This window comes from Lynx rufus, unplaced genomic scaffold, assembly GCF_022079265.1.
Source record: "Lynx rufus isolate CCGP_SWC_20201006 ecotype Redwood Valley unplaced genomic scaffold, mLynRuf1.p SCAF_2, whole genome shotgun sequence".
NCBI lineage: Eukaryota > Metazoa > Chordata > Mammalia > Carnivora > Felidae > Lynx > Lynx rufus.
This window is the reverse complement of record NW_025814834.1, coordinates 202331794-202400773: the sequence shown is the minus strand read 5'-3', so window position 1 is coordinate 202400773 and position 68980 is coordinate 202331794. Positions and strand designations below refer to the sequence as shown.

Sequence of the window (68980 nt, the reverse complement as noted above, 5' to 3'; positions counted from 1 at the left end):
AGGGAGGGGCTCATTTTGTGATAACTCATCAAACTGTACATGCGTGATTTGTGTGTTTTTCTGTATATTATACAGAAAAGGTTGAATTAAAACCATATTTTGAAAAATCTGAAAATAGAAAAGTAAATGCGTTACAGCAAGCAAGACGTGAGCTCGGGAAGCGCTGTTAGCTGACCCAAGAAGGTATGCACTTATGGTTCCACACCATTGCCACTGTGGGCCTAAATTTCCAGAACTCAGTCTGTAGTAGACTCAGTAAATCCCCGCTGATTGAAAGAATATTCCTGGCACTAACATGGGAATGTGCCATTGGGAGTGGCTGGGGACTGTCTCCAGGGAAAGGGGGGCCACTTCCCTGGGGGAACACACAGGCCGGACTTCTCATCAAAAACTTAAACCCAGGGGCGCCTGGGCGGCGCAGTCGGTTAAGCGTCCGACTTCAGCCAGGTCACGATCTCGCGGTCCGTGAGTTCGAGCCCCGCGTCGGGCTCTGGGCTGATGGCTCAGAGCCTGGAGCCTGTTTCCGATTCTGTGTCTCCCTCTCTCTCTGCCCCTCCCCCGTTCATGCTCTGTCTCTCTCTGTCCCAAAAATAAATAAACGTTGAAAAAAAAATTAAAAAAAAAAAAAAACTTAAACCCAAGGGTAACCGAGGCTACATTTCCCCTCTCGTTCCACCTTGTAGTGTGGTGGGGAAGGGAAGGGGTGTAGGTACTGTCATTCATTCTCCAGTTGATCATCCCTAGCCTTTTAAAAAAAAAAAAAAAAGATTTTATTTTCAGTAATCTCTACATCCAGCATGGGGCTCAAACTCACAACTCCAAGATCCAGAGTTGCATGTTCCACCGACTGAGCCAGCCGGGTGCCCCAGATAATCCCTGGCCTTTAAAGACACAAGACAGCCTGGTGACTAAGAGCATAGAGCCAAAGTTCAGACCGTTTGAGTTTTAATCCTGACTGTACTTATTAACTGTGTAACATTGAGCAAGTCGCCTAACCTCTCTGTGCCTCAGTTTCTTCATTTGTAAAATAGAGACAATGATGATAATTCCCTCACAGTTATTGTGAGAATTGAGCAATGGAACCCATGTAATATGTTGAGAGCATCGCTCTCAATAAATGTTAGCTGGTTATTATTTAGTAGTCACCTAGAATTACCTGCCAGGAATGAATGAATGATCCCCTCTGTTAAACCTGATTCCCCTGAGATCTTAAGCCTTGTTGCCTCCATCGGTTTCACTGGGATTGCCTTTCTCTGCTGCCTTGTTCTGTGACGTGGTCCCTGTCCACCTTTCTAGGCCCATCTCTTGCTGCCCTGGGCCCAAGTTGCTCCCAGACCATCTGCAGTTACCTGAACCCCTTGCTCTCTGTCACCTCTGTGATTTTGCACCTGTCATTCCCTCTATCTGGAATGTCCATCCCTTGGTTACCTGGCAAACCCCTATTCATTCTCTTTAGCTCAGAGCAGTGACCACTTGGCTGAAGCATTATTCCACCGCCAGGCAGATTTAATCACTCCCTCTTCTGAGCTCCTGCTGCCCATTGAACATACCTCTATCACATTTCAGATCACTCTGTGTTACAATTACTTATGTGTCTCTCTCTGCCAACGACAGGATGTTCAGTGAATGCAGGGACTGTGTCTTGTGTATTTTGTGCCCCTTAGCATCTAGCACAAGGTCTAGTACAAGTGATCATCAAGAGAGATGTTGAGGGGCGCCTGGGTGGCTCAGTCGGTTAAGCGGCCGACTTCGGCTCAGGTCATGATCTCGCGGTCCGTGGGTTCGGGCCCCGCGTCAGGCTCTGTGCTGACCGCTCAGAGCCTGGAGCCTGTTTCCGATTCTGTGTCTCCCTCTCCCTGACCCTCCCCGTTCATGCTCTGTCTCTCTCTGTCTCAAAAATAAATAAACGTTAATAAAAAAAATTTTTTTAAATAAAATAAAATAAAAAAAAAGAGAGATGTTGAATGATGGCATGAATGGATGGATGGATAGTGGGTGTTGGCTTTTTGCTGGTATCATAGGTTCTATGACACCGAAAGTCAGGGTGTATTGGCACATGACACAGCACACATCAGCTCAGTGCCTGACTGCTTAATAAGCAGTCAGTGATTAGGCTAATAAAGGTAGAGATAATGGTGATAATAAAATGGCACCCAACGCTGACCCAGAGCCACAGCCACTCTCCTGATTCCTAGTGAGTCATCCCTGGCTGGGCCTGAGCACAGGGATCATGGCTAATGGTCAGTAAACAGTGGCTGAGCTGGCTCCAGACAGCCTGCTCCTGGCCATGACTCATGCCAGCCTATGCTGGTGGCAAGGGCCTGGCCTCCACAGTCACACAGGCCTGAGTTCAAATCTCAGCACAGATAGTGATCAGTCATTGAGTAAGTTGCATACCCTGTCTGAGCCTGTTTCGTCCTCTTCCCTCTCTGGTTATGAGACACAATTCCCACTTGTAAGCTGCTGATAATGGAACACTGTCCCCCACCTTTGGAAGGCCTGCTGTCTCATGGAGAAAGCATTCTTGCTCATATTACATTGTATTATAATTCTCTCTTTAGTCTTGCTAGATTTGTCTTTATCTTCCTTGCAGAAGGTTTGGACAGGGTACAGGGAGCAACACGAGAGATATAGATGAGAAACAGACAGAAGTATAGCTCCATAACCATGTGGAGGGGTAAGGAAGAAGTTTGCGAAGGAGGAAGATAGGGCTAATGAGGGAAGCTATTCGGATGATGGAAACATTAGATAAGTTGAGGGAAAAGGCTGGGGTGGGTAGTGGAGAGGAGCACTTTCTAATGGCTGTTCACGGTTGGAGGAGGAAAGGGCAGAAAGATCCAGCCTGTAGGTTCAGAGAGGTGCAACAGTAAACTAACAGAGGCAGTTACTGAAGGAACATAGAAGATAGAATGACCTGAAATCCAGGAATCCTCTGAATTTGGCTCCTATGGGGAGACAAGGCATCTGCTCTTAGAAGAGTTGCCTCATGCATTTGCAAGGTGAAATGGGCGGTGTCTGTCAAAGTGCTGGGAAGGGCAGGGCAGGGAGAGGTGACTGGCGGCCCAAGGTCTGAGTTGGGGAGTTCTGGTGGGAGGTTAGGGGGCAAAGGAATGCAGGGCCTGTTCTGGGTTCTAAAGGATGCTTCTATTTGGGAATTTGATTACGTCCTGGCTTGGGGGAGCTGTTGAGCAAATGGCCTGTCTGAGAGGAGGGTAGATGTTGGGGGTCACCATGGGGAAAGGGGGTGATTGGTTAGTTGAGGCCCCAAAATGCCAGGCAGTTTGGGGCTGGATTAGCAGGCTCTGCGTAGACCATGAAGATGTGCAGACACAGGTCTGCTTACTTTGGGGGCCACTGTTCTCTTTCCTGTGACCTACAGAACATGGAGAACATTCCCCAGTGGGAGGGTGTCTCCATAGCGTGTGCCCCACCCTTGGGCATAGGGATGTATGTGTGAACATCTGGCTTGGGTGCATGTCTCTATTGTCCTGTGTTTGGGTCTGCTGTATGTCACTGAGTGAGTGCATCTTGGCTGTGCTTTTCCATGCTGTGTGTGAGTGGATGGTGGTTCTGTTTTATGGGTCTGTAGGTGTGTCTGACTTGTACGTCTTTGTGTGTGTGTGTGTGTGTGTGTGTGTGTGTGCGTGTGTGTGTGAGAGAGAGAGAGAGACAGAGACAGGGACAGAGACAGAGAGAGAGCTGTAGGTCTGAGTTGTATGTATCTTTGTTGTAGGGTGTGAGCTGTGCGTTTCTGTCACTCTGGGTGTCTGAGTGGTGAGTAGGTGATTGGGTAAGGGATGGGGTGCCCTTGCTGTGGCACTGGGTGCCCAGAATGGGTATATGGTTAGTTCCCTGTGGTCTGTATCCTGGGGGCCTTCAGCAGAGGCCTGAATGACAACTCTTCAACTGTTGTCCCTGAGTGAATGACCTCTCATTGAGCAATAATTAACTTGGCCCCATGGAGAGAATCCAAACCGGTGGTGAAGGGGGTAGGACTGGTAGGGGCAGGCCTTATTGCTAAAGAAGGAGGGAGGCCTGAAAGGGGGTCCTATAGGCATGTGTGTTGTTATCATTCCCTCCTGCCTGCAGGTCAGTTACCCTAACCTGGGTGATATTCAAAATACTTAACAAACACTGAGGGCCAGACATTGACCAATCAGAACAGACACAAGCCATGCACTGAATGGAGCGGTCCTGAAGGCCATGGCTATGCCAAACATTGCCCCTCTAGTTGTGGCCAATGAGAATGGATCCCAGGAGAAGGGCTGGGACAGGGGGGCCACAGAAGGGAACTCGGGGGTAGGGGGGAGCTCAGGGCAGTATCTGTGAACTAACTGCCATGGAAGTGTCTCAGACTTGAACATCTGGTGTGGCAGCTAAACCTCAGCCAGCCTTGGCCTCCAAGCAGCTGCACCAGGTCAACCCTAGATGCCCTTGCCCCTCCCATTGGGAGAGCAGTGGACTATCCTCTTCTGTCATCAGCAGGGGTGGTGGAAGTGAGCGACCCCAAACTGCAGGAATTCCAGTGACCTTGTCTGTTTTAGTTTAGGAATGGACTGCTTCATATTCCTCACTGGCTGTGATCTGACGCTCGTTGAGGTGAGAGGGAGCCTGTAGGGGTCAGAGGTCAAGGGAGGGGTCAGTAGCGGATTAGGGGAGAGGGAGAGACACCCCCAGCCCCAAAGATAAACGCCAGGAAGTGAGGGGGTCCTGAACTGATCCCATCCCCTGGATTCAGACCTGTACAAAATAAATCTCATCCCCCAAAATGAGATAAGCATTCCACACCAAAAAATTAATATCCCAGTTCCCCGAGTGGCTCCAGCACTCCTTATGGTTTCTTTCTCTTGGACTCCTTCTGATAGGGGCAGGGTAGACCCTGGAGGTGGGACAGTCCCTTCCACATGCACAAATTACAGTGTCAGGCTCCAAGGGTGTCATGCCTTTTATTACAAAAACCAATAACTTAGATAAGTTCTGTACAAAGTCATTAGGACTCTTGGCCCAACGGGTCATCTAATCTTCCGTCCCCACCTCGGGAGGGGACAGGAATCTTGACCCAGAGGCTCTAGGAATCACTAAGGGATGGCCAGAGAGCTGGAGCACCATGCCAAACCAAGGACGGCCAAGGGGACAGGTGTGGTGGGTGCGGAGCCCCAAAGCCCATCTTGTTGGGCGAGGACCAGCTTGCTCCAGAAGCGCTGCCTATACAGACTTGCCCCCTCTGGGAGCATTAGGCCACCCCCGGGAACAGCTGGGCCAAGTCAGCGCTGCCAGCCTCCGCCCAACCTACACTTGATCTCTGCCTGGGCTGGAACAGGTTGGCTCAGCAAAAGCATGTCCTCGAGGAGGCCAGCGATGTCAGTGTCTCCAACAATAGGGCGAAAGAAGAGGTCCCCAAGCAGGCTGGGCGGAATGGACTTGAGGGTGGAGGCTGTGAGGAGGACACGGGCCAAGCGGCCCTGGCCTGCTGGGCACCAGGTCTCCAGGGCCTTGCACAGAGCGTGATGAGCCTTTTGCTGCAGGTGTCCAACGTGGGAGGAGGCGTGGAGGCCCGGCACACCTGTGGGCAGAGAAGGTGAGGAGGGCTGGTGAGTACCCCACTCCCAGGCAGCAATCCTGGCCCAAGCCCTGAGGTTGCGGGGTTGGCCTTTGAGGCCCCATTACTACCTCCCCCATTTATTTATTTATCATTTTATTTATCCGTCCATTTGTGGGACAGCCCAGAGTAATGGGTAAGAGCCAGGCTGCCTGGGTTTGAATCCCGCACTGTCACTTACCAGTGGCATGGCCTTGGATAAATTAATCTCTGTGCCTCAGTTTCCTTGTCCGTAAAATGGAGATAATAGTACCTATCTCCTAGGTATGTTATGAAGTTTAAATCAGCTAGTCTATGCAAAACCCTTATAAATGAGCCTAACATATGGCAGGCATAATATGAATATTCATTACTATCACCATAGTTACTATAATTTAGATATTCCACTAGGGCTTTTTGGGGAGGAATTCTCATCTCACATTTCCATTCTTCTCTATGGGGTCCTCCTGAACCCACAGAATTTTCTGTGACGGAGGCACAGCTGTGTCTGCCCATCTTCCCGCCCCCAACTCCCACCTTCCCTGAGGGTCAGGACACTTTCTTAGATAGAGTGGCCAGGGCTAGTCTTGGGAATGAATAAACCTACGTTCCCATCCCTGCTTTGCCCCTACCTGGCTGTGTGGACCTTCAGCAAATCACTTAACCTCTCTGAGCCTCTTTTGTGAGGTGGCCTTTTGGTGATAACGAGGACCCAAAGAGATAACGGACGTGAAGCCCTTAGCAAGTGCCTTCCCTGGCTGGGCCCCAGGAGTGTCTAGAAGCTCACCAGGATTGAAGAGGATGGTCTCTTTCAGGTAGGCATATTCCTTGGGGCCCAGCTGCAGGCTCCAGAAGGACTCCAGGCAGCACTGAAGCCACTGTACCGCAGCCAGCGAGGGCTGGGGTCGATCTGGCAGCTGGCCGCTGCCTGAGCTGCTGCTGGGCTCCTCCAGCAAGATCTTCTTGAGTATGCTGGGAACTGGTGCCTCGGCCACCTCGAAAGTCACAGTGTCTTGGGCCAACCCCAGCAGGAAGAGGGGGCCCCAGCAGCCCCGCAGCAGCCGCTGCTGATCCTGGGGGGGCAGCTGGCAGAAGGACGGCAGGTTCCTGAGGAAGACCACTGTTCTGGCCAGAACATCCAAGGCTTCCCGGCAGGTGCGATGGGGAGCACACAGCCGGACAGGCCGGTGCTGCCTGCACAGGCAATGACTAGGGGCTGGGGGCACAGAGGGCCTGGCCCTGAGGCTAGGGCTCAGAAGTGCGTACAGAATGGCCGGGCGGCCTGCAGCACCCCGACACGAGCAGGTCCCTGGCTGGCTCGAACTCATGGTTGGGGATCTGCTCCTCCTTCCTCCCAGCTCTCCCGCCCTCTGCTCTGCGCTGTGGGTGCTATTTATAACCCCAGTGGGAGGGAGGGGGGAACAGCCTGACAACCTTGACTCCAGAAGTCATGTTCATTGAAAAAAAAAAGAAACACTGCACTGACCCTGCAGGATTGGTGGGGAAGTGGTGGGGGAGGGGGCTTTGGGAGCTCCACGTGGCCCTGATATCACTTTAGTCAATGAAGCAGCCTATGCAGGGTACAGGACTGCCTGCTCGCTGGCCCGACTGCCCCTTATCGGATGACTCAAGTGGATAAACAAGGTCATTAACCCAGGCTGTACCAGGGCACCAAGGCCTCAGGTGCACCATCAGCAGGTGGTCATGGCAGGTTTCCCTATTGGTGCCTGTAGGACTCTCACTAAGCTGGGAAGCCAACCCCAGAGCTGGACAAGCCTTGAATGCAAGGCCCAACCTGGAAGTGCCTTATCACTGACTTGTTTGCCTAACCTTGGGGCTTTGCTCCTGTTGTTGGTAAGGAACAGGCTGCAGGGAAGGGAGCCAGGACCCTGGGGGGCTGGGAGGACTTTGCCCACTGTGCACACTAGGAGGCCTCCCTCCTCTGACTCCAGTTCTGGGGGGGGGGGCTGCAGAAATAAGGTCCTGAAGAACTCTCTCTCCTCAGTCTGGATTCCTAAAGCTCCCAAAAGGCTGTGTCTGCCAAGATGCCCTCCCGGAACGATATTGAAATATGGCTGCTACTTACTGAGCACCTCCTGTGGGCCAAGAACTTTCCAGTCTAATATTAGAGCTTGCCTATGAGGCAAGATTCTTACTTTTTGAAACTCAAAGAGGTGAAGTGACTTGCCCAAGGTCACACCACCAAGAAGAGACAGAGCCCAGATCTGTCTGACTCCAAAGTCCTCGCTTGTTCCCCTGGATCCGCTGGCCCAGTTGTTCAGCCAGATCTGTGTAGCCTGTTTTCCAGAGCTGGTGGCTACCCGGGTCTCCACCTCACGGCTACCTGGTCCACAGATATTGCTGACTTATGATCCGGGCAGAAACGCTGCTCTGCCGCCAGCCACGTGGCAACTCTGTCCCGGGCATCTGTCTCAGGACGGTGGGGCATGGGGTCGAAGAGAGGGTGGGAAGGTCCTCGGCTGTGTCGTGTTCATGGACCTTGGCAAGCCCAGCTTGGCAAGCCTTCTGCTATAGCACACGGTTGGGCAGCCATCACATCCCTGGCACGTGCTCCTGGCTCTGTCGTTTTCCAGTTGTGTGACCTTGGGCTGATCCCTTAGTCTCTGTGGGCCTCAGGAGCTTCATCTGGGACAATAACACAGTGAGGTCCTAGATGTGAAATTCTAAGCAGTTTCTGGCATTCGGTAGGAGGACTTTGCTCCTCCCTTTCCTCTGCCTAAGGAACCAAGCCCCAGCAGACAAACAGGTGCACATCTTTCATTCGATTGTGAATAATCTTAATCCTTACATTTGTAAAGTTCCTTCCACAACCTTCCACAACTGAAACCTCTTCAGCATCCCCTCAAAGGAGACTGGAGTCAGACCCCTCGGGTTCAAATCCTGCCCCATCACTTAGCGTCATTGGGCAAGTCACTTTACATTGCTGTGCCTCAGTTTCCTCATCTTTAAAAGGTACAAGAAAGGCCAATAGTGCATATTGAGTTTATGGGCCCTGAAGCTTCTACAATTTGGAAGGTCCTCTTTAGGAATAGAAAATCAGGTATGAAAGCGAATATTTAAAGTGAGAAAACATGGGGGGGCCTGGCTGACTCAGTCAGTAGGTAGAGCACGTGACTTTTGATCTTGGGGTTTTAAGTTTGAGCCCCATGTTGGGTGTAGAGATTATTTAAAAATTAAAAAAAAATCTTTATTTTTTAAATGCTTATTTCTTTTTAGGAGAAAGAGTGTAAGTGAGGGAGGAGCGGGGGGAAGGGTTGGTCAGAGGATCCAAAGAGGGCTCTGCACTGACAGCAGTGAGCCTGATGCAGGGCTTGAACTCACGAACTGTGAGATCAGGACCTGACCAAAGTCAGATACTCAACCGACTGAGCCACCCAGGTGCCCCCCAAAATTAAAAAAAAATTTCTAATAAAATGAGAAAACTAATCGCCGCCAATTACAAACTTAAAATAAGCTGACAGAAAAACATGAATGTCACAAACCCGGGAGAATAACACAATACTTTGATTAATTGCTTGACGATATTTGCCTACGTGTTTTAGCTGCACATCCTTTGCTTGCCTCTTCCCTTCCATTTCCCATCTAATCTCAGACCTCACTTAAGCTTCAGCAAATGCTCTAGAGGAAGTATTCCAGAGACAGGGCTCCGTCCACAATCTCAACGCTGCATTTGTCATGTCTCTTTAGTCTCTGTCAGTCAGGAAAAGTCCCTCAGTCTTTCCTTGCCTTTCACGACCTTGACGCTTTTGAAGAGTAGTAGTTAGTTTGTAGCAAGGCTCTCAGTTTTGGGTTTGTCTAAGGCTTCCTTGTGATTAGACTCAGATTATGTACCTTTAGCAGGAATATCACAGAAGTGAGGTGTTCTTGATTCATTCTATCAGATAGCACGCATTTCCATCTGTCCTGTGGTTCTCGTTGGTCACCCGAGTAAGGTGATGTCTGCCAGGCCTCTCCACTATACTTACTCTCTTCCTCTTTGTAATGAATCTGTAGTTTGCGAGGAGGTATTTTGAAAATGTAGATACATACCTTCTCATAGTTTGAATGTATGTATGTGTGTATTTATTTATGAACTCATGTTCTCCTATTTTGTTTAGTGGCTTGTAATCTGTTACTATCGTTATTTATTTGAATGCTCAGATTGTCACAGATTTGGCCCACGGGAGCTCTTTCAAGCTGGAGTCTGTCCTTTTGTCATGCCCCATCATTCTTTGAACATCCTTTGTTTTCTGGTCTAAGCAGATACCTCTTTTCAAGCCCCTGCAATCAACCAGTACTCCAAGAAGCTCTGGTTCAATCTTTTAGTGGAGAGGAGTATTTAAAAACCATGATCTGGGTACTGGGAGGGTAATTAGAAACCTGGACTTGCTCACTGTTATGAGGGTGTCACTGCTCCCAGGCCCTTCCAGAATTAAGGAGAGTACACCCCCCACACACACACACTTAGAGTTATATTTATTTCTATATCTATTTATACATACTATAAAACATGGGTTCAGACTATTACCTGCAATTCGAATCTACTATAACAGGGTTCATTCTCATTCTCCCCTTTTTGTATTTATAACTCCCTTCTCCAACACCGAGAAATCTGGCTTTCATCATTCTGAATTTATTCACTTATTGTATCTATTTATAATCAGTCTCCCATATTTACCACCACCCGATTCCCTACGAAATGCCCTCCTTACCCCACTTGGGTTCTGATAGCTTGTGTCTGGCTGCCCCCTCCCACTCAGGGACACTTTCTTCACCTTGCTGGACCCCATGCCATATGGCCACCTTCCTCACCCTGCTGGGGCTCTGACTTTTGCTCTGGGCCACTGTGGCTCCCTCCCCCTTATTTCTTCAGGGGCACCTGGGTGGCTTATTTGGTTGAACGTCAGACTTCGGCTCAGTTCATGATCTCACTGGTGAGTTCTAGCCCCACATGGGGCTGTCTGCTGTCAGCACAGAGCCCGTTTTGGATCCTCTGTCTGCCTCTCTCTCTGCCCCTCCTCTGCTCATGCTCTCTCTCTCAAAAATAAATATTTTAAAAAATTAAAAAAATTTTAAAATAAATTCCTTCAGTGAAAATGGAGCGATGATTCTGTCTTTTCTCTGGAATGGTTGATCAAAAACAGGTTTTATTCTTTTTTTTTTCTTTTTTAGGAATAAAAACATGTCTTATTCTTGATAGCCAGGATACTTCACACAGATGTTTCTGATTCTTGCAGTCGTGCTTATAGGTTTGTAGTAGGAATTTTGATAAATTCTACTTTGCGTAATTACTATCAAAAAAGAAATATATGCGTGGAGTATTTATTTATTTAAAAAATTTTTTTAACGTTTATTTATTTTTTGAGAGAGAGAGACAGAGCACAAGCAGGGGAGGGGCAGAGGTAGAGGGAGACGCAGAATCCAAAGTTGGCTCCAGGCTCTGAGCTGTTAGCACAGAGCCCGACATGGGGCTCGAACTCACCAACTGTGAGATGATGACCTGAGCTGAAGTCAGACGCTCAACCGACTGAGCCACCCAGGCGCCTCTATGCATGGAGTATTTATAATTGTATATGCTGCATATTCTTTATAGGAGAGAACTTCCATTTTGAGTTGGCATCACTATGAAGTGACAATTTAATGATGATTGAAAGAATTTTGTACAGATTTGCTTCTTCTCTTTACATGTCCTTCTTTCTCCTCCACCACCCAGGTTCTTCCCAGGTGTCTTGGGAATCACTCATAGTGGGAAGTGGGATAGAGTGGGCAAAAAACAGTGCAAACAGTGGTCTTGAGCAATTATAATTTAAGCTTTTTATTTTTGCAAAATAAAAAGAATATATATATTAAAGTTTTAATTTATTTTGAGAGAGAGTGCACAGGGGAGGGGCAGAGAGAGAGGGAGACAGAATCCCAAGCAGGTTCCATACTGTTAGCTCAGAGTCCAATGCGGGGCTTAAACTTGAACTCATGAACTATGAGTATTTATATCTATCTATAAAATATCTATATCTATAAAATATATCTATAAAATATCTATAACTGTAAAATATCTATAAAACGTCTATAAAACATCTATATATCTATATCTATATCTATATCTATATCTATATCTATATCTATATCTATATAAAGAAGACCTTGCCCAGCCTCTTCCCAAGGCATTGGATGTGCAAGTGAAGGGTGCTGAGGTTCAAGTTTCATTAGATTCACAGAAAATCTGCCTCTAATAATGCCTTTCCTAGGTGTTTTTCAGGACACAAAGAGCCTGGCACACAGCAAGTGCTCAGTAAAGGAAGGGCAGTGGTCATTATTATTGCTCTTGCTTTCACCCTCATTTTCTAAAGGAGGCAGTGGAGGAGGAGGAGAAGGAGACCCCTCTGTGGGGGGTGGTCATGTAAAGCTGGACTCCAAGGTTTTAGAGCTTGGGTTTTTTGGGGCACCTGGGTGGCTCAGTGGGCTAAGCGACCGACTTGGGCTCAGGTCATGATCTCACGGTTTGTGGGTTTGAGCCCCGCATAGGGCTCTGCCCTGACAGCTCAGTGCCTGGAGCCTCCTTTGGATACTGTGTGTGTGTCTCTCTCTCTCTCTCTCTGCCCCTCCCCCGCTTGTGTTCTGTCTCTCAAAACATTAAACAAACATTACAAAGATACGTCTTGGATTTTTTTTTTTCTCACCGTGAAGAGCTGTGTTTTCTGAGACCTGTGTATGGCCTGAAGGCCGGGTGGGGGCGGGGGGTGGGGGGAGTGTTTCCAGAAGGGAGAGGGAGCAAACTGTCAGATGCAGCTGGGAAGTTGAGGAAGATAATAGTGGTCCACGGGCTTTGGCAACACAAGGTCATTGTACCCTTGGTTAGAGTCTTTTAAGAAAAGACTAATTAGGGAGTGCCTGGGTGGCTCAGTCGGGTTAAGCGACCGACAGCGGCTCAGGTCATGATCTTGCGGTTCTTGGTTCAAGCCCTGCGTCCGGCATTGTGCTGACAGCCTGACAGCTTGGAGCCTGCTTCAGATTCTGTGTCTCCCTCTCTCTCTGCCCCTCCCCTGCTTGTGCTCTGTCTCTCTCTCTCTCTCTCAAAAATAAATGTTAAAAAAAGAAAAAAACTAATTACAATAAATTGAGGAAAGATAGAAGGTAACAAAGTGGAGAGACAAGTATAGCAATCTTTTCAAGTTTTGCTGTAAGTGAGAACCGAAAATTGCAGTGGTAGGATGAGAAAATGGGAGTCACAGAATGGTAAAAAATAAGTGACATTAGAGCATGTTTGTAAATTGAAGGGAATGATCCAGAAGAAAAACATTTGTGATGCAGGAGATTTAAAAAAAGGACAATAACAAGGGTAGAATCCCTGAGAAGACTAAGATGATGAATTTCACCGCAAAAGTGGAGCAGTTTTCCTTAGATGGCTGGGACGTGTCCCCCACTAAAGGTTGAATACAGCAACCGTTCCATAATTTGTGGGGCCCGGTGCAAAACGTGTTGTCCCTTGTTCAAAAATTAAGAATTTCAAGACTGCATCAGAAGAGCATTAAACCAAGCACGGAGCCCTTCCCAGGACGAGGCTCGAGCCACTGTACAGTTTGTCATCCCAAGAAACTGGTCCTGGCAAGTGTGTGATGATGACAGAGGTAGGCTGTCCTTTGGGCTAGGGCCTCCGCTGCCTCATGGAAGGACTGGAAGAGAGGACTTAGGACACTTTCAGTTCCACTTTTCTACAAGCTGGGAAGTCACTCTCAGGGGTGAAGATCAGAGTTTGTCCCTTTTTAACTTCCAACCCGGCCAGGGGCGCCTGGGTGGCGCAGTCGGTTAAGCATCCGACTTCAGCCAGGTCACGATCTCGCGGTCCGTGAGTTCGAGCCCCGCATCAGGCTCTGGGCTGATGGCTCAGAGCCTGGAGCCTGTTTCCCATTCTGTGTCTCCCTCTCTCTCTGCCCCTCCCCCGTTCATGCTCTGTCTCTCTCTGTCCCAAAAAAAATAAATAAACGTTGAAAAAGAATTTTTTTTTTAACTTCCAACCCGGCCAGATTTTAGTTCAGGGTTTTCTGGAAGGCTCCAAAGCATCTGGTGACCATAGCAACTCACGCCAAACTCCGGGACCCTTGCTCCGCCCACCGCTTCCTGGACGCGCTCGACGATTGGCTCAGCATGTCGACCAATGGTCGGTGAAGCGGGCTGTTTGCCGCGCGGTCAGTGGTCGCGGGCCCGGAGGGAGGCGGGAAGACAGGGCGAGAAGGCGGGCCTGGGCGGCGCGGCGCGTGCGTGTTTCCGGCTCCGCTGCGGAAGGCGGACGACTGGAGCCGTTGGGCCGGACGCGACCCGAAAGAGCAGGGAGAACGCGGGACGCGAGTGCGGAGCTGGGAACTCGGAGCGTGGCTAGAGGCAGGCGCGATGGGCGGAGAACAGGAGGAGGAGCGGTTCGACGGCATGTTGCTGGCCATGGCGCAGCAGCACGAGGGCGGCGTGCAGGAGGTAACGGCCCGCGCGGCGTCGGCCTGGCCTGGTCCTGAGGCGCTCGCCAACCCGCGCGGTCCTAGCCACGCTTACTCCACTTCTCTGTTTTCCGGGGTCGAGATTCACCCTTGGGCCTCGCGGGTTCCTGGGATTCCTCCTACGTCCTCACTGCGACCCAGCTTCCGGTCTGGCCTCCCCGTGGCACTTAGGGCCCCATTCGTTTTTGTCCTGGGCTCCCGGCCCCGCTTAGTATCTAGCAACTCCGTGTCTTAGCAACTCCGGCGTCTCCGAACGCGGTTCTGGAAAACCCGCTGCCCTCTCCCTTAACCCGTCCCCCAGTCTCATACATGCTTCCGGCCTCGTTTTCCGTCTGATGGCCTCCCCCGAAGAGCATTTCTTAGGATGAAGCATCCTATACGTTGGGATTTGCATCTACCAAGACCTGGACCGAGCTGGCGAATGTGTGTGTGTGTGTGGGGGGGGGGGGTGGTGGAGGTGGGGCGGGGTGATGTTAGCACGTGGTCCCTTTAGGCCGTGAATGGGGAGTAGGAGGCCTGGGTTCACAGTTTTTTCCAGCACCTACCTACAAGGGACCTTTCCACGTCTCCAAGCCTCAGTTCCTTTGTCTTTGAGATAGAGCTACAAGTCCTTTAATTTCCGAATCTTTGTTGGACAGGAAAAGTCTCGAAGGACAGTAAGGAATTCTCAGTAGTCAGGTTTGTTCATTCAGATACTTCTCGAGTGATTGATGTGTGCCAGACACTCACCAGACTGGGTCCTGGGCATATAGATGTGAGCAGAAATCTGTCCTTGCCCTGATGGAGCTTAAAACTTTTCAAAAGCATAATTCATACATAGTGACTGCATAATAACACATAGCATATGAACGATAAGAACCAACTGTTACAGATTCTGGAGTTGGTGTTTTGGGCCAAAAATGTGGAAAGTTAGAAATAGAAAAACCTATCAAGATTGGTTCCAGAACTCTCATTCTGTAAAGAAACCAAAGGAACTTGCCTAAAATCATCCAACAGGTTCCTGACCAGACAGGACCAGACTCCTTGGGCCATTGTGCTTTCCACAGTCCATTGCTGATTCTTTGTCTCACTAGGAACAAGTTTTCTTTGAGCTTTCTATTCCCATTCTTTTACCCAGGTGCCTGTGGAGACCAAGGACTCCTAAGCCTTTTGAGGTGGGAAGAGAGTTACTAATTTGCAGGTGTGAAAGATTCCCTTCCTCATCCTCCTGAATTGTTGACGTTAGATTTGGGAACAAGTTCATTTTTGAGTGAATCAAAAAAGTGTCTAGAAGTAGAAATTCAAACCATGAAGATATGAGTGGTTCTAAATCTGATGCTAGAACTTTTGGGCAGATAAAAGCGCTAAGGTGCTAATTCTTGGTCACTGTTAGATCATTTCATTCAGGAAAAGTTTTACTGAGCATATACGCTGAGCCTGGTGCCAAGCTTTGGGGATGTAGACAGAATAAGCCATAGTTCACTCTGGCAGGAGGTCTCTTGGTCTGCAGGCTCTGTGCTGACAGCTCAGAGCCTGGAGCCTACTTCGGATTCTGTGTCTCCTCCTCTCTCTGCCCTTCCCCCACTCACACTCTGTCTCTGTCTCTGTCTCTCTCTCTCTCTCTCTGTCTCTCTCTCAAATAAACATTAAAAAAAAAAAAAAGCTATGGCTTAATATAGGAGGTCTCTTGCTCTGGGTCAGGCGCTACTAAGGGCCCTCACCTCCATTATCTCATTTGATCCTCACAGGGTCCCTAGAAATAGGTCCTGCCGCTGTTTCTGTTTTAGAGTTAAGAAACTTCCCCAAGATGACAGAGCTAATATGTATCAGTCTGATCTTCAAACTTGTATTCTTAAAACCATTTGGATACTCTGGTGTACCAGTCAGAGTTAGTTGGTTTTAAACTTCTCTGAAGTGGCTTCATATACTCCCCTCCTTCCGTCTCTGCCCTAGTAATTCAGCCAGTGCCAGTCTGGATGGACTTTTACTGTCTGGAGAGGAAAGCTGGGCCTAGATGTTTCAAGCCCTGGATTGAGAGGAGTGTTCTATATGCTTAGGCTCCTTCTAGACCCACAAGGAATATGAAACCCATGTACCCATAGACAGGAGAAATGAGAAATCTACCTTTCAGGCAATCTAAATAAGGTTAAGTTAGGCTTCCTCGTGGAAGTGACTAAGGTAGGACCTGTTAGGGAGGCTGTCTCCTCTGATGAGAGGCTTGGGGTAAAACAGTCAAGTCCCAAGATCCCTCCTGGACAAGAAACCGATTTCTGTGCAGTCAAGGGGCTCCCATTGTGGCATCTCCACAGCTGCAGTCTCCTTCTGTCTTTCAGCTTGTGAATACTTTCTTCAGCTTCCTTCGACGCAAAACAGACTTTTTCGTTGGAGGAGAAGAGGGGATGGCAGAGAAGGTGAGTGTTGGGGCCTGCTGTCCCGTGGGAAGCTCTGTCTCTTCAGAAGAAAAGCTCCCCTGGTCTTCTTTTGGCGTAATAATAGCCTTCAGCAGAAGTAAAATGCCAAGGGTGAAGAGTTGGGGACGGGAAGCAAGCTGTCGTTTATTGAAGCTCGTTTCCTTGCCAGGTGCTTTATCTGCCTCTATTTCCCGTGATCCTTTAGCAGTTTGAGAAGGACAGGTGTTACTATTCCCATTTTGCGAATGAGGAAATTGGCTCAAGGGTGTTTGGCCCTTTGTCCTCAGTCTTGAGCTAAGTTGTGAGAGAGCCACCGTTGGAACCAGAGTCTGTTGTAAAACTGTCTTCTGCCCTTGACCGCATGCTGCTGGATTCCTTTTCCATTGAAGAAGTTTTATCTAATTACCTACCTGGTGGTGAGAGTGGGCAAATGTTAGAAATTGAGCTTAGAAAACAAATACAGGAAAACTTAAAGCCAACCAATCCCAGTCTTCCCAGATACGGTGACCCAAAGTTCATGGATTTGGGAATTGCATTTTGTGGTACAGGCTCTGAGACCTTGAACTTCCTTCTGATACTTTAGCTTGTAATTATATTTTTGAAAATTGGTAAGTTGTGAAAATGTTACCTCACCGAACAATGATTTTTAGGACATCGATACTGTTTTCACGTAAAGAGACATAGTAACAAGAGGGAGACATTTTGCAAACTGCTTCCTGTGGTGTCAGGCATCTGACAAGCTAGAATGTGCTATACTGTGTCTTGATGATGTGAGGCTACTCTGTCATAGACACACTGGCTTGAGAGTGGGAGTCCTGGAATCTCAGCCCAGTTGTGTGGGTTGGTTGATTTCTCACCAATTCTCTGGTCCTTTCAGTCTACATGTCTGCAAAGTGGAAGAAGGTGGACTTACCTGTAGGACCCCTTCTGGCTCAAATATTCTTTCTGTGTTAGCGCCAGCACCTCCTGTTTCTCTGCGGGCCAGACTGCCTTATAATAGCATTTGTTCATTCGTTCAGTGAACATTTATTGAACGCTTAATGCTTTGTCTGTGGTAGGTATTATGCCAGATCCTTTGGGATTACATAGGTGAATACAGACTGGCCTTTGTTTTCTTTTTTTAAAAAAAATTTTTTTTAATGTTTATTTATTTTTGAGACAGAGAGAGACAGAGCATGAACGGGGGAGGGGCAGAGAGAGAGGGAGACACAGAATCGGAAGCAGGCTCCAGGCTCTGAGCCATCAGCCCAGAGCCCAACACGGGGCTAGAACTCACGGACCGTGAGATCGTGACCCGAGCCGAAGTTGGACGCTCAACCGACTGAGCCACCCAGGTGCCCCGACTGGCCTTTGTTTTCATGGATCTCACAGTGTAGCATGCTGCCCCCACCCCTTAATAAATGAAGAAGTGGGTGTTCGGGCAGAAGCCCTAGGAACATTAAATGGGGGACTGCCCTAGGTTGGGGGCTCAAGGAAGACTGTGAGGAAGCGGTGCTTGAGGTATGAAGGATGATTAAGAGATAGCTGGAAGAAGGGAGAGCGGTGAATAAAGAAGTGGTGTCTTACAGGTATGGGGGTGATGGTAGCTGCCATGTATGGTTGTCTGCTGGTCCTGTCTTTGACCTTGTCATGCTCCTTGGCTCTTTGTTCACTTAGATTCAGCTCTTCCCCAGGAGGTGGGTCAGACTCTCGGGCAGGCAGAAACCTGTCCAGCCTTCCCACCTGGTCTCCATGTGTAACACAGTAACTCCTGGGTATTGAGTGCCTACTGTGTACAGGCCACCTTTTAAGTGCACCCGTTAGGAGCAAAGGCTCTGGAATCAGGTAGACGTGAGTTGGAATTCCAGTCTCCCCCTCCATTTCCTGCTTTACCACTGTGTGGCATTGGGTAAATCACGTTTTCTCTGAGCCTCATTTTTCGCAGCTGTAAGGGGGTCTAAATCCTTATCTCATAGGGCTGTTGTGAGGATAAAAAGAGGTAATGTAGATGAAGTGGCTGGCATTTGAGAATCAAGTTCATGGTCCTTTTCTGAACCTGTTGGAGCCAAAGCAATCCCACTTCTGGGTACATACCCAAAAGAATTGAAAGCAGGGTCTTGAGAGATCTGTACACCCGTGTTCCCAGCAGCACTATGCACGAGAACCAAAAAGTGGAAGCAATCCAAGCATCCACTGATGGATGAATAGTGTCATATATGCATATGATGGATCTAATAGAATATCGTTCAGCTTTTCAAAGGAAGACGCACAGGAGCACTTCTTGAATGATTTAATTTATGTGAAGTTCTAGAACAGGCATATGTTTTCTCCTTCAGATGTTTTAGGGTACCCTCGCCATGGTAAGGTTAAATATCTCCTACCTCTCAGTGTCTCTTCTTGCCAGGCTGGTGGGAACCGCTCTTTACTCCCCGATCACCCAGCCTTGGTCAGGGAAAGCCTGTGTTCAGGTCTGCCCGCTTAACAGTCTGGGGCCTGTCATCTTCCTTTTTTTTTTTTTAAATGTTTATTTGTATTTTGAGAGAGAGCGCTTATGCAAGTGTGTGCACGTACCTGTGCATGCGCGGCGAAGGGGCAAAGAGAGGGAGGGAGAGTCCCAAGTAGGCTCCACACTCAGTACAGAGTCTGCCTTGGAGACTGATCCCACGACTGTGAGATCATGAGCTGAAATCAAGAGTCAGAAGCTCGACCGACTGAGCCACCCAGGTGCCCCTGGGGCCTGTCTTGTAGAATTAGCCCAGCTGTTCTCATCCTTCCCTGCTCTGCTGGGCTGTGGTTCCCAAAGATGTGTCTAGTAACAGATGCTTGGCTCTCTGACAGCCTCCTGGTTGGCACCATAGAGTAGGCTCCACACCCCCAGGGGTCTCTGCCTGGGGTTGAGCCTGGGTAAAGCTGGTGGGAGGAGATTGGGAGGAGGGGTCAGAGACTGCTGTGATTGGCCTTGGCTGTGCCTGGTGGTTCAGCTCTGCCCTCACCTAACCTCCAGGAGCTAGGAAGGAACAGGACAAATGGGATGTAACATGATTCACTGGAGCTGGGAGAGGGGAGGGCCCTGCTCCCGCCTCCCCTTGGCCACTGGTTGGCAAATGGCTTGAGTTCAAGGTCTTCCCGATTAGGGATTTGGGACCAAGGCCCTTTGGTGGAACAGCCTTCGCTGGCGAAATTGTCCCATGACTGATTCTATTGACAGCACAATGGCCTTCAGGTGACTCCCTTCTCTTTCACACACACTCCATTTTGTTAACCTATTTGGTTGGGGGATGCTTTTGGTGCCCTTCAGCCTTGTAGAGTGTAGAACTACTGCCATGTGGCATGAGGTTGGGAGTTTGGGGGTAGCCGGAGGAACTGACATCAAATGAATGAGAAGCCACAGGGCATTTGGTAGAACCTAGGTCTAGGAGCCCATGGGTGACTTGTGACCCTGAGCCCCACCTACGCCCCTCAGCTCTTGCAGACCCCTCCTTCCATCCAGCTGTGGCTCAGAGATGTTTGGAAGGTGGTAAATTGACCACCGATCATGTGCTGAGTGCCCGCGAGGCCTCTTCCAGATGTGTGGACAGACACAGGTGGGTTTCCTGAGTTGGGTATGTTCCTGGGCCTGCTGAGGGTGAAGAGACACTGGAGCTGATCCTGGAGGATGAACAGGAGATTGCCAGGTGACCTGGGAGTAGGGACAAGGACATTTTAGGCAAAGAACAACTTATGCAAGATTGTTTTTGGTAATAATGACATAGAAGCACAGAGTGATGACCTCCGGTCACACAGGTAGAAGGAGTAGTCCGGGAACTCCAGTCTAGGTGTGACTGTCGGGTCTGCTTGAGAATTGGGCAGGAGGGCTTGTTAGAAAGACAGGCTGCCGAGCCCCACCCGGAATGTCTGATTCAGTAGGTCTGGGGTGGGACTGAGGTTTAGCATTTCTAACAAGTTGTGGGTGATGGTGGTGTTGCGGATGTGGGGAACCACATCTTGAGACCTATTGGTATGAATAGGTGGGCCATCTCTCCCATTGTATTTTTATAGGGGAGAACATACTTGTCCCCACCCCTAACCGGCTGACACTGGATTAGCCTCAGACGGGCAAGGGGTGTTAGGAAGCTAACACTGTGTATGTGGCTATGATGTGGCAAGGACCGTGCCAGCCTCTTGGTAAGCATTTGTCCTATTCGATTCTTGTGACAGGTGAGAAAACTGGGGCTTAGAAAGTGTCAAAGTCATTCACTTGTCCAAGGCCACGCAGCCAGCTAGTGACAGTGGCAGTAGTATTGTGGTAGCTCTTGGGCAGCAGGGAGACCAGCTAGCAGGATGTGGGTTGGAAACATTCTGGGAAGGCACAGTGGGAGAGGAAGGATTTGACGTTGATAGCTCTCGGGCTGAGGAGAGGAGGAGTCTAGCCTTTTCCCTCAAGAAAGCTCTCTCTGGCTTCCTGCTAATGCGGTGATTCTGGATGTGTTGGCTGAGTTGCTGCTGTCCTGGAGACAGGTACGTATGGGGAAGAGATCCGTCAGGGAAGCAGGTCAGTGCAGGCCTGCAGGCTCAGGAAAGGTCTCTTGGGCAGAGACTGGAGTTCTGTTCATAACAGCCCTGCTCTGTAGGGAAGGACCTTCTGAGCACTTACCATTGGGTCTGCACAACAGCCCTGTGAGGTATAGGGATTCATCCTCACAGGTGAGGAGTCTGAAGCTCTTACAGGTTAAGTTCTTTGCCAAAAATACAATAGCTAGTGTGTGACAGCTTGGGTTAGAACTCAGCCCGTCTGGCTTCACTGTCGTGTTCTTAGTCACTAGACTGTGTGTTTTTTAAGTAACCACTGTTTATCGTGCCAGGTACTTTGCAGCTGTTCATTCGAGTTCTGAGATAGGTGTGTACAGTGTCCCCCCCATTGTATAGATGAGGAGCTTGGGTTCTGCGTGCAGTGCCTTTGCCCAGGCACCCAGCAGATAGAGGCGGGACTGGACTCCAGGCCTTGGGATACTGGCCCCAGCCCCAGTGCCTCCTCGCCTTCTGTCCCTCCCCCAGCTCATCACACAGACCTTCAACCACCACAATCAGCTGGCGCAGAAGGCCCGGCGGGAGAAGAGATCTCGGCAGGAGAATGAGCGGCGGGAGAAGGCCGAACGGGCAGCCAGGCTGGCCAAGGAGGCCAAGTCAGATACCTCTGGGCCCCAGATCAAGGAGCTGACAGATGAGGAGGCAGAGAGGCTGCAGCTGGAGATTGACCAGGTAAGAGTGGGCTCCCTGCACCCCCATCAGCACTGGCAGCGAGGATGCTCTTGCCAACTGCTGTGCCCTTCACCACAGAAAAAGGATGCAGAGAATCATGAGGCCCAGCTCAAGAATGGCAGCGTTGGCTCACCAGGGAAGCAGGTGAGTTGGACTGGGGGTGCCTAGTCAGGGGCTTGGAAACTTCTAGGGACTCTGTAGCCTTTCCCCATGTCTCGGATGCTTTCCCCTATGCCCTTTCCCTCAGCTTTGGGGGTCCTCCCCATCCTTCAAGATCCCACTCCTAGACATTGGACCACAGGATTGGGTTTAAAAAAAACCTACTGGTCTTAAAGCCTTGGCAGGAGAGCCTAAGAGCCAGAGAGCGCAGTGCTTAGACAGGTATCATTTGGGTGGGCTGGGGTTTGTGGGCCCAGCCTGGCCCTTTGCGGCGATATATGTGGGGGATGTGCCCCTGGGGCTCCTCCCTCTCAAGTCCAGCTTCCCAAACAACGCTTGGGCATTCATTTGTCTTTCCAGAGTTTCTGCTCTGACAGTAGGAGTCTCAGCCCCACAGACACAGAAAAAGAAAATTGATCATTCGGCAGCCTGGTTTTATTTTAGAACCCTGTTCATAGCCACCTTGTGACCTTCTGTTTTGTGCTGGGCTTTCTTTCCAAGTCCCTTGGCTTGGATCCCCAGCTAGGTTCCATGGGTCCATCTCTGACTGTCACTGTTCACCAACTGTGTCCTTTGTCACATGGTATGCTGCTTGTCTCAGAGATCAGAGCCATTTTTTTTATCTCTGGCTCCCAGTGGGCCCTGGAGTGGGCAGGGACCAGGTCTGTTTCATTTTGCGGCTGTATGCCCAGTGCCATCCCTGGGCCTGGCTCAGCGGGGTTCAGTCTGTCTGTCAGGTAAGTAGCTGAGCACCCCAACTGTGAGCAGGAGGCTGAGGAGGACGAGGAGGAGGAGGATGAGAAAGACAAAGGGAAACTGAAGCCCAACCTTGGCAACGGGGCCGACCTGCCCAATTACCGCTGGACCCAGACCTTGTCGGAGCTGGATGTGAGTGGCCGGGGCTCGGGTTAGGAGGTTAGGGAGCCAGCCTGGGGCTCCTGCTGACCTCCCCTGCCCCACGCAGCTGGCGTTGCCCTTCCATGTGAACTTCCGGCTGAAGGGGAAGGATGTGGTGGTGGACATCCATCGGCGGCACCTCCGGGTGGGGCTCAAGGGGCAACCAGCGATCATTGACGGGGAGCTCTACAACGAGGTGAAGGTGGAGGAGAGCTCGTGGCTCATTGAGGACGGCAAGGTGGTGACGGTGCATCTGGAGAAGGTGTGAGCGGCCTGGTCTCCTGGTCTGAGTCCTGATGGAGAAAGGAGGGAGGGTGTCTGCTCATTCACTCAGGGACCATGCCAGGGGCCTAGTGGACACATTTAATCTGCACAGGACTTTCAATGTAGGTCTGTCCCATTTTATTTTATTAAAAAAAAAAAGTTTTTACGTCTATATTTAAGGGGGAGAGAGAGAGAGAGATAGCATGTGAGCATGGGAGGGGCAGAGAGAGAGACCGAGACAGAATCTGAAGCAGGATCCAGGCTCTTAGCTGTCTGCATAGAGCCCAGCATGGGGCTCGAACTCAAGAGCTGTGAGATCATGACCTGAGCCAAAGTTGGACGCTCAACCAACTGAGCCACCCAGGTGCCGCGCACCCCCCCCCCCCGTTTTTTTAATTTTTGAAAAATTTTTTTTTATGGTTCGATCTAAAATTCCTATTTTAGAATCAGGAAAAGGGCAGTTCAGATTTGCCCAGGCTCCTACCTGTAGGTAGGGATGGAGTTACGATTGAGTCTTTGATACCAAAGCATCTTGTTTTACATTAGGTTTGTACATGCATTCAATGCAGCAAATACCTGAGTATGTACTATGTGCCAGACACTGTTTTAAGTGCTGGTGAGAGAGCAATGAGCAAAACATAGAAAATTGCCTTCGGGAAGCCTTGCCTCATTCCCTCAGATGCAACACAGATACCAGTAAATAAATGTAGTCCCTGTAAAGTGCCATGAGTCAAAGGAAAGCTTTCCATGGCATGTCAGGCCTGTCCCAGCCTACCTGCCTTTCACTCACCTCTCCCATGTCCTTGCACTAGCTTCTCCCAACTGGAATGTCCTCTCTTGCTTTTTCATCTGGTGTACCATGTGTCCCTCAGGCCTAGTCCTGGTGCCACTCTAACTTCTGTCCCTCTACCCTGGATGAATAGCTCCCTCTGCACTTCATTTTTGCCCTGATGACACTGATTTGTAACCATCTCCATTTGCTTCCCAAGCCACTGGGGATGGCAGAGGTCTTGCCCATCTGCACCCTAGGTCCCCGCACAGGGCTTTGTGGGTCCCAGGTACAGGATAGAGGAGAGAGTTGGGTTTTGGAAAGGTTGTGGGGTGGTTCCTAGGGTACAGAGTGAGCTACCTCCCATCTCCCGGTGGTTCCCCTCCTCACAGATCAACAAGATGGAGTGGTGGAGCCGTTTGGTATCCACTGATCCTGAGATCAATACCAAGAAGATCAACCCTGAGAACTCCAAGGTGAGCCTTAGCTGGTTGTGTTGGGCCTCAGCTAGGAGGTGAGGGCCTAGGTGGCCCCAGAGCTTCACCCATCTTTGTCACTGCCTGCCCTCAGCTGTCAGACCTGGACAGTGAGACCCGCAGCATGGTGGAAAAGATGATGTACGACCAGAGGCAGAAGTCTATGGGGCTGCCCACCTCGGATGAGCAGAAAAAGCAGGAGATTCTGAAGAAGTGAGCAATGCAGAGATGGAGGCTTGGGGGGTGGGGGGGGTAGTTCTGGGGGGGGAGGTGGGTGTTGGGTCTAGGCCTGGGTGACAGCAGTGAGTGGGTCACTGAGCAGGACACAGGGGCCGCCCTTCTCCTTCCAGAATGAGCCAGCCAGGTTTATGGATTGATAGCCTCAGCTTGCTTACTCTAATCACTTTCTGAGGTCATCTTGAGGGCAAGGCCACCTCAGGGTAGGAAGGGAGAACACAAGCGGTCATTGCCATCTATAGGAAAACCCTGAGGCTCCACCGCTTGCCTGGCCTGGCTCCAAGTTGCTCAGGGTTCTAAAGAAATTAGACCTGACGTGGGAGGTTGGGAGAAAGGGGCTAAGTTTCCGGGAGAGGGACGGTCTGATTTACCTTCTTCCTACTTTCCTTCCCCAGGTTCATGGATCAGCATCCGGAGATGGATTTTTCCAAGGCCAAATTCAACTAGCCCGTATATGCCTCCCTGAACTCTTGGGGCTGAGCCCCAGCCATCCACCTTTTCCTACTGGTCCCAGGGCATCATGGGAGAAGGGCTGGGGCCTTGTGGGGGGTGTCTTATCTTCCCCAGTTGGCCTACTGTTACACATTAAAACTATTTACTCCACCTGTTTTCTCTTCCCTCTGGTCTTTCCCTGGGGGACAGGCCTCTTATTGCTGGTGCTGGGGGCTTGGCTTTTAGCCCAGCTTCTGCCATGTGACCTAGAGCAAGTCCTTACACCTCTCTGGGGCTGTTTCTCATTACTTAGAGGGAAAATTAAAACAAGGCTTTTAGTCTGTGACTGAGCAAAGGTGAGTTTTTCTGGATACAGGGATCAGAATACGTGTCATATTCTTAAAGGGGCCCATGACTCAGCAGAATTTAAGACCCACTGGAGTTGATTCCGTTTTCATCTCTAAGACAGTTTCTCACTGTGGACATTCTCAATCTTGGAGAGGCCTTGACCTGGATGAGATAGCAGAGCTGAAGGAAAGGGGACAGTCTTGTCACTGGTACTGGGGCCTTGTGGTCACAGTCCCCAAGGGGACCATCTCCATTTTGTATATTTGATAGGGAGCTGGATAGTTTGCCTAGTTGTCGCTTGACACAAGGTGCCTGTGAGATAATAAGATGCTGTGGGGGGTGAGGTGGATCCTGGATGTCTATCTTGTTCAGTCAAGAATGGGCTGGTGGGTCTGCTTTCTCCTCATTGCTGAGAGGACTAAGACACTCCTGTGTGTGAAGAGTAGCTAAGTAGGATCCTTCTGGACCCAGCTGGGCTCTGATGTCCAAACAAGGGGACCCTACTTCTACCCCAAGCAGGTCAGCTTGCTAACTTTGGGGCAAAACTGCCAAGAGGCCAGCTTCCAGGTTGAGAGCCACAGTTACTTGTCATGTGGCCAAGTTCCTTGAACCCTCTGAGCCCCAGCCTCTTGGTCCATGAAAGGATGACCCCATTCCAGGGTTGTTGGGAAGGTCCAGAAGATCCCAGTGGACCACAGTGCTGTCAGAACCAGGAAGAGGTAGAGGGAGCCGAACTGCAAGTTGGAGGCTGGGTGGGGGCTGACCTATCCTCAGGGATTTGGGGAAACTGCAGGGATGGGCAGTGAACTGGGCAGCGGGGGAGGTGGGGGTGGCTAGGCCTACCTAAAAGAATCCCTCAACAATGACAAAGCACTTGTTAGACCTTCCTTAGGTACAGAAACTGCTTCTTTATTGGGGAAACCTGACAGGTAGACATTCTTGGTATCATTTTAGCCTTATGACTGCCCCACAACACTGAGGCAGGCTGGGCACCCTATCATGTCTCTTGTGCAGCGGCCAAGCAGATTGAACAGAAAGGACAGTATCTGCTGAGATGACCAGGCCGTCTTCTGTTACCTTTGTCCTTGCAACTGTGGTTGTGTTAGCATCCAGAACACCATCAGCCAAGAAACAATAGAACATAATGTGGAGTGGGCACGGCCCACAGAATTCCAGACAGGCCCTGCCTGCTCCCTAACCCAATCCATTAAAATAAGCTTCTTTGAGCTGTCACCCTCTCCCTCCCCATCACGGGGAGAGGGAGGTTGGCATGTTTGGTTATGGGGTATATGTTAAGGGGATAGAGAGAGGATTCAATCCCAGAATGTAATTTCGAAGTCTTTGCTTTCCATGACCGAGGCTGCCTGAAGACCAGGGGCAGGAAGGAGCAGGCCCAGGCAGGGGTCAGGCCAGCAGGGGATCCAGGGGGATATGGGCACAGTGGCCCAGTGAAATGCACATGGTCCAGGAACCAGTCAGCTGAGGCAGGAGGAGCCACGGTGGCCACTGCTTCTGATCTCATGGTCCAGCTTCCTCCAAAGGGGGTCCTGCTTCCCCTCTTCATGCTGTGGGCTATACTCCCAGAAGGGGTTGCCACCACTGGGCCTGGTTGGGGTTAGCAGTACACCTGGAGCAGTGGTGCTCCTGATGAATCTGTGTCTGTGCCCTGGAAGGACGAGTCGTGGCTGGCTGGGTATCCTGAGAAGGAAAGAGGAAACAGGCTCAGAGAGGGGAAGGAGCTCATCTAGGTCCCAGGGACAGGGAAAAGCCTGCTGAGAAGGAGCAGAGTAGGACTTGAGCTTGGGTCAGTCTGATCCTGGCTGGGTGACCCACTCGGCTTCTTGACCTCCCTGAGCCCCAGACTTGCTGTCTGTAAATGGGTAATGACCTCACTCCCGGGGGCTGGTGAAGACCAACAAAACAGTAGTAGCACACAGGGTAGAGTGCCTTTTCAGCACCAGTGGATAGCACCCCCTCCCCCCCCACCCCTTCACTGTCCTCCCCAGTGATATGGGCTTAGATGCAGCTTCTGAACCCTGCGTTCAGGGACAGCCCCCTGAATGTCTCCCAAGTGAACCCTTTAAGCCAGCCTGCAGGATTGGGGTGGGGTCTGGCTGCTCGGGCTTCTGGTCCCTTTCTGATCCCATGCCCACCCACCCCAGGAGGAAGCTGAGAGGGGAGAATGGAGGGGGTTTGCCAGAGGGGACTGTAGGGCAGTTGTCCTCTGTACTAGTCAGGTCAGGACCAAACCTGGGGCTCCATAAGGCCTCAGCTTCCTGGCGATGGCATCTGCAGTGGTCTCCTGGGAGATCTGCACTGTGAGTTCTAGGGAGGGAACAGGAGGGGGCAGTAGTCATTATCACATCCTTTTAACCCTAGCCCCCACCAGCTCCCAGCCCGATGAAGGAGGGGTCACCTACCCCTTGGCTGGGTCAGAGAAACAGTGTTTAAAACAAAGACACAGGCAGTGTGTGTGCGTGTACACACGCATCTGTGCGGTGGTGGGTAGGTAGGGGTTTTGGTTAGGGCAAAGGTCCAAATTCATAATGGGCTCCTGGGTCCTCTTAACCAGGTTAGGCCTGCAAGTTACTCTGGCAGGTGGTAGCAGGGGACAGAAGGAGCCTCTTAGGGGATGCAGAGGAGTTCAGAAAAGGAAGGAAAAGGAGGAAGAGCAGCGACTGGCTGAAGGGTGGACCCACAGTGGCCCCAGACCCCAGCGCAGCCCTCCCTTGGTCAGCACCTCCTCTGCTCTGCCCCTCAGCCATGTGGAGCTCCACCTACCATCCTGGCTGAGCCCTGAGCCCACCATGGTCTCATGGCCACTGTCAGGGGCGGCAGCAGGGGCAGCACCCCGTGTGGAGCGCCCCTCTGTGGTCTGCGGGCGGGTGCGGCTTTTGCGGGTACTGATGCGAATGATACCACGAACCAGGCGGCCCTCGGCATCCTGCTCATCCAGGTGGTAGTCTTGGGTGATGCTGCTGATAAGGTCCGAGATTTTACTGGTCTTCTCCAGGAACACAGTGTCTGATGTGCACTTGGCCAGCTCGTCGATCTGGTGCACACTGAACAGCTCTGTCAGCTTCTTGAAGATGAGCACATCGATCTCTCGGCTGGACATGGAGCCGCTTCCTATCTCGGGCAGATCCAGGTCTGACTCGTGGAAGGAGTAGTACTCTTCAGAGCCACGGGGGCTGCTGGCAAGGGTGCTAGGCAGGCTGTGCCGCATGGGTGGGGGCTCGGCCAGTGGCTCCTTGCAGCAGGAGTCCGCATCAGGGGCTGGGGAGGTGGCACTGCGGTAGGGATATACAGGGATGCCTTTGAGCTTGACGTCAGGGTAGCTGAAACTGCTACCCATGGTTGACTTGAGCCGTTGGCCATCCCGCTGACCAGGAGGTGCGCGGTCGGGACTGGGGGGCACTCCATTGTGTTCTTTGGACCAGTTGGTGTCAGTAGCCCTCTCAGGGGAGTCCCCAGCAGACAAGCAGGGGCTGCCACCCCGCACGCAAGCCCCGCAACGCTGGAGGCAATTCCGGCATCGGCGGAAGCAGAAGGCAGCCCGGCACCAGTCCCACACCCAGGGTCGCCAGAGCAGGCAACAGGCCGGGGGCTCAGCAGCAGCCTCAGCAGAGCCGGAAATGAAGGTAAGGCTCTCAGGCCCATGGTGGCCAGGGTCCTTGGGGTCTGGCCTGCGGGTGCGGCGGCTTGGTGGGGGTTGGGATGGCTCATCAAAAGTCTCCAGGCATAGCTCTGTTGGCCGCTCCCAGGGTCCCAGGCGTGGGGGCCCAGATGATGGGCGGGGGTGTCCGGGGCGGGGCATGGCTCATTGCATGATTTGTTGCAGCCAGGCACCTGTAGAGGAGAGGCCAGAAAGGAGTCAGGATCAAGGGTGCGGTTATGCCCATGAACCCTCACCTAGTATCCCTCCCTCCCCAAGAGGAAGTTCTGTCTCTGGTCTCACCTACACGTCAAAATCTCCTGGGACGTCATGCCCATTGGGATGGCTACTGTTGAAAAACCAGAGGATGACAGGCATTGAAGATGTGAAGTGGGAATGTTTGTAGAATGGTGCAGCTGCTGTGGAAAACTGTGGCAGCTCCTCCAAAAATCAAACACAGAACTGCCCTATGATCTAGCAATTCCAGTTCTAGGTATACACCCAAAGGGACTGAAAACAGGGACTTAAACAGGTATTTGTATTCCAATGTACATACAGCATTATTTGCAATAGGCAAAAAGTGGAAACAATCCAAATGGCCATTGATAGATGGATAAATAAGCAAAACATGATGTATAAATATAATGGAATGTTATTCAGCCCTAAAAAGGAATGAAATTGATACAGGCTACAACAAAGATAAGCTTTGAGACAAGTGAAATAAACCTGACCCAAAGGACAGATATCGTATGGTCCCACTTACACGAAATATCTAAAATAGTCAAATTCTTAGAGACAGAAAGTAAAATGGTGGTTGCCAGGGGCTGGAGGCAGGGGAAAAGGGGAAGTTAGTGTTTAATGGGTAGAGTTCCACTTTGGGAAGATGAAAAAGTTCTGGAGATGGATGGCAGTGATGGTTACACAACAATGTCAATGTGTTTGATGTCACAGAATTGTATGATTAAATGGCAAATTTTAGGGGTGCCTGGGTGGCTCAGTCGGTTAAGTGGTTGTCTGACTTCAGCTCAGGTCATGATCTCACAGCTTGTGAGTTCGAGCCCTGTGTTGGGCTCTCTGCTGTCAGTGTGGAGCCAACTTTGGATCCTTTGTCCCCCTCTCCCTGTCCCCCCTCGTCCATGCATGCGTGTGCTCTCTCTCTCAAAAATAAACATTTTTTTTAAAAGGTAAATTTTATATTATGTATATTTTACCACATAAAAAGAAAAATCCCCTGAGATATCACTTTCTAGGGAATGGTCTCCCCCAGTTTATTCCCACTGTTGGTAAGCCTACGCAGCACAGAGTCTCTGAGGCTACTCAACAAATGCCTTTCCATGTGACCTGCTACAGAACCTGAGCATTACTACCTTCCCTTTCGCCTCTTCCTTCAATCAGACATGGGGCTGTAACAGTCCCCACGTCAATATTTCAATCTGGCTCAGATTTGCTCTCCTAGCAATATTTAACACCAAGCCCTCTTTTGCTTCCTTTGATTAGACAAGAAAGCCACAAAACACACCTTCTTTCCCTTTCTGACTTGGTTGCTAGCAAACTCAGAGCAAAAACTTCACTCATTCCACAAACACTGAGGCTGGCCCTATGTTATGGCACTGTAAAACCAAGGATGAATAAACTACAGACCCTGTCCTTGTGATTCACACATGGTTTTGTAGGGAAAACAGATGCTTAAAAGATCCTAAGATGGAACATGTAGGATATATGAGGCATTATTGGAGCGAATAACTATGCCTCAGGGAGTTAGGGAACATTATGTAGTGATATGTTTGGGAAGGTTCTTGATTACATGTAGGGGTTTCCAAGTAATAAACTGGATTTTCTGTGACATTGATCCTTTATCTTTTTCTCCCTGATTTAATGGCACCGAGGTCGTAGAACTGGTGGTATGTGAGGAATTTGGGACTGAACTTCAGGATATCTGTATTCTAGTCCCAGTTCTGGCTCTAACAGACAATGTGCTTTGGACAAATAAATGCCACCTCTCTAATCAGGGCCACGGTCATCTGTCACCCAGGTACTGTTGAGACTCCCATTCTGGCCACTTACTGCAGCCAGGGAGAATTTTAGCAATCTGGAGAAACCTGGCAGACACCACTTTAATCAAGTGATCAAAATTAACATCACCGATAATGGGATGAACTGACATCATGTGCCTCCAGATACTCTGCACTAAGAAGGATATGACATTACTTAAGTATTTCTGCCAAAAAAACATAACTGGAATATAATCAGGAGGAAACATCAGACAAGCCCAACTTAAGGGCATGACAACTAAATGCAATGTGTGATCCTGGATTGATCAAGAGGAAAAATTGGAAACTGGGTAATGTGGATAAGTGGTAAAATTTACAAATAGACTGTATATTATTGAATAGTATTATGCCAATGTTAAATTTCCTGGAGTTGATTACTATGGTTATATAAGATCATGCTCTTAAGAAACATACACTGAAGCACTAAGGGGTAAAGGAGCATGATGTCGGTAACCTAGTCTCAAAAGGTTCCCAAGAAAATCTGAAGGTTCATGTGTCTCGAGAGAGAAAGGGAGGGAGGGAACGTCAGCCATGGTGGCTAGGTAAGAGGATACAGGAATTCTTTATTCTTGTAATTATTCAATCCACTTCCCCGGCCCCATTCTGCACTCCTTCTCTAAGGAGCCTCCATATCCCCAAGTGGGATGGGAACCTGTCTTCCTACAGCTTTCTGCTGGGCTCTGTCAGCTGGGTCAGCCTTGAACCCATTGTTTGAGGATAAGCCTGTATGATCCCAAGGGGCAGGGACTGTGTCTGTCTCCTTTCTGCCTCAGTGTCAGAACAGGGTCAGATACAGTAAGTGCTTCAGGGGACTGACACATTCTGTGTGGCCTTAGAGTAGAATCAGGACCATGGGGTAGAAAGAAAAAGGACTTCAAGCTCTAGGCTGACCAGAATAGGGGTAGCAGCAGTCTCAGGGAAGGGGGTACAGACAGAGACTAATAGATGACTTGAAAGTCCCTCACAACCCAGACAGGCAAGTGGTTAAAAACCTTTGCCTTGGTTTGAGCAATGTGGGGCTGGGGGTATGGATTCATTCAGTCACTCAATTAACAAATATTTAGTGAAGGCCTACTGAATGCCAGACACTGTTCTAAATTTTGGTGGATAAAACAGGCAAAAATTCCCTAACCTCAGTCAGGAGTCTGCATTCTAGTGAATGAGTTAGTTATTGATGGCCCACATTGTTCTATGTACTGTAAATGTATTAAACCAATTTTCACAATCCTATTTGTTGGTGGTATTATTATTATTATTATTATTATTATTATTATTATTATTATATACTATATACCTAGAGGTCCAGATAGGTTAAATAAGTTATCCAAACCACACATCTACTTTTACCCAAGCAGCCTGGCCCAGAGCCTTACTCAATACCTCATCCTATCTGTTACTTGGGAGGGAAAGGGGCAAAGTGGCCAGCTGCCAGCTCCATGGACAAGCCTCTACCCACGGAGGGACCACATAGGGAGCCCTCAGCCTTCCAGGCTCAGGCCTTGGATGAGGAGGATGGGTGCGTCTACACTGTTTCAACCACACTGAGCTCTGGGGTATGTAAAACCTTCAAGGGGTTACTGATGAGGGTCTGGATCACTCCTTCTCTACCTCCACGGCTTTAGGATTTGCTACTATTCATTAAATTCACCCACCAGGGGCACCTGGGTGGCTCAGTCAGTTAAGCTTCCGACTTTGGCTCAGGTCATGATCTCATGGTTCGATTTCAAGCCCAGCATCGGGCTCTCTGCTGTCAGCACGGAGCCTGCTTCAGATCCTCTGTCCGCCCCTCTCTCTGCCCCTTCCCTGCTCACACTCTCATACTCTTTCAAAAATAAACATTAAAAAATAAAAATTAGGGGCGCCTGGGTGGCGCAGTCGGTTAAGCGTCCGACTTCAGCCGGGTCACGATCTCGCGGTCCGTGAGTTCGAGCCCCGCATCAGGCTCTGGGCTGATGGCTCGGAGCCTGGAGCCTGTTTCCGATTCTGTGTCTCCCTCTCTCTCTGCCCCTCCCCCGTTCATGCTCTGTCTCTCTCTGTCCCAAAAATAAATAAAAACCGTTGAAAAAAAAAATTAAAAAATAAAAATTAAAAAAAAATAAATTCATCCCACCAAATATTTATTGAGCACCTACCATGTGCCCAGCACTGTGCTAAATGCTGGAGAAACAGCAGTGAATGGGCCAGAAATAGTCTCCAGCCCAAGAGGGCTTTCACTTTACCTAACACTCAACAATTGTTCTGTAAATGTTATATTTACAGATCAGGAAGCTCAAGCTCAGAAGTGACTTGCCCAGAGACACCCAGCTGGAAAGGGATGGCACAGGATTTGTCTTGTGCTCTACCAGACTCTGGAGCCCATGTACTTTGTTTTGTGCCACATACCTGGAATGTGGGTGAGATGGAGGTCGGCGGGGGGGGGGGGGGGTGGCGGCAGTGGTTGGGGATACTAAGGGCAGTGGCTTGTTTCAGTTTTCCCCACCCCTCTAGGTCCAGAACCCTTCCGAAGTCCAACTTAGCCCATTTCCTCCAGGCTCTATCTTCCGCTGGCTGCTGCTGCCCTCACATCCGAAACCCTAAGAACACTGGTCATTTGGTTTAGTGAGGGGAGGGCCCCTGCTCCTGTTGTGGCCTGGGACAAGCCTCTTGGCCTCAGTTTTCTCATCTTTAATTAGGGAGAGAGGAGTATCTTCCTGGGCCACTGTGAGGTTTAAATGAGTTATTTCGTGCGGGTTTCTTAGTGTGGTGCCTGGCACGTGGGAGGGGCTCGGTCGCCGGGCGCCCCAAGTCACTGCAGAGGCCCGCCCTCCCCAAACTTCTCATTGATGCTCTCTCCTCCCCTAGTCCCTGAGATCACACATACACACACAGGGGTCGGTCTCTGTACCACCCCCCTCCGCCCAAGGTCCCCAGGACAGGCCCCACCCCCGTACCCAGCCTAGTCTTGCACACCCAGCGGAGACGGGCACCCCAACCCTGCTCGGGAAACAGCCTTCGGCTCTCGCCCCCGGCGTCCCCGCACCTTCTATTTCCTGCCCCAAAGGCTCAGCCCACGAATCCGGCATCCGGGGGCACCCAGTCCCGAGGCAAGGGAGAACCAGACCCGGGCACTGGCCCTCCGATTAGCACAGCCTCTGCACCAGCCGGGGCCCTCGGGGCGAGCTCCACGCTCTCCAGCTGCAGGGGCCCTCCGCCCGCGGGCAGACGCAGCCCCTCTCCCGCCCTGACACCGTTCCTCCGGGTGTGCACGCCCCCCTCCCCCCTCCCGACACTGCCACCCCTCCCGGGGCGAGCAGAGACCCCCGACCCCAGCCAGCTCAGCCCTGAGGGCGACCGCGGCCCCCCCACCCCCATTCTGGCCGCCCAGCCCAGACGCCCGCTCAGGCCGCTCCCCGGCCCGCGCACCCCGGAAGTGGGAGGGTGGTGCCCGAGGAAGCGGCCCCGGGACCCTCCCCCGCCCAGGTGTAGCCTCGGGCGGGGGGGGTCTCTCCACACCGGCGCCACCCCGGCCCGCGCCCCCACGGGCCCGCGCGGGGCTTACCTGTCCCGCCAGGTGAGCCGCCTCCGGCCGGCCCCTCCCCCCGCCCCCCTCGCCGCTCACCTGGGGCGCAGGTGAGCGTCTCGCGGGAGCGCTGCACGGGCCGCCGCTGGGGACACACTTCCTGCCTCCGCGAAGCGCCGCCGCCGCGCACCTGGGCCGAGGCCCCGCCCTGGGTGCGGGGCGGGCACCGGCGGCCCGGCTTGGGCGCGAGGCCTACGGACTCCGAGCCGGTGCTCGGCCTGGTCTGGTTAAAGGAGACGGGTAGGGTGGACCGACGCCGAGGCTCAGTCTCCTCTCCTGTTAAACGGGCAGGTGTCCCAGGAGGCTCTGAGCACCTGGGGAGCGCTGGCCGGTCCTTAAAGGCCCAGCTCGAAGGTCATATCCCCTGGGATGTCTCCCGCGGGGGGGGGGGGGGGGGGGCCCTTGGCCTGTCTGGTTTTCTGTTACATAGAACAGGTCTCACTACTTCGTTAGCAGAGTACTCAGCACAGTTTTGTCCTCTGTCTCCTCCTTTTCAGACTTGAGGACAGAGGCTGGTCTTGTTTCCCAATGCCCCTGGTGCCCAGAGCAGGACCTGGCACATACTAGGTGCGCAGCAGATATTCTCAAGCCAGTGAACCGCTGGGCTCCGGTGTCTTCCTTTGCCCTGAGGTAGAATAGGGGGTGTGCATCATCTGCTCGCTGGTCAGTTCACCTCTATTTGGGGGAATCTGTAGGGGAGGACGACTACTTCTACCCTGGGGCCTCCGAGCAGTGTGGAAGAGGGGGCTGGGCTGTGCAGTCCTGAAGGACACACGGCAGAGCGGCAGAGGTCACCAAAATGGGCCATGATTACCACATCTCATGGAGTCCCTGCAAGAGGCAACATCATTGGGTGCCGAGAAGTCAGGGCTCAGACTATCCTGGGTTCCTGCTCCCCTTAATAACAACCTAATAATAACAATAGCACGAATAAACAAGTGACTTTCACGAAGCATCTCCGGGACTCAGGCTTGCATAGTAGTATTTAATCCTCCCCCTTGTCTGTGAGGCGGGTCAGGTGTTCTCATTCTCATTCTACGGATGAGGAAACTGAGGCTGAGGAAGGGAGAATGATTTGTTCAGGCAGTTGGGAAAACCATGTGACTTTGGGCAAGGCACTTCCCTCCTCTGAGCCTCATCTGTGGAGTTAATAGTATCTCTCTGTCACTGGGAGAATTAAAAAAGATAATGGATGCAAAGTGAGATAAAGGATATGGGGAGAGATCTTTAGGGTAAGGATTGGTAAATGGGAGGAATTCAGCACGGCCTAGGCCTCTTCCGCTCCAGAGGTACCAGATACACAACCTCCCAACCCCGGATGGAGATACTGCCAACTAGGAGAGAGCCCTTTGTCTGCCCTGCTTGGGTTCCAAGCCCTCCCCTTGTCCAGCCAGGATGGAATACTCCTTGGAAGATGATTCCCATAGCAACTGGGGGGTTCCCTTCCCTATCACCTCTCAGGGCACCCTCACACACGTGCACACAGTAGGTGCTCAATTCCGGAAGAATTCAATTCCAGAAACCTTCCAGAATAACTCTTCCCCACCACATCTTGTCCACATTCTCACCTGGGGGCAGGTGGCACGTTATAGCCTCATTTGGAGCCCAGAAAGTGAGTCACGTTGTGTACAGCTGAACATCTGTGTCTCCTAAGACCCAGCAAGTCCATTCCTGGGATGCAACCACAAGAATTGCACACATATGCCAGGAGGCATGTATACGAATGGTGGTAGAAATGCTGTTCACAGCATTGCCAAACCGAAAATGCTCAAATGCCATTGACGGGAGAGAAAGAAATGTGGAATAATTACACAACAGTAGCAAATGAATGAAAGACAACAAGGTGGCCGGATCACGCTGAGATGATATTGAGTGCAAAAATGCAGGTTCCTTGGGGTCTGGCTCAGTCAGAAGAGCATGTGACTCTTGATCTTGGAGTTGTGAGTTCCAGCCTCACATTGGTTGTAGAAATTACTGAAAAACAAAATAGGGGTGCCTGGGTGACTAAGTCAGTTAAGCATCTGACTTTGGCTCAGGTCATGATCTCGGAGCCCCACATGGGGCTCTGTGCTGACTGTGCAGAGCCTGCTTGTAATTCTCTCTCTCTCTCTGTCCCTACCCTGCTTGTGCTTTTTTCTTTCAAAATAAATAAGTAAACTTAAAAAAAATAAAATAAACTTTAAAAAATGCGAGTCCCAGAAGAGTAGAGATGGAAAGGTATCTTTTTTATAAAATTCAAATACAACCAGAACTACTATGGTTAGGTATAATATTGGCTTGAACCCCTATGAAATTGCAGGGTTGTGACCTGTTTTGACCTATAAAAATGGCAAATTCGTAAGGCCCGGCCTAATTTATGTGTGAAAAAACTATTTAAAAACAAAACAAAACAAAGAGCAAGAGAATGAAGAACATAAAATTCAGAATAGTGATTACCTGAGGGTGGGATGGGGTGAACCCATAAGTAGGTTTAATTTTTTTTTTTTAATTTTTTTTTTCTTCAATGTTTTTATTTATTTTTGGGACAGAGAGAGACAGAGCATGAACGGGGGAGGGGCAGAGAGAGAGGGAGACACAGAATGGGAAACAGGCTCCAGGCTCTGAGCCATCAGCCCAGAGCCTGATGCGGGGCTCGAACTCACGGACCGCGAGATCGTGACCTGGCTGAAGTCGGACGCTTAACCGACTGCGCCACCCAGGCGCCCCAGTAGGTTTAATTTTTAGTGATGTTCTAGTTCTCGGGTTGGATGATAGGTTTAAGTACTTTCGCTTTATCATGAATGAATGAAAAAATAGAAATTTATGCTCTAAATAATCAAGGGTGTTGTCCCTTGCAAGGTTCTCAAGGTAACAAAAATGTGAGACTAGAATCTTAGTTTTTCCTCCATTCACTTTTTCATTCTTTTTTTCAAAGGTTATGGTATAATTTGGGGCACCTGGGTGGCTCAGTTGGTTAAGTGACCGAGTTCGGCTCAGGTCATGATCTCACGGTTTGTGAGTTTGAGCCCCTTGTCAGGCTCTGTGCTGACAGCTCAGAGCCTGGAGCCTGCTTCGGATTCTGTGTCTCCCTCTCTCTGCTCCTCCCCTGCTCACGCTCTCTCTCTCTCTCAAAAATAAATAAACATTAAAATTTTTTTTAAAGGTTATGGTATAATTTACATACAGTAAAATTTGCCTTTTTAGGGTACAGTTTGGTGAGTCTTTAAAAAGACATACGGTGGGAATGCAAGCTGGTGCAGCCACTCTGGAAAACAGTATGGAGGTTCCTCAAAAAACTAAAAATAGAACTACCCTACGACCCAGCAATTGCACTACTAGGCATTTATCCAAGGGACACGGGTGTGCTGTTTCAAAGGGACACATGCACCCCCATGTTTATAGCAGCACTATCAACAATAGCTAAAGTATGGAAAGAGCCCAAACGTCCATCGATGGATGAATGGATAAAGAAGATGTGGGATATATATACAATGGAGTATTACTCGGCAGTCAAAAATAATGAAATCTTGCCATTTGCAACTACGTGGATGGAACTGGAGGGTATTACGCTAAGTGAAATTAGTAAGAGAAAGACAAAAATCATATGACTTCACTCATATGAGGACTTTAAGAGACAAAACAGATGGACATAAGGGAAGGGAAACAAAAATAATATAAAAACAGGGAGGGGGACAAAACATAAGAGACTCTTAAATATGGAGAACAAACAGAGGGTTACTGGAGGGGTTGTGGGAGGGGGAATGGGCTAAATGGGGAAGGGGCACTAAGGAGTCTACTCCTGAAATCATTGTTGCACTATATGCTAACTAATTTGGGTGTAAATTTTAAAAGATAAAAAAATAAAATAAGTAAAAAGACACACAGTTGCGTAACTACCACCACAATCAAGATACAGATCAGTTCCATCCCCCCCCCCCCAGTTTCCCTAAACCTCTCAGTAGTGAGTGTCTTGGTTTAATCCCAGGCCTCGGCACCCGTTGATCTTTTTTCTGTCTCCATAGTTTTGGTTTTTTCCAGAACATGTTTAGTTGTAAAAGCGCAGAACCGCACTACAAGATTCTAAATCTGTGCTACCTAAAATGCTATAGGTTAATATGTAAGAACATGATGACCGAAGCATCTCAGAACTACTTTCTTTACTTAGAAAGAAAAAGAAAAGGAAGGAAGGAAGATATGATCTTTCCCCCAGAGCCCTCACCAGCTACGTGGCCTTGGAGAAGCCACTGGCTTCCTTCTCCTCTGTGAAATGGCAATGATAGTATTTCCCCCTCTAGAGTTTTGTGGAGTGTTTTGCAAAAGGCACAAGTTAGCTGTTATTCTAATCATAGTCACACAGAAACCTCTCTTCTCTGAACCTCTTTCTGCCACACTTTAACACACTGGGCCTTGTCCCCAAGGGCCCTTCCTCCTGCTACAGTACATATTGGAAAACTCCATCGAAAACTGATGACACTTTGGTTGCCTGGGTGTCTCAGTTGGTTAGGCGTCCGACTCTTGATTTGGGCTCAGGTCATGATCTCACAGTTCGTGGGATCCAGCCCTGCATTGGGCTCTACGATGACAGCGCTTGGGATTCTCTCTCTCTCTCTCTCTCTCTGCCCCTTCCCCACTTGTTCTCTGTCTCTCTCTCTCAAAATAAATAAATAAACATAAAAAAAACCCCTGATGACACATGAGGTATATACCCGCAAGGATTGAAAATAGAGACTCAAAATACTTATAGACCAATGTTCATTGGAGCATTAGTCACAATAGCCAGAAGGTGGAAACAATTCAAGCGTCCATCAAGAGATGAATGAATAAACGAATTATGGCATATACATACCATAGAATATTATTCAGCTCTAAGGAATGAAGTTCTGGGGGCACCTGGATGGCTCAGTAAGTACAGCATGTGACTTGATCTAGGAGCTGTAAATTTGAGCCCCACATTGGGTGTAGAGATTACTTAAAATTAAATCTTAAAAGAATGAAGTCCTGATACATGCTACAGCATAGATGAATCTTGAAGACATTATGCAAAGTGAAATAAGCCAGACACAGAGGGACAAATATTGTGATTCCACTTACATTAAATATTTAGAACAGATTAATGTATAAAAACAGAGATTAGAGGTTACCAGGGGCTGGAGGGAGGGGGCATGGGAAGTTATTGCTTAATGGGTACAGAGTTTCTATTTGGGATGATGAAAAATTTTGGAAATAGATAATGGTGATGGTTGCACAACAGTGTGAATGTAATTAATGCCACTGAATTGTACACTTAAAAGTGGTTAAAATGGTAAGTTTTAGGTTTTTATATATTTTCTTTTACCATAATTAAAAAAAAGCAAAAATTGATGACCCTCTTTGAAAACAAAACAATAAGGGCGCCTGGGTGGCTCAGTCGGTTGGGCGGCCCACTTTGGCTCGGGTCATGATCTCGCAGTCCGTGAGTTCGAGCCCCGCGTCGGGCTCTGTGCTGACAGCTCAGAGCCTGGAGCCTGTTTCGGATTCTGTGTCTCCCTCTCTCTGACCCTCCCCCATTCATGCTCTGTCTCTCTCTGTCTCAAAAATAAATAAACATTAAAAAAATTAAAAAAAAAAAAAAGAAAACAAAACAATATACCTTATGGGTCCAGCATTCAGTATAACAAAGGAGAGAAGTCTACTGGAATGAATTTTCCAATTAACAACCAACCTCTCCCAACGGCTTGCCTTTACAGTTTACAAAGCAAACACTTTTAAATTTGATCCTTACAACATCCCTAGGTAGGCATTGTCATATTCATTTTACAGATGGGGAAACTGAGGCTCATCAAAGTCCCAAGGCCATACTATGAGCAGTACTGAGTCCTTCTGGCTCCCAGTATCGTGCTCCTTACTGTGATCTCCTCCCAGCCCTTAAAGCTGTGTTTGGGCTTCTTTCTAAGCAGAAAGGCCTGCCTTTCTAACCAGAACTCAGTTTTGCTCTTGGCCATGACCAGGGGCCATTGTCCTGACCTTCCACTCCCACCACTGTTGCTTTACTCTACTTGATGTCTACTTTTCTGATGTCCTTCCTCAGCCACCATTCAGGTTCCTGGGTTGGTGACAGACTAGGAAGAAGAGGGAGGTGTCAAGACGGTTGGGGTTCTGGCTTGTGCTGCTGGCTGGCTGGTGATGACTGAGGAGGGCAAGTTTGGGGTGTAACAGTATAAGCTTGGAGTTAGACTTGAATTTGAGGATTTGCGAGATGGCTGAGGAATATCACAGTTTTACATGATGTAGATGACATTCAGAGTGGTACTTAGAAGCTGTAAGATGTGCAGCTTTGGGCATGGGAGGAGCAGTGGGGTCAGGGGCCTGTGGATCAGGCTCCAGGCGAGTCTGCAGCTTGCCTCTGGTGTGTTTCTCCCATAGGGGCCACTGGGGGGCAGCATGCAACAGAGGAAATTGCCAGAACTTCGGAGACCGGATCTGAGTCGGAGTCCTAGACCTGTTCAGCCGCAGTGTGAATTCAAGCTCTGTGAACATCAGCATTTCTCATCTGAAAATGGGTTTCATGTGAGGTAGGATAGTATGGTGATTCAGAACGTGAATTCTGGCGCCAGAGGGCCTGAATTTGTGCCCCAATTCTGCCGCTTACTAGCTGTGTGACTTTGGCCAAGTTATTGAACTTCTATGTGTCTCAGACAACTTATCTATAAGGTGAAAGTAGCAATAACTTCATGCGGTGATTACAACAGGGCGCTTACAACACAGTTACGTGCTAAATAGATGATAGCTATATTACTTTAACCCCTTCTTCCCTCTCTGCCTCTTCAGGCATTCTGAGGCCAGGACTCTCTGAGGCAAGGCCACTGCCTCTGAGAATAAGTAGGAAAACAAATTACTTCTGCTAACCGTGACCACCTGTTGTGTGCTAGGTATATTCGGTGCCTTATTCCATATGATACTCACAATATCTCAGTGAATAGATCCCCAATCCCCATTTTTGTAGCTAAGAGAACAGAGCCTCAGAGATTGAAGACGCTTGCTCAAGGTCACACAACTAATGAGTGATAGAGCCCGGAGTTCATTCTGTACAGAGCCTGAGCTGTTCCAGTGGCTCCTCTGGGTACCCCAGAACCTGGGTCCTGGAGGTCGTTCCAGACTCCAGCAGAATGGGGGAATCTCCCCTCAAGAGTTCCCTTCTGTAATCAGCTCCAGTTCTGCTTACCATGTCCCTCCTTCCCAGGGCGAATTCTGAATGGAATAAATGGAATGGAACCAACGAGAAGGGCACCCATCAGTGTGGAAGGGAACAGAATGGTGGAGGATGAGCAGGATTGGAATATGGGAGTTGAGGCTGTCTCGGCCCTTCTGATTGGTCAGATCTGTCTGGACAGGTCAGACAAGGGGCCAGTGAGTTGTCTCTCCCCTTTCCCTCCTTGGCCAAAGGATAGTGTGTCACGGAGGCTGGAGAGAACCCAGGAAGTCTGGAAGTTGCTTCGGGGAGTGAGGGGCAGTGAGCTGGGGTCTGGGCTGGGAGGATGATGTACATAGAGGTGCAGCTGGAGCCCTGGGTTTCTAAGGAGCTGGGCTAGGGGCTTCTGGAACTCTAGGTTGGACTGTTGGGCGAGAAATCCCAGATCCATTCGACACTGGAGGATTCCTGGGGCTCCCTGGCTTCAGCTAGCACAGCAGTTGCTGGGCCTGGAGGGAGCTGACGGCTCAGGAGCCATCCTGTACCAGATTGAGGCAAAGGCTGTTTATTTGGTCCTGGGAGAAGTATTTTCTGCACAAGTATTTCCTTGTGCTGAAAGAAACTGTATCCAATTCCCTCAATTTGCTGATGAGGACACGAGGCCCATGAGGGGAGTGGCCTTAGCTGAGGTCACACAGTGAATAAACAACAGGCCCTGGAGGAGATGGACATCTGCTCCTACACCGTGCTCTGTGTGGTGGCAAGATAGGCCTGGTTCCCGTCCTGCCTTTATCACCTAGTGGCTCTGTGAGTTGGGGCAAGTGACTCAGCCTCTCTGAGCTTTAGTTTCCACATCAGTAAAATCCATTTATTTTCATTCGGCCTTTTTCTTATCTATCCTCCACATCACCCAGTGGTACTGCTCCCTCGGTCTCTTATACACACACACACACACACACACACGCACGCACGCACACACACACAGGCATGGACACACAATGGCCGATGCTGAGTCTTCCAGTTATTCACAGGGAACAATAGTCAGCTTGGCCACTGAACCCCACCCCCATTTTTTGGCCCTCCCCCAAGCCAATCTCATATCCCCTGTTAAGCCTTCCTGCAGAGCTCCCAGCTTGAAGGCCGCCTTCCTGAGCCAACCCCAAAGCCTGCCTGAGCCCCTCCGATGCCCTTCACCTCCTCTGCTGCTTTCCGTGTCCCCAGATGGGAGCTCCCAGAGGGCAAAGTCTGGTCTGATTCATCTCTGAGTCCCCAACACTCAGCCCAGGGCAGGGTCCAAAGGCTACAGCTGGGAATGTTTGGAGAAGGAGTAAGTGAAGGGAGCCCCTCCGAGCCCTCCCCTTTCTCAGGAGCCCACGACCACCACTGTCCTCCTCCCAAACCGCGGGCATGGCAGAAAGAGCCCTGCAGTGGGGGATCATACAGACCAGGATGGCATATCAGCCCAGGCTGTTCCTAAGTGTGTGAACTTGAGAAATGACCTCACTTCTCCAACACACAGGGGCACGGATACCTGGAGGCTTGGTTCACGGAGGCCACCAATGCAACTGTTTAGCATACCCCGCTGGGTTTGTGGCCTGAGAAAGTGGGTGAAATTCAAGGGTAGAGGGGAAAGGACAGGGTTTGCCAGAGGTCGTGGGGTGGTGGTGCAATGTCCTGTCCCCAGAACCTCCCAAATGAGACACCGAGGAGGACAGTGGGCTCGGGAGACCAGCAGCAGTGGAGACACAAAGCCCCGGGCAGGTGTCGTGACGCACGGGTGGGGATAGGGAGGGCGTGGTAATTAAGGTAGAGAAACTGAAAAGTCTCCAGGCCATTCCCTCACTCAACAGGCATCTCCGATCACCTCCTCTGTGCCTGGCCCTGGTCTGAGTGCTGCGGACACAGAGAGGAATGAGACTTGGCATGTGACCTTGGGGAATGCACACTGCGTGTGGAGGAGACAGACCATACCCACAGGTGTCAACACAGCGTGAGAAGTGACAGCTTAGCGTGCTGCAATGGAAGCTTGTCCAGGGTTCCAGGGGAGGGATTCCAGTGTGGCTCCCCGAGGAGGAATACTAGGAGAATAAATACTTGGTCAGACAAGGGTTGGGAGCTGGAGCGGGTAGAGTCCAGCCTGGGCCGCAGGCTGGACCAACTGCCTTCCAGTTCTGAGAGCGAAGGGGTGAAAGCGGACCCACAAGTGCGAACTGGGAAGACCGTCTGCAGATATTTATTCTTCCCATTTTGTGGATGAGCAAACTGAGGCTCAGAGTAGGGAATTCATTCTACCCAGCTCTGGCTCCTCACATCCTGTGCTTTTTTCAATTTTATTCAATTCTTGCCAAAATCGTAGGGACGTTGGGGGAAAGGGAGGGCTTTCTCCTGAGCCTGTAGGAATGCCCCCTAGAGGCTGCTGTGGGAGCTGCTGTGGGATGCCCCTCCCCCCATGTCCTAGAGTTGTGCCACCTCCCCTAAGGCAGGCAGAGCCCCGTGAGGAGACATAAAGGGAGGTGGTGACACGGACTGGACATGGGCAAACCCAGGCTTGGAGTCCCCAGTCCGAGCAGAGAGCCCCACTGTTGGCCTCAGGACCCTCCTGTGGAGTCCAGCCCTCAGGACCCCCTGTTGGAGGGGGTGGGAGAACGTAGTCTGAAGGCTGAAGGAGGGAGAGGAACTATGTGGAAGTTAGGGGTCAGAGGTCATGGCCAGGGGAGAGCATGGGGTATCTCTGACTAGCCAGCTCCCTATCAAGTGGGGAAGGGTGGGGGCCTGCCAGGGTTAGCCCTTGGGGCTCAGGTGCAGGGACGGAGGGAGGCTGGGAGCTTAGAGCCTGGTATAGCTCAGCCTCAGCCTGAGTGATCTGGAGTTTGTCCCACTCTTCTAGGCTGGTGCCCAGAGTCGTCAGAGCTCAGGAGCTCAACAACACAAGAGCCAGCTGAGCTCTGGTGGCCCCACGTCTGACCCCAGCTGCTGCTGTGTCGTTTCTTCCTCCCAGCTTGTCTGGAGGTGGCACTTGGGGCGGCTGCTAAGTCCAGGCTCAGACACCCAAGGGGGTAGGGGTAGATGAAGATGGGGGAGGGGGAGGGCAGGTCCTGGCATCTGATACACTCACAGCAAAAGCCTCTTTTTTCTTGGACCCAGAGTGCTCTGCAGTGGGGCTGGGGTGAGAGAGAGACAGGGGCAAGACCCAGGAGGAGTGGGGAGGGAGGCTGGGGGGAGGAGAAGGCAGAACCGGAGAAAGGCCTGGAGAGGGAGGTGGAGACAGATCTAGAGAGTCCGAAAGAGAGAGAAAGGAGAAAAAAAAGTAAAAGCAGGTGCGGTGGTTGTGAATATGGCTGCCCGCATTTAGGTAGGCAAGAAAACAGGCTGTTTTAAAAATTTTGCTCAGAGCCCTCATTCCATCTGGCTGGAGGGAAATCCAGTCTCCCTTATCGTTGGACTCGGTCAACCCATGATGGCCCCTAGAAATAGGCATGTTTTGTACCTCGTCTTCTGTCTGGTCATCTGGCTGGCATGACCCCATTAGGTCAGGTACCGGGTGCCATCCAGTGCCAGGCCTGAAAGCTTTGGTGATCTGGGAGCCCGCTCAAGTGGCTCCAGTCATTGTGGGATCCAGTTTTCTGAATGCCACCGGTCCCCTTGACCCAGAGCCTAGATCCATCCATTCCCTGGGACTGGGGAGCCTGAACTGCCATTCCCACCCCCCATCTAGCAGGTTGGGGAAGACCCTCCCACTCTGGTCCTTAAAAGCCCAATTGTCTGTCCCTCTGGCCCATGAGTCTGGGGATCTGTCCCTTAGCAGAGTCCCCGTTCCTCAGCATCCTACAGCTGAACAGCCAGGACCAGCCCAGCAAACCCTCTAGTGCCTAGAGCTTCAGATCCAGCCAGAGAGCCCAGGAGAGGATCCCCAGAATGCCCGCCAGCCACCCCTGTTGTGATGGGGGGATGGCAGACAGCCAGAGCTGGAGCCTCATCCTGAATGAGCAGGAGGGAACTGATCCTGAGCCAGACGGGCATCGCCTTATTCGACACACATTTATGAAGTGCCTGCGGTGGGCCAGGCCCTACACTGGTCCACAAGGCCCCCCACGATCTGGTTCTTACACATTTTATTGTAAAAACGTTACTGTGAGTGATATGTAGAATAACATGTGTGTATGTATACATAACACATAAAATAGTACAGGTGTCAACTGTGCAGATCTGCTTACGTGCAGATCCTTCTTGATAAATACAGCCCGGTACTGTAAGTGTATTTTCCCTTCCTCCTCATGATTTTCTTAATATTTTATATTTTCTAGCTTACTTTATCGTGAAAATACAGTGATACAGAGTATGTGTTCATTGTTTATGTTATTGGGAAGGATTCCAGTGAACAGTAGGCTATTAGTAGTTAAGTTTTTGGAGAGTCAAAGTTATACATGGATTTTTGACAATGTGTGTATATATATATATGTGTGTGTGTGTGTGTGTGTATACACATAACATACACTGTTTGAAGAGTAAAGACATATATGTATATACACACATACATACACTTAAGAGTAAAGATATATATATACACATATACGTATATATATATATATACATATGTATATATGTATATATATACACATATATGTATATGTATATATATATACATATGTATATATGTATATGTATATATATATATATATATATATATATATATATATATATATCTCCTGTTGGAAGAGTAAAGATTAAAATGAACATCCAGGCACCCACTCCTAGTTTGATGAGACATTTCAGTACCTCTGAAACCCATGTATGGCCCTCCTCTGTTGCCTTTCCTTTCGCATCTTCCCAAAGAAAAATACCATCCTGAAAATGGTGTCAGTCGTTCCCTTAATGGCGTTAATCATCTGGGCTGACTTACCCATTGGGCACAGCACGTGGGACCCACCATTTCCAGAAGCCCATAAAAATGGTTTAATTTCTTTTAAAATCATAGATGATCGAATGAATGGGTTAACAGCCCTTTATACTTAGTTCGCTAAGAATTGTTAACATAGTAATTGTTGAATTATCAAATGCATTTTCTGTATAAGTTGAAATGTTTACTCGTTTTTTCCTTGCCAGCATGCTAATATGATTAATTACACTAGTAGATTTTCTAATGTTGAATCAGCCCTCCTAGAATAAGCTCAACTTGGTCATGACGTATTTATTATCTTGTGAGTACATTGCTAGACTGAGCTTGCTGGTATTTGGTTTAGGGCATTTACGTCTATATTCTTAAGTAACATGGTTCTGTACTTTTCCTTTCTCATACTGTCCTTGACTGGTTTTGATATGAATTTGTACGTTTCCAGGAATTTGTCCATTTTACCTTGAAGTTTGTTGTCCTCAAATTGTCATATTCCCCCGTTGTCTTTTACATCTCCCCTATCGCTGCGGTTCTGTGGTCTGTTTTTCAAATCCATCACTCCTTATTTGTGCCACCTTCCTTTTCTTTCTTGATCAGTCTTGCCAGGAATGTCTCAGTTTTGTTCCTGCATGAGTTCAGAATTAGATTTAGCTGGAAGTAACAGACTCCCTGTTCCACCATCCCCAGAGTGAGGCCCTTGTCTTAAGGTCCTCAATGACACCTGTCACATCCTCATTTCGGGCAGCATGGAGAAGACGAGGAAGGGTTGCTTAACCTCTGAGTGCTCAGGGTGAATCCCTGGGCCTCTCTGCCTTCTCTGCCTTCTTCCTCCCATGGACCCACTGCGTACTGCCTATGTCCTGAGAATTCCGAATTCACATCTGCAGCCTACTCCTCTCTCTTGAGCTCTAGACATACAAATTCAATTGCCCACTCAAAATTTCCACTTGAATATCTATCTAATAGGCATTTAAAATCCCACATGGCCAAATTTAACTCCCTAGAAAAGAAAAATCCGACAAAATGCTGGAGCCTCAAATGGTCCCTTTCTTCTGAAAGCTTCCTGATTGCAGCTTGGAATCTGATTGCAACTTGGCTTCCCCTTCCCAAACAGAACAGTCTGTAACTCCTGGCACTGCAGCGTTTAATGGATCTCAACCAGAACTTTAAAAAATACATATTTTATTTTTAAGTCATCTCTACACCCACTGTGGGGCTTGAACTCACAACCTTGTAATCAAGAGTCGCATGCTCCCCTGACTGAGCCAGACTTATGCTCCAACCAGTGCCTCTTTTTAAAGTTTATTATTTATTTATTATTTTGAGAGAGAGAGGGAGAGAGCGAGCATGGAGGGGCAGAGAGAGAGAGAGAGAGAGAGAGAATCCCAAACAGGCTCCAAACTGTCAGTACAGAGCCCGATGCTGGGCTTGAACTCACGAAGTATGAGATCATGACCTGAGCCAAAGTCGGACACTTAACTGACTGAGCCATCGAGACACCCCACCAGCACTTTTTGAAAAATGAAATCGAATAACATAGAAGAAATTAGACCTGGAAATATAAGCGTGGCTCACATGTGATCAGGGTGAGCATTGCTTATGGAACTCTTGTCTGTGTACTGAGTCCTATTGTAAAATGTCTTATTATGGGTTGAAGTAAAACATTTTGACTAGGCCTTGGGGTTCAACAGTTTCCTTTAGAGCAAACACCAGCTACAAGGCTCTTTTATTCCTGTGGGATTGTCCTTTCTTGTCATTTCTGGCCTTATTTTCCTTACTGTGTAGTTGGCTCATCAAAAGATAGTCATCTTGGCAAAGGATAATTTTTTAAATTTATCCTTTGTTTTTTAAAGTACTTTACACGGAGAAGTGTTTTCTCTGCTCCCCTCTCTGCCTTTTTGTTACAAATGGAACTTTCTGGGGCTCCTGGGTGGCTCAGTTAGTTGATCGTCCAACTTTGGCTCAGGTCATGATCTCACAGTTCGTGAATTTGAGCCCCACGCGGGGCTCTCTGCTGTCAGCGGGGAGCCTGCTTCAGATCCTCTGTCCACCCCCCCCCTGCACCTCCCCTGGTTATGCTCTTTCTCTCAAAAATAAATAAAATATGGGGCGCCTGGGTGGCGCAGTCGGTTAAGCGTCCGACTTCAGCCAGGTCACGATCTCGCGGTCCGTGAGTTCGAGCCCCGCGTCGGGCTCTGGGCTGGTGGCTCAGAGCCTGGAGCCTGTTTCCGATTCTGTGTCTCCCTCTCTCTCTGCCCCTCCCCCGTTCATGCTCTGTCTCTCTCTGTCCCAAAAATAAATAAACGTTGGAAAAAAAAATAAATAAATAAAATAAAATAAAAAAAGAAATGGAACTTTCTTCCTGTGGTTCTATCCCTTTTCATCCTACCACCACCGCTCATTATATTCCAGCTTCACTTGCCTCCTCTGTGCTCCCCAAATGTGCCGAACGCTCTTCTGCAAAGAATCTTACACTTCCTGCTCCTTCCACCTGGATTGTTTCTCCCTGGCACTTCTAAGCCTGGCTCCTTTGCATCCTTCAGGCCTTCTTCATCAGTTAGGATTTGTTCAGTTATAGGTGACAGAAAACCCAACTCAAAACAGCTTAAGAAGAAAAATGATAACTGGCTTAACTGAAAAGGTCCAAGAGGAGTACCACCTTCAGGTACGGCTGGAATCAGGCGCTCATGTGATTTCTCTACTCATGGGGTCTCTCTGTTTCTGGGCTCTCCTGCCAGGCACCAGGCAGGCACTCCCTTTCTGGTAGCAAGACGACTACCTGCAGCCCCACACTCACAATCTACTTGCTTCACAATTCCTGGGCCAAGAAAGTGTCTCTTCCCCAGGAGTTCCAGCGAGCACCCTAGGATTGAGTTTCATTGGCCAGGCCAGGATCCCAAGTCCATTCTGGAGATGGGCTGGGTGTCAGTCCCACAGAACACATGCACTGAGCTTCTCAGAAAAGTGGTGCCCCCTCAAACATAAAAGTAGGGTCAGTGTATGACGAGAAGGCAAATCCCACATCTTCCCGCTCCATCATCCTTGACTTCTTGATCTAACATATGTCCTTTTGGTTACTCCCTGTCACATCACCCCATTTACTTCCTTCAGAGCATGCAGGCAACCCGATCTGAAATGCTATTTGTGTTGATTCCTTGTGGCCTTCATCTTCCCCCCTTCCCCCCGGATTGAGAGTGCTCAGAGAGCAGGGACCTTGCCCCCGCTGACCACTGTTACATCTTCAGCACCTAGAGCACAGAGTAAGTGCTTGATAAAGCCTTCAGGCAGGAATGACCTTGCTGGAAAGCCATCCCCTCCTGCTTTCCCAAGCATCTCCCGTGTGGGGTTCATGCCAGGCCAGCCAGATTCCCTTCTCCACTGGATCAACCTCATCCCAATGTGGGCTCGAACTCACGAACTCACGAACTGGGAGATTATGACCTGAGCTGAAGTCAGATGCTCAATCCACTGAGCCACCCAGGTGCCCCTCTCTGTTTCTTTTTAAAACAAAACGTCACAGAAGAGTGGTCTAGAGTTGCTGTGGGTGCTTCCTCACTCTCAATTTACTCAGCCACTCTCTTGTTTTCCCTTCTTATCACCAACCCTCCCTGCTCAGGCTCCTTTGCTGGTTCCTCGCCATCACCATGACTTCTAAATATGGTGCTTCAGGACTTGGCTTCTCTTCTCTATCAGTGCTTTCTCCCAAGGCCATTCATCCTGCCCTGTGGCTTTAAGTGCCATCTGTATGTTGATGAAATCTCCAGCCCTGACTCTCCAGTGCTGACTTCCAGATACATCTATATACCCGCCTCCTCGTCATGGATATCCAATTTGGGTGTTATGAAATAATAGATTTAAAAAGTATATATATAGAACTCTGCCCTCAGCTCCTGGCACAGGACTCCTAAAACCCTTGTAATTTCCCAAGTGATAAAAGCATAAGGAGCATGCTGTCGCTTTACTGTTCAGTCTTTGACCCCAGTTCCTGACACACAGCTCCTAGATCCCTTGGAGTTTCCTGGGTCATAGCAGTATCTTTTGCTATAATGAGGTGACTCTTGGTGGGTTCCTGAATAGCTTCAGAATGGGGGCTGGTCACCAGAAAGACCAAGCCATGATGAGAAGCTTGGAACTTTCAGCCCCATCCTTTGGGAAGGGGGAGAGAAGCTAGAGATTGAGTTAATAATTGATCATGCTTACGTGGTGAAGCTTCCGTTAAAATTCCCAAAGTATGGGTCTTGGAGAGCTCTCGGGGTGGTCGACACATCTACGTGCTTGGAGGGTGGCGCACCCCAGTTCCGTGGAGACAGAAGCTCCTGTGTTCGGGGTCCCTCCGGACCTCGCTCTCGTTTGTATCTTTTGTCACATCTTTTATTATACAATAAGCCGGCTGGTAAAGATAAATGTTGCCCTCTGTTCTGTGAGCTATTCTAGAAAATGACTGAATCCAAGGAGGGGCTCATGGGAACCTCTGATTTGCCAAGTCGGACAGAAGTTGTGGGTGACCCGAGGACCTCCTGCTTGCGATTGGGGTCTGAAGTGGAGAGCAGTCTTGTGGGAATGAGCCTTGTCCGCGCAGTCTGCACGAACTCCAGCTGGTGTCGGAATTGAATGGAGTCGCGGGACACCCGGCCATGGCCTTGGAGAATCGGTCGGTGCGGGGAAGAAAACCACGCATTTACATCTGGTGACCAGAAGTGTCAGAAGTGAAGTATTGTGTGACTACAGTATTGAGGGTAGAGAGGAAAAACAGAAAATAGTTTCCAAAATGTGTCCAAACCAAAAGTTCACCCGTCCCTTATGTATGTAGATCTTTACTAGAAAAATAGTTTTTCCTCTCTGGGTTTTTTTGGTTTGTTTGTTTGTTTGTTTGTTTGTTTTTTTGAGTTTTGCCTTTCCACATTAGACTGGTGCTTAATGAACATGATTTTACAAGTTACACGTCCATTTTCCAGTGCGCAGGAACTCAAACCATGTCCTCTGAGTGCTATGTTTTATTTATTTATTTATTTGTTTATTTATTTATTTGAGAGGGGGAGGCGGGGAAAGGAGGAAGCAGGGGAGGGGCACAGAGAGAGGGAGACACAGAATCTGAAGCAGGCTCCAGGTCCCAAGCTGTCAGCACCGAGCCTGACACGGGGCTCGAACCCACATACTGTGAGATCGTGACCTGAGCTGAAGTGGGCCGCTTAACCGACCGAGCCACCCAGGCGCCCCTCTGAATGCTATGTTAATGCCCCTTATTTCACATAATCTCTTCGCCTTTGAAACTGAGTATATACCCCTTGTAAAATATATTTCTTAACTGGACTAAAAAACGGGAAGATATCGTGGGCTATTGCCATAGACCCCTTTTGTTCTTATTTTTGTAACGAAGCAATTAACATTCAGGGGGAAAAAACCCAAACACCTCTGGACTTTTTTTTTTTTTTAATTTTTTTTCAACGTTTTTATTTATTTTTGGGACAGACAGAGACAGAGCATGAACGGGGGAGGGGCAGAGAGAGAGGGAGACACAGAATCGGAAACAGGCTCCAGGCTCCGAGCCATCAGCCCAGAGCCTGACGCGGGGCTCGAACTCACGGACCGCGAGATCGTGACCTGGCCGAAGTCGGACGCTTAACCGACTGCGCCACCCAGGCGCCCCATAAACACCTCTGGACTTTGATTTCTCCGTGAAACCTGTGCCTCCCTTGGTCTTTTCCATCTCAGTCAAGGGCACCACAATCCGTTCCTCAGCTCCATCCGCAAACCCAGAGGGCATTCTCCCCCAACCCCGCCCACGGGTCCACCCACAAGTCCGCTCAGTTCACCTCCAGATAAAGCTGCAATCCACCCCCTTCCAACCTCTTGCCGTTACTCCTGGCCTAGCCACATCCTCTCAGCTGGATTACCGCAGTAATCTCCTAACTGGTCTCCCTCATTCTCTTGCTCCCATGCAGTTCACTCTCAACAGGGCAGACAGCACAATCTTTTAAAAACAAATCAGATCATGTTGATCCCCACTTAAGCCTTTCAAAAGCTCCGCATGCACTTAGAGTAAAATCCTAATCCTCACCCTGACCTCCAAGCCCAGAGCCTGCTCCTCTGACCTCAGCTCTCCCCATTCTCTTCTTGGCTTACCAGGCGCAGAACACACGGATGTTTCTGTCTCAGGACCTTTGCACATACTATTTTTTCTTCTGGGAAATCTCTCCCTAATTTCACATGACTGACTCCTGCTCATCTCTCAAGTCTCAGTTTATTTTTATTTGTTTTTTTTAATGTTTATTTATTTTTGAGAGAAAGAGACAGACTGTGAGCAGGAGAGGGGCAGAGAGAGAGAGGGAGACACAGAATCGGAAGCAGGCTCCAGGCTCTGAGCTGTCAGCACAGAGCCTGACGCGAGGCTCGAACTCCTGGACCGCGAAATCACGACCTGAGCTGAAGTTGTACACTTAACCTACTGAGCTACCCAGGCGCCCCTCAAGTCTCGGTTTAAATGTACCGCCTAGGGGGGCCTGGGTGGCTGAGTTGGTTAGGTGTCGACTCTTGACCTTGGCTCAGGTCATGATCTCATGGTTTAGTTTGTGATATTGAGCCCCATATCATGCTCTGTTCTGTCAGCACCAGGCCTGTTTGGGATTCTCTCTCTCTCTCTTGCTCTCTGCCCCTCCTCCACTTGTTATCCACCCCCTCAAATAAATAAATAAACATCAAAAAAAACATTAAATGTCACTTCCTAAGGAGAAGCTCCCCACCCCCAACTCTTCTTTCTATTATGTCTCTGGTTTATTCCTTGTTCATGATTTCTAGGGAAGCACTAAAGATAGCATTGTGGTTGAAAATAGATTCTGCAGGCAGACTGCCTAGGTTGAATACCAGCTTGGCCACTTCTTGGCCATGTGACCTTGGTCACATTTACTTAACCATTCTGTTCTTCAGTTTCTTTATCTGTAAAATGGGGTGTACTAATAATAACCTGATGAGATCAGTACCTGGCACAGAATAACCACCAAGTAAATATTGGCAGGTATTTTCTTCATGGCACATTTCTTGGGGTTAATTATTTGGATTTCTGAAATATAAGCTTTGAGGGAACAGGATTGTGCTTCTTCTATTTACTGCTGTGCACTTTGCACGGTGGCTGATATTTAGCAAGTGCTTAGTGACGTTGTTGAATGAATGCATGAAAACAGATTCAATCTCACCCCTTTTGGAGCTTACGATCTATTTTTTTAAGTTTATTTATTTTTAGAGAGAGAGCAAGTGAAGGAGGGGCAGAGGGAGAGGGAGAGAGAGAATCCCAAGCAGGCTCTGCACTCTGAGGGTTGAGCCCGACATAGGGCTCGAACTCACGACCGTGAGATCATGACCTGAGCCAAAATCAAGAGTCAGACACTCAGCTGACTGAATCACCCAGGTGCCCCTTGGAGCTAACAATCTAGAGATCATGGAGTCTTACCTTGCTCTACTTAGGCTTTGACACATGGCCACTTTAGAGATGTGGAAACTGAGACCCACAAAGGTGGAGGGATTTGAGCAAAACTTCGAGGAGGGATGGGTATTGCTCTTCCCAACTTCCCAGAGAGACGTAACATTTCTACTCGTCAGAAATACGATGAAGCACCAAACACATGTGGAACCTGCTGCATCCACTGTGGACAGGAGTCATAGCCTTTTGTTCTAGGAATATACTACCAGGGCAAAATTTTCATCACAGGAGAAATGAAACACAAAGAAAACCTGCGAGTTCTCCAGATGGAGTGACAGGGGCGGGGGAGGGGGGTTGTAGTGCTGTTGACTGAAATGGCACCAACACTGGAGTTGTGTCTTCCTGAGAAAGACGTCCAGTCCTCTGTCCAAATAATTGCCACCCTCCAAACATGTTGTCCATTCTGCATCTAGGAATCCAGAGACCTCCTTTTATGATTGTGGGAACAGAGGCTTAGAAAGACGAGGCTTGGGGCGCCTGGGAGTCTCAGTTGGATAAGCATCTGACTTCGGCTCAGGTCATGATCTCATGGTTCATGTTTTTTTGTTTTGTTTTGTTTTTTTAAACGTTTATTCCTTTTTGAGAGGGAGAGATAGAGCACAAGCAGCAGGGGAGGGACAGAGAGAGAGGGAGACACAGAATCCAAAGCAGGCTCCAGGTTCTGAGCTGTCAGCACAGAGCCTGATGCAGGGCTCGAACCCACAAACCATGAGATCATGACCTGAGCCGAAATCAGACACCTAACTGACTGAGCCACCCAGGCGCCCTCATGGGTTCGTGGGTTTGAGCCCCACATGGGGATCTGCACTCTCAGCACAGAGCCTGCTTCGGATCTTCTGTCTCCTTCTCTCTCTGCCCCTCCCTTGCTCTCTCTCTCTCTCTCTCTCTCTCTCTCTCAAAAACAAACATTAAAAAAAAATCTTTAAAAAGAAAGAAAGAGGAGACTTGCTCAAGGCCACATAATGACTTAAACCCAAGTCGTATTGCTTCTAGTGTAAGATCCCTTTAAGCTTTAATTCATATGAAAGCTCTTAACCTGAGAATGGAGAGAAAGGGGAGGAGAGGAGGAGGGCGGAGAGGGAGGAGGAGGCGTCAGCTTATGAGCTCACTGGCAGGCAGGGGCACTGACAGGTGTGGAGCCATCAGAAACCTTGCAGGGAGGGCAGGGGAGTCTGCTGAGGGAAGAGGAGAAGGAGGCCGGGGCCTAGCTAGGTTATTTTCAGAGCTGCTATCTTTGTCTGCATCTGCTAAATTATTAAACTGATATCACATCCTGGAGGGTGCCAGGCCAGGTTGCCAGGAAGAGACTGAAAAAGAGGGGTCGGATCTCCTGGTGAGGCCTCGAATCTTCTAGGCTGGATGGAAGCAGACTCCTCAGGCCTTGACCTCCTGCCCCATCCCACTCTCAGCTGGTGGAGGGGGATCGTGAGTTGGGCCACAGCCTCTGTCAGGCCCTGTCTCTCTCCACTGGCTTCTGTGTCACAGGAACATGCATATAATGGACAGAACTCTGGAGCCAGGCCCCCCCTGGGCTGCCTCGTCTCTTTCAGGTCTCTGACTCAGACCCCAGACAGATATGACCAGCTTTTGAGACCCTGGACACCCCTGCACCTATGTCCTTGTCAGTGCCATGGGTATTGGCAATTCCATTCCTTAGAGCCTGAAGTTCACGGGGAAAGAGTCCCTTTCTCAGGGTTGCACAGCTAGGGGTGAGCTGAGCTTCAGTGCAGACTGAAGTCCCTCTAATTCCGGATGACTTTCCCCTCCTTAGTGTTTTAAAATATTTTAATATGTTCTTTATTTCTCATCTCTTCTACAAAAGGGATGTCTCACTTCTGTAAAGATCAGAAAAAAACCCGACACTCTTTATAGTTTAAAAAGGTATTCCCTAATTCCAAATGTGTTTGCCAGGCTGGCTGTGTCCGGGGAGGTCGTTGCTGTGGCCCCTGTCCACTCCCAGGAGCCGGGCAGGGGTGAGGGCGGGGCAGGCCAATTAAGGAAGCCGGGAAGGAAGCGGGCAGACAGACGCCAAATGCCTCTCACCTCTGGCCCTGTGCACGCCGTGTTCCCATCCTGAAACTTCTTCCCTTCTTGTCCCCCCACCACCTGTGCATCACTCCATTTGAGTCAGCCTTCAGGTCTCAGTTTAAATATCGTCTCCCACGGGCAACTCTCCTGAACCCCTCCCCATGCAGCTGGGCTCAGTGTCTGTTCTATGCCCCCATAGCCTCAGTGTTCCCTCCATCCCAGTAGATATCTCATTGAAATGCCATCACCTGGCTCTGTCTCCGCCGCCCCCCCCCCCCTGCCACCGCCCAAAACTGTGTACTCCCTGAGGGCAGAGCCCCATATGGTCATTGCTGTGCTTCCAGCAGCCAGACCAACAGAGGAGCTATTGATCAAATTTGTTGAATGGGTGAAAGAAGAAAGAAGGAAGGAAGGAAGGAAGGAAGGAAGGAAGGAAGGAAGGAAGGAAAGAAAGAAAGGGCGGGCTTCTACATTCTCAACAAGCTCTACCCTTGCATTATTTTTCAATTCAAATAAACATTTATTGACTATGTTATGAGGTCAGACACTCAACTTGAGATGGTTCTCATGGTAAGCAAAACCCACCTAGGGAGAGAGACGATTAAATAACTAAGCAAGATGGGGCGCCTGGGTGGCGCAGTCGGTTAAGCGTCCGACTTCAGCCAGGTCACGATCTCGCGGTCCGGGAGTTCGAGCCCCGCGTCGGGCTCTGGGCTGATGGCTCGGAGCCTGGAGCCTGTTTCCGATTCTGTGTCTCCCTCTCTCTCTGCCCCTCCCCTGTTCGTGCTCTGTCTCTCTCTGTCCCAAAAATAAATAAATAAAAAATAAACGTTGAAAAAAAAATAACTAAGCAAGAAACAAATATGTATCTATCTATAACTTGTGGGAAGTGCCATAGAGAATAGGAACAGGGGACATATCAGAATAACAGGGAGATGAAGGATGACTTTGGGGTGGGTCAGATCCATGTTTGAATCCTCTCAGTCACTTATCTGTTGTGTGGCCTTGGGCAAGCCTCTTCACTTCTCTGGGCTTTGGTTTCTTATCAGGAAGAAAAGGCTGATGATACCTGTCTCCTGAGGATGCTGGGAGGATATAAACATTCATCCTTTCAGTTAATATGCGTTCAGTATCTCTTATTCTGAGAAACGACTTGCCCAAATGGACAATGTGTCAGACTCAGGTCTGGCTGGGTCTCTGGATCTGGCGGGGAGTGGGGGTGGGGGGCAAGTCCTGATCTTGTTCCCCTTGATTTGTTCCCCAGAAGTTGAGAGCGGAGATTTGCCTGATGTAGGCAACATACCTGTCAATCTCCCCACAGTCATGGGGGTGGGGGACTTCTGCACGGAGAAAGACACAAGGTTTGATGACACAAAGGGGACCACTCAATGAAAGGACACCATTTAGCAGGGCATTCCTCCTTGCTGGGGGCAATCTGGAAACTCCTGAGCCTCCATCATCTCCATGGAGCCCTTCTGACTCCCTGAGTCCCCCCATCCCCCCTCACTGATCCTCCCTTCTTCTGTGAGCCTCTTCCTCTTTCAACACCAGGGCATCCACTAGCCCTCTCCCCTCCCCTCTCTCCCTGAGCCCATCATGTTCCCTGAACCGTTCTTCTTGCCCTCAATGGGCCCCTCCCTCCTCCTCCACTGAGCCTGGTCACCGAGCATCCCCCCCTCAATCCTGCCAAGTCCTCCTCCCTTCCTCTTCCTCATGAGTCTGGTGTGCCCTCAGGGACCACTCTCCTCTCTCTGAGCCCCTTCTGAGCTGCCCCTCAGGAGCAGAGCTTTCTCACCCTCGAGTCCCCATCACTCAGTTTAAGGCACCTGAAAACACTTAGAGAATATGGAGGGTCAGGGCATCCATCGTCCTCCTCCACGTGAAGCCCTCCTCCTCAACATCAAGTGAGTGCAGCTCCCCCATCAGCCTCTGTTCAGCTGGGGCAGTAGTCACGCTGGCTACACCTTTTTGGCAAGTTCTCCCGAGACTGAGGTTTGCTGGGGTTCTTCTTAATCAGTCTCAGAACTGGTTTTTGGCCCCCCAGCCCTTGCTCCCACCCACCACAGAGATCTCCCATCGCTTATGGCACCTTCAAGTGGGTGGAAACTGGGGCATGGTCTAGGTGTCTGGGCAAGTGTTTGGAGGCAGTAGGGCAGGGGCACTTCTAGTTCAGGGAAAATGGGCAGGGCTCAGTCCTATCATATTACCAGGCTGACTAAAGTCCCATTTAAGGAGGATCCTTCAATGCCAGGAGACCCAGGTATCTGAGCTCCCAGATGGCACGAACGGTCAAGTTGGTCCCCTTCAGCGGTCCAGATTCAGCGACTGACCTGCAGTGTGACCTTGAGCAAGGCACTGCTGCACCTTCTGGGTCTGTTTCCCCCTCTGTCTCTAGATGTGGGGATACCTACTACTGGAAGGAGCAAACAGGAGCAAGGGCACAGAAAGAATTTTAAACACCGTGGGGTCAGGGCTCCTTTGAGAAAGCCACGCCAGGCTCAGGGGCTGCGCTGTGGTTTCGCAAGCGAAGGGCTTCCTTGGTGGGGGGAAAACCCGGCCAGATCTCCACCGGGAGGCCAGTCACCCCTCTGCATTAACCTCTCTATCGACCCAGGGAGTTGGAGAAGGGGTCCTGGTGAGATTGTGGCCCAGACCAGGCAGAACCAGTTCGGTGAAGGGGCGCACGGCCAACAGTTACTGGAGGGAGCACTGAGCAAGGAGCCACGTCTCCTGAGTTCTAGTCCAGACTCCCACTGGCACACACAGTGTGGCCTCAGGCATCCCTCCCCACCATCACGCGCCGGGGACTGGAGTCCATGATTTCTAAGCACCAACTATCAGAGTTTATGACTTAGGGACCAGACCAGAGAAGATGAGGTCCTCTTTACACCCCAAATTTGGGGGGAAGTGGATGGGCACCGGACGCCCCAGCAGGGCAGAGCCGGCCGAGGGCCAGGGCCCCGAGGGGTTTGGGCAAAGTCCCGAGCCGGCGGGGCCGGGGAGGCGGGTTCAGGCATGCTAGTCTCTGATTGGCTGTGCTGTCCATCGCTCCGCCCCGTGTGCTATAAGATGCACGGGCGCCTGGCGTGGGAGCTGCCGCCGCATCTCTCTCGCGTGCGCGGCGTCCGTCCTCCCCCTCGCGGGGGCAGCTGGCCAGACCAGCGGATCGACGGCCGCAGACCGCCGGGGGGCGGGGGATGCCGGGCTGCCGCATCAGCGCCTGCGGCCCGGGGGCCCAGGAAGGGACGGCGGAACCGGGGTCCCCGCCGCCGCCGCCCCGGGAGCTCCTGTCGTCCCCTCAGCCCCCGCCCCCAACTCCGACCTTGACTCCGACCCCGGCTCAGGTCTCTTCACCGCCCGAAGCGGCCCGGGCGTGGGCGGGCTCGGCGGAGGGGCAGGAGCTACAGCGCTGGCGCCAGGGCGCTAACGTGGGTGCGGGGGGCACGGGGCCGGCAGGGGGCGCGGCGGCGGCGGCGGCGGCGGCGGCGGCGGCGGCGGCGGGAGCGGGGGGCCGCGCGCTGGAGCTGGCCGAAGCGCGGCGGCGACTGCTGGAGGTGGAGGGCCGCCGGCGCCTGGTGTCGGAGCTGGAGAGCCGTGTGCTGCAGCTGCACCGCGTCTTCCTGGCGGCCGAGCTGCGCCTAGCGCACCGCGCCGAGAGCCTGGGCCGCCTGGGCGGCGGCGTGGCGCAGGCCGAGCTCTACCTGGCGGCGCACGGGTCGCGCCTCAAGAAGGGCCCGCGCCGCGGCCGCCGCGGCCGCCCGCCCGCGCTGCTGGCCTCGGCGCTGGGCCTGGGTGGCTGCGTGCCCTGGGGCGCCGGGCGCCTGCGGCGGGGCCACGGCCCCGAGCCCGACTCGCCCTTCCGCCGAAGTCCGCCCCGCGGCCCCGCCTCCCCCCAGCGCTGACCTCAGCGCGGGGACCCCTGGCCACCCCCGACAGGCCATCGCCGAGGTGTCGACCGACGGATCGGGACGTCGGCTGGATGGACGGCGTCACCGAGCGGATGGACAGACTGACGGACCCCAGGAAGAGACAGTCGGGGGGCCAGGGGCCCAGTAAAGGAGGCTGAGGTGCGGTCTTAGCGGCTGGCGCATCTGAGGGGGCGGGGCGGGGTGGTGCAGGGCCCCGATTTCCCTTCCGTGGGGCTTCTGGACCTCCGCTGGGTCCCTAATAAAGCTGTCCATTTTGTTACTGCCTCTCCCAGACCTCCTGGGTTCTGGGGAGTAAGGTGGTAGCACCAAGTCCCCATTATAGAGTTGGAAAAACTGAAGATGCTCAGATTCCAGGAGGGGTTTGCCGGCAAACTTTCACCACTGGGAGCCTGCTGCGCTGACGCAGGCCATCCACCCCTCCCTCCCTACACCCGCGTTGCCTTTCCTGGGTCCTTTGTGGCTGTAAGAAGAGTCTTGCCCTTGAGACTGCTGATTTCTGGCGCCGCCCAGCTCTAGACCTTCGGGGAGGACAGAATAATGAGGTCCCAGGATGCGGTGGGGGCTGGGCCAGCAATGTACCACTAAGTTCTCTCCTAAGTCCGTTTCCCATTTGGGGGGACAGAATCCCAGAGAGATTGAGGATTTGTTCCCATCACACTTAGGCCCTTCCACTTCTAGGAGACAGATCTTTTCTCATGCTCTCAAGCAATTTTGCCAAGTCAAGTACATCTTGACTTCGATAACCTGGGTGGGGTATTTGGTAACTGCTTAAGGCCTTACCTGCTCTCCTAAGGTTCCTCCACCGTCCCCCCACCCCCAACCTGTCTCTAAGACGGTTCTGCCAGTCATGGAGCCAGGTGACATCCTTTAACAGGCCCCAAGGGGGTAGGTATGTCATCTACTTCTAGAAGGGGGGGGGCCTTAAAGGGCCAGACCTGAAATGAGATTGGCTACTATTCTTCCTGTCCACATGCCTATCAGCACCCTGCTCCCCCCTGCCCCCCCCCCTCCGCTGTGAATGGCCTGGCTGCCGTTTTGCTGCTTGGACTGATTGGACTGCAGCCTCCCTTGTTGGTCTGTGAAGTGGTTATCTTCACCTCTGAGAAGGGCTGTAGTGAGGTTAACACAGGGCAGAGGTCATTCTTCCCCCATCAGTCAGAGGAAGGTTTTATCCTTTTAAATCACACCTAGAAACAAGCACTGCTTTTGCTGGTGGATCTAGGAGCCAATTTAAAGCCCTCATTTTACAGCAAGGTCACGTCCCAGCACTGGACAGAACTAGGTCCCAAGCCTGTGTGTCCTTTCTATAGTGTCTCCTCCCTGCCCGGGGGCAGGGTCTAGAGAGCTGGTGTCCAGCCTATCTATTATGTGACCTAGAACAACTCTGCCTCCTCTTTGGACTGGTTTGCTTAGTCCCTCTCTGAACATAGCTGTCCTTCCTCATGTCAGGGCTTGGGAATAGGGAAGAAAGGGTAGGATGAGAATGTCAGAGTCACTGGAGTCTGGCTTAATCCTAGAGTTTTGAGTGTCAGGTAAACCGCTCTCTGAAAGGCAGAGCCCCAGGGGCCCTCACCTGACTCTCAGCCCTTCCTCTCCCTCTCCTCAGGTACTAAACGTTGGGGCTGGTTTCTGACAGCCAGGCTTTTCCCAAACCCATTCTTGACTAGGGGAGGGAAGTCCAGGAGGAGGTCTCAGGGAGTCCGAGTGAGCTTGGGGACCAGGAGAGCAGTGAGGGGCCCTGGTGTCCTCTGGCTTCCCCAGAGAGAGGGAGAACCTTCTGAAGTTATTCAGTTCATTCAGGGTCTAGAGGCCCAGAGAAAACAAGGACTTCCTGGAGGTGACACAGGAGCTCAGGCTGCAGCACTGGGCTACAGCCAGGACTGTTTGTTTTCTGGGTTGCACAGGAAAGGGGCACTTGGTCCAGAGAAGCTTTTAGCTAATTGTGTAAAGTGCTCTGTGCCATCACAGCGTTGCCGTCTCTGGGATTTATTGGTAATCAGCTTTGTCTGATTTGGAGGCGGTGGGGGGTGAGGCATTAGAGATGGTTCTTGCTGGAGAAAGTGATGTGTGTGTGGGGGAGATAGAGATTGGTCCTAGTGTCACTGGCAGCTCTGGTCCCCTCCCCCCTCCCCGCTTCCAGATGTCCCACTGCTCACCAAAGGCCTTGGCCCTGGGCACACAGTACTCAGTGACTTGAACCCCAGCTCTTGGTTCAGGACTCCACCCAGGGTTCCTCAGCCAACCAATAAAAATCACTTTCCCACCCCTGTCTGGCCCACCCAACCCCCTCTAGGAGCCTCCATTTTCTCCTCAGTCAACAAACATTAATATCTACTCAGTCCAGGAGCTCAAGAAGGAGCAGTGAATCAGAGGGTCTCTGCTTTTAAGGGCTTGTGTTTCCCAGCCCTTGTCTAGGCAGCCTTCCCTGGCAGTCACCATCCCAGGGAACCCTCTGGGGCTGGGCAATTTGTGTTGTTGGAGGGCTATATTTATACCTTCACAAATAACTATAGCTCCTGGTCAGATGACTGACCCCGCTCTGCCCCAACTTTTTGAACACTTTTGTTGATGGCTCCAGCCCTGAGGATCTTGAGAGACTCGTGCATTGAGAACATCGATGGCTAGCCGTGAATCTGGAATCTCAGCAAAGGGAAACGAGAACAGGAATCTTTCTTTGGGCCAGTGTTTGGGCTGGGAGATGAGTTCAAGTTTCGAATTCAGAATTTGCCCTTTCCCTGGATAAGCCCCCTTCCCTCTCTAGGGATCCCTAGCCAAGTGAGGGCGTTTCTGGGAGGCGCCACCAGAGGGCAGTGTGGGGCTGCTTCCCGGGGCGTGGGGGCGTGGCCCGAAGCAGGCTCTATCCCCCACGGTCGCCGCCCCCGACTAGCCCCTTTTCGGCCTTGCAGGGTGCAAGGGGGCCTTCTTTGGCCTTGAGTTTTAAGGGTCTGGCAGACCGAGCGGGTCGTGGCGGTCATTTAGAGAAGGGGCGTACGGTTGGGCCTCTGGTTGGGCCCAGCCCCGGACCTCATGGGAAGGTTCATCAAGAGAGACTGTCCTGGAAAAAGAGGTTGCCCCTGTTGGTGGTCACCGTCTGAGTGAAAGGCTGGAGTCATTTCGCTCCTCACAGATTTGGTACACCCTGGGGCCGTCTGGGGACCAGGGTGGCTTCCTAGAGATTCGGCATAAACAACAGGTCACAGCCGAGGTGCCTCCAAGCCTGCAGTTCCCCTCACCTGCCAGGTCCCCAGAGAAAATTCAGCCGCCCAGTCTTCTCAGAGATAAAAGAGAGGCTCCCTGCTTTACAGCCTGGGGGAGGAGGCATTTGGGAAAGCTGGGAGATCCCCAGACTATTTCTTCCCCCATCAGTACCTGACGAACCCTGGCCAGGAGTGATAGGGGAAGAGAATCCTTGGTTCCTGAATATTTTAACGACCTCCTCCGTGCTAGGCACTTTACCTTCTATCCATTTCAGTCCTCCCAACCACTCCGCAAAGGGGAGTAGCTGGGAAAAGCACAACCATTTCCGTGGTTGAGGAAACTGAGGACGAGGTAGGGCAGATGACTTACCCAAGGACTAGAACCTGCAAACGAGGGGTCCTTTAAACACTAGGCTACCCGGCTTTTCATTTACCAGGCTAATGAGGGCTCCATTTGACGGTGGGGGATCTGGGCTCTTACCCTTTAAGTCTGGGTACATTGGCCTCTGGTCCTTGGATCTGGGAGGGGTGTGATGAGATGCTGGCAATGTGGCAGAAGGTGCACCCCCCCCTCCCCAATCATCTCCAGCAAGTTCTGGGGCACACCCCTAGAAGCTGGCTCCCCACCCTGGTTGTCTGGGCTCCGGGGGTGAGTCAGGCTGAGTCAGCATACCTGGCTTCAGGCAAGGGCAGGCCAGCGATGCTCAGGGCCTGGGCTTGCCTTGGAGGGCTACCTCCTCTCCCTGCACACCTGGGATGTTTGGTGCCAAGGAGAGCAAAGGGCCTGGGATGGCAGAGGTAGAGGACAACAGTCTCCATGGTGGGGCAGAAAGTGCCCCAAGCTTGGAACAAGACAGATGTGGGATTCAGTGCTTGCCTGTAACTTTTCCGCCGGAAGACCTTGGGCAAATGACTCCCCTTCTCCCAGCTGGTTTCTTGTGCGCGTCTGTGTTACTGGGGAGCTGGGGAGGAGATAACCCCAGACTATTAAATGAGAGGTCACACTAAGCACAAAGTGGAGATTTGTAAATGTTTGAGTGGGCCAATCTACCTAGCCCAGGAGAGGCTGCTAGGACAGAGCCCCCAGGCAGTGTGGGCCTTTGCTTCTCCAGAGCATCGCCATATCAGGAATCTCTGGAACGATCCCCCTTCTCCCCCCACTGTTGGTCCTAGGGAACTCCATAAGGGGAGAGGTGGAGGCAGGGAAGGCTTTTCTTCCCAGGAACATTCCATTCCAGCTGCTCAGACCAGTGGGGATCCCAGCCAAGGACAAAGGCCCAAGGGAACCTCTCCTTACCCCAGGAGCCCCCATCTCTTCCTGGGCAGGAGCCAGTGGAGCCCTGTCCCGGAATAATGTCCTGTACCTTCTCTCCACAATGGCCCCTCTCGAGGCAAATGTTGAAGGGTTCGGGTGGGGCTGGGTGGCTTTGGGAAGGAGGTAATTAAAGCTCTTGACATTATTCTTTCCAGCTCCTCCCAGTTCCTCAGAGCCTCTACTGTCTGCATCTGGACTCCCGGATTCTGCTCCTTCCCTGGGCACTTCCTTCAGGAAGACGTCTCACAACCTCACACAACCGAATTGATCCCACACGACCTTGGCACCGTCCTTACTTTACAGGAGCCTTGCACTTAACAGTGGCAAGGTGCTCAATTCTGGGGAAGGTGCCTGTTCTCTTGAGTTTCCTTATATAATCTGCATTTGACTTTGGCCGACACCGTATGATTGGAAACGTTACAACAGGTCCTCTGAGGTGCAATCAGATTACTTAAGAAAGGAGCAAACGTTTCCACTGTGAAAATGAGAAGGATTTCTTTTAAGAAATAGTCACCGTTCCTAAGTCGCAGTGCAGCTGGGGTCCCCGTTTTGGTCGATGCCATCGCTTCTCAGTCTGACAAAGCTGGGAGGCCTGTGTGATGGGAAACGTTCTGAGAAATCCCTTGTTCCCTCACCCGCTGTCCTTGCCCTCTCCGACTAGGGGTGTGCCTGTGGCCTCACAGAAAGATGATAGATAAGTTGCTGGCTTGGGCGGGGGGCACCTCTTTCTCAGGAAGAGGCGGTGTTAACATAAAAATCCTAAGCAAAGTTTTAAATGAAAAATGGGAGCATATTTATTCAAGTATCCTGATAATAAAAGGAAGGGGGGGGAGCATACTTACGACCAAGAACTTGTAGAATTCGGCAAAATGAATGTATATTGAATCAATCCCCTGATTTATACATTCAGGAAGAATAAATTTCAATAACGTGAGACAGAGGCATGTGGTTTTGAGGTTCACTTTGCAGGTGTCCTTGCCGCCTTTCCTTTGGTGTGTCTGTCACATAACACCTTCTGCTTAGTTTCTGTTGGCAACCTGGCCCTGGGGACTGATTTGCAGACTGCTTTCCCCCTTGATCTGGCTCAGAGCTGACCCTCTCCAGGATGTCTCCCCTGATTAAGGATGTGACGAGGAAGCTCGGGGCTGGGCGTGCACGTGTGAGACTGTGCGTGACACCGAGGAGGTCGTGCACATTTGTGATAACATGGCAGCATGACGATCCATGGAGGATCGCGTGTGACTGTGCTAGTGACAACAGGGACCCGTTTGTCAGGGCCCCAGCAGGAGACAGGGCACACTCAAACCGGAATGAGACTTTAAAAGGGGTTATTTCCAGAAATGTGGGCCGGGCTTAAGAAACTAACCAACGACAGTGCAGCTCTCTCAGGCTAGCAACAGTGGGGAGCCTTTACAAGGGGACAGGAAAGGGAGGGTGCAGGTGTGTGGAGAAGGCCCCTGACAGGAACAGTGGCCTTTGGTTGAGAAATGTAGCCAACCATGGCAACCTGGTGGGGGAGGGAAGAGGCGGAATAAACATCCCATTCTCCTCCTCCTTTCAGTGCTGGGGTCTCTCATTGGCTGAACCAACAGGAAGGCTGAGAACAAGGGAGCCATTGACCCACAGTCCATAGAGGTCAGCCTCCCAGGGCACCAAGCACGAAGGGTGGAGAGTGGGACTGGAGGGGCCAACACATCATGTCACTGCCTGGGGGCATGTCTTCTGTTCCCCAAAGTTCACAGCAATGCGTCTCCCGGCTCTGGAGCTCCCCCACCCACCATGGGTCATAAGGGGTGGGTGGACTGCTTCTTGGTGAGCACTGTGGGGCTGGGGGGTGGGGCTTTCCTCCCTCCACCTTCCCCTTTCTGGCTGTGATCCCCAGTTCTTGACTCCTGCCTACCCTGGCATCTTAGATGGTTCCAGGAACTGTCCCGGAGAGAACAATGCCAACCACTGAGTCACTGTTTTTCTCACACCCAGAAACACGGCACCACCCCCAAACACACCCACAGGCGCACCTGCTGCCACCATGGGCCTCTGACATAGTCACCGCAAGTCATGGCTGGTGTCATGTACATCAAGAAAACGTACATCTTGGCACACTGCTGCCCTGCCATGGTCCTACATAAAATGGCAAGTGCACAGTAATGCAAACTGTCACATGCCAACGATGCCCCATCACAAAGCTGTACAGGAGACATACTGTCACGCTCATCCACGTGAAATCAGAGCGGAGGGGCGGGAGAGTGTGGGGGTTAACAGCAATGGCTCTGGAGTCAGCCACACCTCTTTGACCTCTCTGGCACCAGCTTCCTTGCCTGTAAACGTGGAGATAATGATTGCTCTTCCCTCGAGAATGAAACGAGAGGTAGTGACCGCGAAGGCTGTAGCACAGTGCCCGGCCTGGAGTAAAGACTCTAGCAGTGGAAGCTGTTACTGGGAACTCCTGGCTCACATTCTCCCACATCTCACGCCCATGCATGTTGCAGACCAGCAGCGGCGAGCACATGCCTGTGCAAGGCCAGCCAGACGCCCTCAGGCACACGTGCCCTCCCCCAGACACGTCTGCTGGGAGCATGTGCACATTGACAAATTCCCTCGGCCTGGAAGCTCTTTCCCCAGACATCTGCATCAGCTTGCTATCCATTGCCTTTAAGTGTTCAGTCAAATGTCACCCTTTCGATGAGGTCCATCCTGACTTTTTAAAACCACATACCCCGGCACTCCCAATCCCTTACCCTGCTGTGTACTTTAAGCATTATTGACCTTCTTTTTTTTTTTTTTTAATTTTTTTTTCAACGTTTATTTTTGGAACAGAGAGAGACAGAGCATGAACGGGGGAGGGGCAGAGAGAGAGGGAGACACAGAATCGGAAACAGGCTCCAGGCTCCGAGCCATCAGCCCAGAGCCCGACGCGGGGCTCGAACTCACGGACCACGAGATCGTGACCTGGCTGAAGTCGGACGCTTAACCGACTGCGCCACCCAGGCGCCCCAAGCATTATTGACCTTCTAAGAAGATATACTCTAGTTTATTTTCTGTCCACCCTATTCGAGTATAATCTTCATGAGAGTGGGGAATCTTGGTCTTTTGGGTGCTGATGTATTCCAACTCCTGTAGGGGCCGCTGGCACACGATGGGCTGAATGCCGTGTGGACACTTACTGTGGGTCTCTAGCTTTCTCACTCTCTGAAACAAGCACATCTGGGTGAACCCCAGTACCCACCCCAACAAGCTAAGCCTGTGTGCTTACACGTGCCCAACTCAGGAGCTGGGATAAACTTAATCTCTCCTAGGCCCCTAGTTGGGTGGGCACAGCCAAGGTGGAGGGGGGGGCGCTATTTTTAGTCACCAAGCCAAGAAAGTGTTTCCACTCACCCTTCCGGCCTTTTTGAGCCCCGCAGAGACTCACTGAGCCGGTGAGTTGGCTGGGCTCACCCAGGTCACCTGGGGCCTCCTCTGAGGCCTTGTTTTTTTCACCCTGACTAGAACCTCAAGCCATCACTTCAGAAACCACTAATGAGGTTGTCTGTGTTAAGGGCTTTGCAATCCTTGGATCAAAGAGGCTGGGTAAACAGTGGGCAGCGTCCAGGCCGGTGACTGGCTGATGCCCCGAGGGAATAGCTCCCTGAGAGCGTGCAGCTGCCACTCATGCTGGACAGCCTGGCATGGCCCCAGCTGGGTTTGGGAAGAAGAGACCCTGCCCCTCTTAGGGGACCTATTTAGAGCAGACCAGAGTGTGCCCATCAGCCCTCGGGAATAAGAGAGGGTGCCAGAGGATAGAACCTCCCCCTAGAAGATAGAACCCCCCCCACCCCGAGGATAGAACCTCAGCCGGGTAGGGAGGCCAAACCTGGGCTCTGGCTCTGGGCGATGCTAGAAGTCCCCCAGGCTTAGCTGCCACTACTGAACGGGTCTCCAATTCAGATTCATCCCGCTTGTCCTCCACCTGCTTCCTGAGTGGGTGGGCAGAGCTGGGGTCAAGCAGCCCGGAGCACTGGAGTGTAAGGCCAAGTCCAGGGTCATCAGGACTCCAGGTAGGAAAACACTGCAATGTTTACTCTTTCACAAGAGACCTGCTGTGGCAATTTGCAGGTACAAGTCACACGTGAGACACGAGCCCCTAGCACAGTTTTCCAGCTGGGGCTGGTATGGAGAGAAGGAGGTGAAACCCCCCAGCTACAGCCAGGACTCAGACACCAGGGTGCCCAAATGTCCCTGCCCTCAATGCAAGCCAGATGCAGGCTGGAAGAGGCAGCCATGCCCCCACAACCGTGGAAGGTCATTCTCTCAAGAGAAAGCATGGTGCTAGGCTTAGTGTAGACAATCTTTATTGGCAGGTGTTCAGAGTGCAAAATGGTGACAAATCCAGAGGGATCGGAAAGGGGGTGGGGCATGGTTCCCCTTCCTCCAAGTGGGGACCCATAACCAGGCCAGTGGGGGAGAGCACTTGGCTGTGGCCACTTTGGGTCCAGCACCCT

At 50.8% G+C, this 68980-nt stretch overlaps 5 protein-coding genes across 5 annotated transcripts in view; 2 read left to right on the top strand and 3 right to left on the bottom strand.

Moving 5' to 3' along the window:
• Positions 1-4570: 4570 nt before the first annotated feature.
• Positions 4571-6906, bottom strand: NR0B2 (nuclear receptor subfamily 0 group B member 2). Its single transcript, XM_047083467.1, has 3 exons — positions 6366-6906; positions 5294-5563; positions 4571-4611 (listed from the first exon to the last, which is right to left on the bottom strand). Exons 1-3 carry the CDS (start codon positions 6904-6906, stop codon positions 4571-4573), a joined length of 852 nt encoding a protein of 283 aa, XP_046939423.1.
• A 6939-nt stretch (positions 6907-13845) lies between these two features.
• On the top strand, positions 13846-25076 carry NUDC (nuclear distribution C, dynein complex regulator). The gene is made up of 9 exons (XM_047084502.1): positions 13846-14044; positions 16377-16454; positions 21468-21671; positions 21750-21815; positions 22599-22718; positions 22795-22989; positions 24153-24236; positions 24331-24449; positions 24869-25076. Exons 1-9 carry the CDS (start codon positions 13964-13966, stop codon positions 24918-24920), a joined length of 999 nt encoding a protein of 332 aa, XP_046940458.1. The 5' UTR covers positions 13846-13963; the 3' UTR covers positions 24921-25076.
• Positions 25077-26163: 1087 nt separating this feature from the next.
• Positions 26164-29070, bottom strand: KDF1 (keratinocyte differentiation factor 1). The gene is made up of 3 exons (XM_047084908.1): positions 28035-29070; positions 27504-27578; positions 26164-26951 (listed from the first exon to the last, which is right to left on the bottom strand). Exons 1-3 carry the CDS (start codon positions 29068-29070, stop codon positions 26869-26871), a joined length of 1194 nt encoding a protein of 397 aa, XP_046940864.1. The 3' UTR covers positions 26164-26868.
• Positions 29071-59255: 30185 nt separating this feature from the next.
• On the top strand, positions 59256-59960 carry TRNP1 (TMF1 regulated nuclear protein 1). Its single transcript, XM_047083683.1, has one exon. It carries the CDS (start codon positions 59256-59258, stop codon positions 59958-59960), a length of 705 nt encoding a protein of 234 aa, XP_046939639.1.
• Positions 59961-68819: 8859 nt separating this feature from the next.
• TENT5B (terminal nucleotidyltransferase 5B) overlaps positions 68820-68980 on the bottom strand; it is a 7019-nt gene continuing 6858 nt past the window's right edge. The window contains exon 2 of the mRNA XM_047084806.1: positions 68820-68980. This exon is cut by the window's right edge and continues 1771 nt beyond it. The gene's annotated coding sequence lies outside the window, so the exon portion shown is untranslated.

Excerpts from the sequence above, each read along its gene's own strand:
- NR0B2 (XM_047083467.1), bottom strand. The coding sequence starts at position 6,906 with ATGAGTTCGAGCCAGCCAGGGACCTGCTCGTGTCGGGGTGCTGCAGGC. Across the intron at positions 5,564-6,365 it reads GACCATCCTCTTCAATCCTG|GTGTGCCGGGCCTCCACGCC; the intron begins GTGAGCTTCTAG and ends CTCTGCCCACAG. Across the intron at positions 4,612-5,293 it reads AGCCCAGGCAGAGATCAAGT|GCTCCCTCTCACCTCAACGA; the intron begins GTAGGTTGGGCG and ends TGACCCCTACAG.
- NUDC (XM_047084502.1), top strand. The coding sequence starts at position 13,964 with ATGGGCGGAGAACAGGAGGAGGAGCGGTTCGACGGCATGTTGCTGGCC. Across the intron at positions 24,237-24,330 it reads TCAACCCTGAGAACTCCAAG|CTGTCAGACCTGGACAGTGA; the intron begins GTGAGCCTTAGC and ends GCCTGCCCTCAG. Across the intron at positions 24,450-24,868 it reads AAGCAGGAGATTCTGAAGAA|GTTCATGGATCAGCATCCGG; the intron begins GTGAGCAATGCA and ends TTCCTTCCCCAG.
- KDF1 (XM_047084908.1), bottom strand. The coding sequence starts at position 29,070 with ATGCCCCGCCCCGGACACCCCCGCCCATCATCTGGGCCCCCACGCCTG. Across the intron at positions 27,579-28,034 it reads CTCAGGGCTCAGCCAGGATG|AACTCACAGTGCAGATCTCC; the intron begins GTAGGTGGAGCT and ends TTCCCTCCCTAG. Across the intron at positions 26,952-27,503 it reads GAGGCCTTATGGAGCCCCAG|GATACCCAGCCAGCCACGAC; the intron begins GTTTGGTCCTGA and ends TTTCCTTCTCAG.
- TRNP1 (XM_047083683.1), top strand. The coding sequence starts at position 59,256 with ATGCCGGGCTGCCGCATCAGCGCCTGCGGCCCGGGGGCCCAGGAAGGG.